At 42.5% G+C, this 70,982-nt stretch overlaps 1 protein-coding gene, 1 long non-coding RNA gene and 2 pseudogenes across 7 annotated transcripts; all 4 read right to left on the bottom strand.

The window, feature by feature from the left end:
- Window positions 1-657: 657 nt before the first annotated feature.
- LOC115102896 (zinc finger and SCAN domain-containing protein 2-like) lies at window positions 658-10,723 on the bottom strand (annotated as a pseudogene).
- Window positions 10,724-11,113: 390 nt separating this feature from the next.
- LOC115102902 (uncharacterized) lies at window positions 11,114-16,392 on the bottom strand. 3 transcript variants are annotated; one of them, XR_010460207.1, is made up of 10 exons: window positions 15,774-16,392; window positions 15,541-15,671; window positions 15,353-15,435; window positions 15,029-15,119; window positions 14,676-14,776; window positions 12,774-12,938; window positions 12,582-12,680; window positions 12,271-12,457; window positions 11,814-12,063; window positions 11,114-11,697 (listed from the first exon to the last, which is right to left on the bottom strand). It is a non-coding gene; the product is annotated as an uncharacterized LOC115102902 (long non-coding RNA). The 3 variants fall into 3 exon arrangements; XR_010460208.1 differs by having other exon boundaries at window positions 11,820-12,063; XR_003859509.2 differs by having other exon boundaries at window positions 11,114-12,063.
- A 9,827-nt stretch (window positions 16,393-26,219) lies between these two features.
- LOC115102899 (zinc finger protein 354C-like) lies at window positions 26,220-35,820 on the bottom strand (annotated as a pseudogene).
- A 9,369-nt stretch (window positions 35,821-45,189) lies between these two features.
- LOC115102894 (rho guanine nucleotide exchange factor 18-like) lies at window positions 45,190-67,924 on the bottom strand. 4 transcript variants are annotated; one of them, XM_029623315.2, is made up of 20 exons: window positions 67,792-67,905; window positions 66,515-66,649; window positions 62,810-63,008; window positions 62,513-62,653; window positions 62,224-62,345; window positions 61,948-62,058; window positions 60,740-60,983; window positions 60,271-60,525; window positions 56,801-56,986; window positions 54,911-55,129; window positions 54,504-54,628; window positions 54,290-54,361; window positions 52,450-52,497; window positions 52,101-52,283; window positions 51,347-51,499; window positions 51,012-51,140; window positions 50,700-50,897; window positions 49,795-49,993; window positions 47,984-48,088; window positions 45,190-47,828 (listed from the first exon to the last, which is right to left on the bottom strand). In XM_029623315.2, exons 3-20 carry the CDS (start codon window positions 62,910-62,912, stop codon window positions 47,647-47,649), a joined length of 2,775 nt encoding a protein of 924 aa, XP_029479175.1. In that variant the 5' UTR covers window positions 62,913-63,008; window positions 66,515-66,649; window positions 67,792-67,905; the 3' UTR covers window positions 45,190-47,646. The 4 variants fall into 4 exon arrangements, with proteins under 4 accessions (XP_029479175.1, XP_029479176.1, XP_029479177.1 ...); XM_029623316.2 differs by having other exon boundaries at window positions 67,841-67,893; XM_029623317.2 differs by lacking the exon at window positions 66,515-66,649 and having other exon boundaries at window positions 67,841-67,924.
- Window positions 67,925-70,982: the final 3,058 nt, after the last annotated feature.

Genomic DNA, 70,982 nt, shown 5'->3' with positions numbered 1-70,982 from the left:
CGAAGTCATGATTTGACCCAGTTGTCTTGAAAGCGCCATATCTCGTCCTGACACGTTAATTAAAACAATGTTGCAAAGGCCAGAGAGATGGACAGCCAGGTTTATACAAATCTCCGCCATTGAAAACCAAATGCTAGTCTAAAAGAAAGGGGAGAAAAATGTTTTTTTTACAGTGAGGATCAAGTTTATAAATTGCTCGGTTGGGCAGATGAGACGGTGGATTGCAGTGAGTAGGAACAGTAAATAGGTATTTCAAACTCATAGCCGTAGTGGGTGGTAATTTGTGGATTATACAATGGGTGTGTCTAATCCTGAATGCCGATTGGTTAAAACCGCATTCCAGCCAGTGTCTATTCCACAAATTACCCCCGGCTAAATCTATGACGTTAAAATACACATTTACTCTGTTCCATCTAACTGCGCAACCCAGTCAAAATCATGAATCAATATCCTTTTTAAGGATATATTCAAAGAACTATCAATAGATGACAAGCAAGGGATAACAATGTTCCCAGCCAGTATGGCAATAGACACAGAACAAAAAGACTGAACAACTGGGTCGAGTCTCTGGTAACCAAACCAATAGAACTTGCTTGAGTAGCATCCCTAGATTTGTGTCGGGACTATATCTTGCGGAGGGATGAAATAGTATGAATACATTAATCAAAATAACATTTAATGAAAATGTCAATCATTATTTGAATATGTTGCTAACCCGTTGTATTAAAGTGATGCCAGAGAAGCCGGTGTTTGGACGATATATTGGCACGATTTCAAACACCGGGCTTCTTGGTCATTATCACCTAAATAGACACCAGCTGGAATGCAGTTTTAACCCATCAGCATCCAGGATTGGACCCGTTGTTTGTATAATTCTGTATATCTCCCCTATTATCTCTGCCTCTGTTTATTGGCAAATCAATGAACCAGTACATTATTCAAACTACTAATCATATCAATCCACTTCTTATCTACAGTAGCTAATGATCTTTGATTCAGCCAGTTTTACACAGTTCCAGTGGTGTCAGTTTAGACAAATTACACAGGAAAAGTGTAGTTGCCCAAATGTCAAATGTAAAGTTGTATGAACATACAGTACCAGTCAAAAGTGCAAGGTTTTCAAAAATATTGTTTACATTGTAGAATAATAGTGAAGACATGGAATCATGTAGCAACCAAAGAAAAGTGTTGAATCAAAATATACATTTTAGATTCTTCAAAGTAGCCACCCTTTGCTAAGATCACAGCTTTGCACATTCTCTCAACCAGCTTCTTGAAATAGTCACCTGAAACACTTTTCAATTAACAGGTGTGCCTTGTTAAAGTTAATTTGTGGAATTTCTTTCCTTAATGCGTTTGAGCCAATCAATTGTGTTGTGACAATATATGGGTGGTATACAGAAGATAGCCCTATTTGGTAAAAGACCAAGTCTATTTCTCTTTGCTCAAATAAGCAGAGAAATGACAGTCCATCATTACTTTAAAGACACGAAGGTCAGTCAATACGGAAAATTAAGAACTTTGAAAGTTTCATCAAGTGCAGTTGCAAAATCCATCAAGCGCTATGATCAAACTAGCTCTCATGAGCGCCGCTACAGGAAAGGAAGACCCAGAGTTACCTCTGATGTAGAGGATAAGTTCATTAGAGTTACCAGCCTCAGAAATTGCAGCCCAAATAAATGCTTCACAGAGTTCAAGTAACAGACACATCTCAACATCAACTGTTCAGAGACTGCGTGAGTCAGGCCTTCATGGTTGAATTGCTGCAAAGAAATCACTACTAAAGGACACCAATAAGAAGTCTTGCTTGGGCCAAGAAACACGAGCAATGGACATTAGACCGGTGGAAATCTGTATTTTGGTCTGATGAGTCCAAATTTTTAATTTTTGTTCCAACCTCCGTGTCTTTGTGAGAGGCAGAGTAGGTGAACAGATGATCTCCACGTATGGTTCCCACCGTGAAGCATGGAGGAGGAGGTGAGATGGTGCTTTGCTGATGACACTGTGATTTATTTAGAATTCAAGGAACACTTAACCAGCATGGCTACCACAACATTCTGCAGTGATACGCCATCCCATCTGGTTTGCGCTTAGTGGGACTATCATTTGTTTTTCAACAGGACATTGACCCAAAACACACCTCCAGGCTGTGTAAGGGCTATTTTACCCAGAAGGAGAGTGATGGCGTGCTGCATCAGATGACCTGACCTCCACAATCACCCGACCTCAATCAAATTGAGATGGTTAGTGATGAGTTGGACCGCAGAGTGGAGGAAAAGCAGCCAACAAGTGCTCTGCATGTGGGAACTCCTTCAAGACTGTTGGAAAAGCATTCCAGGTGAAGCTGGTTGAGAGAATGCCAAGCATGTGCAAAGCTGTCATCAAGGCAAAATATATTTGGATTCAACACTTTTCTTTGGTTACTACATTATTTCATATGAGTTATTTCATAGTGTTGATGACTATTATTCTACAATGTAGTAAAAGTAAATAAAAACCCTTGAAATGAGCAGGTGTCCAAAATATTGACTGGTACTGTACATGTAAGACGTAAGCTATTACACTGAAACATATTTGATTGCCTAGCTGAGTTGATATAATGTAAGATTTTAAGGCAGCAAAGTAACTTCAAACTATAACTTAGGAAATCAGTTAAGGTATTAACCTGACTTGATATGAGACTGCCCCATGTGGCAAGAAATTACATCCCGGATAGACAAACACTAACAAGTCAACACATACGAAAATGGCTCCTATATACAGTATGTTCTTTATCTAAAAGCGCAGATTGACCGTCTTTAAATACATTCAAATGTATCATAAACATGTTATATGGAATGTTTTTTTTATGATTGATGTTACCAGTAGTAAATCAATTGTTTGTTCAAATGAATGTGACGAGCAGTCAAACATGAAAACCGGTTCACAAATCAGTTTGGAGGAAAAGCGTGTAGAAATGTCTCTTAACTTCTTCCCACATAGAAAATGTTACCAAAAAAACTATACAATTATGTTTTATTTGCTCCATTTCGTCTGAGACAACATTAAACTTGTGTGTGGATCCCCAGGGTATGCAGGTACCACATGTTGAGACACTGGACTCTCTCCTATGTGAGTTCTCTGATGTGACTTCATACTGGAGCGCTGGGTGAAGCATTTCCCACACTGTGTGCACTCGTAGGGCTTCTCCCCGCTGTGGACCACAGCATGTCTGATCAGGTTGCACTGCTTGGTGAAACTCCTGCCACACTGTTCGCAGGTGTACGGTTTCTCTCCGGTGTGACTCCGGAGGTGTACTTTGAGCTGGCTGAAACGCTGGAAGCTCTTCCCACAGAAGGTGCAGCTGAAACGCCTCTCAGTGGTGCCGCCCGACCTCCACTGAGTCCTCATTCTCTTCACCATGTTAAAACTACTGCGACTCAGGCTGTATCCAGAGAAGGTGGAGGTGGTGGCCATGTTTGACCCTGTCATGCACTCACTCATTCTCACTGTTGCTTCTGAAGCCCTGTGCTGATGCTGCCTTGGCTGTAGAGTTAAACTATTTCCATCATTATTAGAGTTCAGTGTCTCACTGCTCTGTCCTTCTGGCATCTGTTGTCTAGTCTCATCAGCCAATGTCCTGACATGTCTTTTCATGTGTGCTGCTGCACTGAGCATGTCAGCATGTGGTTTCCCTATAGAAGAGGGAAGCAATGGCCATACATCATCTGTCATAGTAGGAACAGATGGCAGCACACTTTGAGATGGGAACATTGATATATTCTGAGAGTACTCCTCTGTGGCATGAAATGAGAAATCTGGGTGGCCATCAGTGTGTCTGCCTGGATCCACAGAGGTCCACAGCTGCCCATCAGTCTCATCCATGACAAACTGGTCAAGTCCTGCTAGGGCCGTGGTCTGATCCAGCTCCTCCTTTTTCTCATCCTTCACCATCACTAGCTCTAGTGAGTCCTCGTCCTCGGCTGGCCGGTGCTGCTCTGTGCTAAACACCTCTGTAGACGTGAGCCGGGATGTGCCTGGTTCCTCTGGACCATCAGAATTTGGGTAATGTTCCACTGAGTCTTCGGGAGATATGTTGGGTTGTGTGATGAAGTCCTCATCACAGCGCCGTTGCTCAAAGGATGGTGGTTTCCCAGGCTTGGAACCAGAATCTAAAGATTTGGGATAAACATAAAAGAAACATTACAGAAGACCTGTAGCCCTTTCCACCAACCCTATATGGGTTGAAAATGGTAGATTTTGTAATTGATAAGCAACTAAATTGGAATGCAGTGGCTATAAAGTAACATGCTATACATGACGTCAGAGTTCAGATTCTCCACTTCACAGTGAGGTACGGTTTTTGACCAGGGGTTGGAACCGAAATGATTTTCCAATCTTTTCGTTCTGAACGGAACCACTTTTTTTCGTTCCGTTTCACTATTGCAACCTGCAAAATAAAAGTTCTGAACCGGTTCAAACTCCCAAAAAGTACCGGTTTATATCGTTCTTTTGTAAAACATCTGAAATCTACATCTTTTACATTAGCTCAACATTAAATTACTTCACCAATCAGAGCAGCTAGAGTCACTTGCTATGGAGTGGGCAATGGACAGACAAGTGTAGGGCATGAGGTGCGATTGAAATTATGCAGGTAGGAAGAGCGCGAGAGAGAGTGGAGGAGGAGGCTTGGCTTGAAGCGCTGGGCCTAATTGGAGTAAACTAATGTACAATACTTAGGCTTCTACATACAAAGATGACCTAATGTGAAATGTTTGTTTGTTTTTAGTCCCATCCTTCAGCTACCCTCAACCCCTCCCATCTATTTCTGAAGATCATTTTTGACTTCTAATTGCCATATATCTTTCAACTGTGCTGTGATGTTTCACAACAGTTCTGAACCTTTGTTCTCATAGTTTCTACAGATTGTAAATTAAAATATATATTTTTGCCATGAGAATTATATTATTTTTCAATTAACTACGACTTTTCAAATCACCTAGCAGTGCTATTTGCAGAGTTAGCCCCAGGTAAATATTGCAATTTTTCAGCCATTCCTGAACCTGCTACCAAAAACAAGCTACATGTGTGCAATAGCAAAACAAGTGAGCTAATGAAAAATCCGCAGAGCTGGGACGGTCAAGGGGTCTCAATACTTTCCGAAGGCACTGTGTGCATGTCAAAAGTTTGGACACACCTACTCATTCAAGTTTTTAAAAAATGTTTTAACTATTTTCTACATTGTAGAATATTTTATATTTGAGATTCTTTAAAGTAGCCAATCTTTGCCTTGATGACAGCTTTGCACACTCTTGGCATTCTCTCAACCAGCTTCGAGGTAGTCACCAGGAATGCATTTCAATTAACAGGTGTGCCTTGTTAAAAGCTAATTTGTGGAATATAATGTGTTTGAGCCAATCAGTTGTGTTGTGACAAGGTGGGGGTGGTATACAGAAGATAGCCCTATTTGGTAAAAGACCAAGACCATATTATGACAAGAACGGCTCAAATAAGCAAAGAGATACGACAGTCCATCATTACTTTAAGACATGAAGGTCAGTCAATGCGGAAAACTAAGAACTGAAAGTTTCTTCAAGTGCAGAAACCATCAAGTGCCGTGATGAAACTAAGGCTCTCATGAGGACTGCCACAAGAAAGGAAGACCCAGAGTTACCTCTGCTGCAGAGGATAAGTTAATTTATTACCTGCCTCAGAAATGGGCAATTAACTGCACCTCAGATTCCAGCCCAAATAAATGCTTCAGAGTTCAAGTAACATACACATCAACTGTTCAGAGGAGACTGTGTGAATAAGGACTTCATGGTCAAATTTCTGCAAAGAAAGCACTACTAAAGGACACCAATAAGAAGAAGAGACTTGCTTGAGCCAAGAAACACTAGCAATGGACATTAGACCGGTGGAAATCTGTCCTTTGGTCTGACAAGTCCAAAATGTAGATTTTTGGTTCCAACCGCCATGTCTTTGTGAGACGCAGAGTAGGTGAACGGATGATCTCTGTATGTGTGGTTACCACCATGAAGCATGGAGGAGGTGGTGTAATGGTGCTTTTCTGGTGACACTGTCAGCAATCTATTTAGAATTCAAGGAGCACTTAACCAGCATGGCTACTACAGCAATCTGCAGCGAGATGCTATCCCATTTGGTTTGCCCTTAGCGGGACTGTCATTTGTTTTTTAATTGGATAATGACCCAAAACACACCTGTAAGGGCTATTTGACCAAGAAGAAGAGGGATGGAGTGCTGCGTCAGATGACCTGGCCTCCACAATCACCTGACCTCAACCCAATTGAGTTGGTTTGGGATGAGTTGGATCGCAGAGTGAAGGAAAAGCAGCCAACAAGTGCTCAGCATTTGTGGGAATTCCTTCAAGACTGTTGGAAAAGCATTCCAGGTGACTACATCATGAAGGTGGTTGAGAGAATGCCAAGAGTGTGCAAAGCTTTCATCAAGGCAAAGAGTTGCTACTTTGAAGAATCTGAAATATAAAATATAAAATATATAAAATATATTTTGATTTGTTTAACACTTTTCTGGTTACTATAGAATTCCATGTGTTATTTCATAGTTTTGATGTCTTCACTATGATTCTACAATGAAGTAAAAAGTAAATTAGCCTGTTTGTTGTATTGTGAAGAACATTAGCCACGGAACACACACTTGAATGCACTCATGACTCCATTCTATGCACACCAAAATTACAATCGGTTTGTCTGAAGTGCCTTTTGAAAGCCTAAAATTAAGATCGTATTTTATAACTTAGCTAGACATTTTGGCAATAGAATAAGCTTTCAAATTATGTCACCTGACCCAGATTGCGATTTATAAACAAAACTACAAGTGTGCATGCTTCAGTTCCTCGATGGCAAAGCCAGTAAACCTCAAAAAAGCACCTTATAGTTGAAGGCTCTTTCCTTGAGTCATTAAAGTGCATTGAAATTACTTAGGAACTATGCACAGTTTGGAGAGGTGTGGTCATTTAAGACCTCTCACTCAAACCCTTGTAATTATTTTGTCTTATCTTGTACCTTTTGTTACTGAATGTATCCAGAGTATTTTCAGATTTCGTTATTGACAAATGCTGTGAAAAGTACAGTAAATGTAAAATGTCAACAGAGTAATCTTCGGATTCAGTCTTGAGTCAGGTGAACTGTTGTGTCCTCAACTTTGGTCTGATCATTTCCCCATGATCTCCAAAGTGTTCTCTTTCAATTGCTACCATGGTCATGCATGCTTTTTTTTAATAGTTATTCTGTTTGAAACATTTACATTTGGCCCTATCCATATAGTCCATTTTCCATAAAGGCTGAGTGCAATTGCAAAACATGACTGTTTTAGAACCGACTATGTGTGTACATAAAACACTCAACACCAATGTAGCATTTTGGAATGTGCATACAACCACAGTCGTCCATCGACAGACAGAGCAGTACCCCTTATGGTTGCACCCACCCTCTCCAGTGATCCTGAGCTCTTCCTGAGGGTCAGTCTTCCACACATCCTCTGCGGTCTCTTCATCTTTGATCAGTATGGGTTCAGTCTCTGCTCTCTGCTCCACATCTGTAGGCTGTAACATGGGACTGAGATTATTACTCTGGACACACCATATCTAACACTTTTCATACTCATGAATCACCCAAAAGCGGTAAATTCTCCTGATATTCCAATAACCATAGTCCCTGTGCCCAAGAACGCCAAGGTAACCTGTCTAAATGACTATCGCCCTGTAGCACTCACATATGTAGCCATGAAATGCTTTGAAAGGCTGGTCATGGGTCACATCAACACCATCTAAGACACCCTGGGCCGACTCCAATTAGCATACCGCCCCAACAGATCCCTAGATGATGCAATCTCTATTGTACTCCACACTGCGTTTTCCACTCGGACAAAAGGAAACCTATGCGAGAATGCTGTTCAATTACATCATAGTGCACTCCAAGCTCATCAGTAAGCTAAGAACCCTGGGACTGAACACCTCGTATCCCTTTTTCCCTTTGCAACTGGATCCTGGACTTCCTGACGGACGCCCCAAGTGGTGAAGGTAGGCAACACCACATCCGCCACGCTGACCCTCAACAATGGGGCCCCTCAGGGGTGCGAGCTTAGTCCCCCCCCCCGTACCCCTGTACTGATCACTATGACGAGAGCCTATAGGGACGAGGTCAGAAACCTGGCAGTGTGGTGCTAGGATAACAATCTATCCCTCAAGGTCAGCAAGACAAAGGAGCTGATTGTGGACTACAGGAAATAGAGGGCTGAGCACTCCCCTACTCAGATCGATGGGGCTGAAGTGGAGCAGATCAAGAGCTTCAAGTTCTGCGGTGCCCACATCACTAACGATCTATCATGATCCAAACACACCAACAGTTGTGAAGGCACGACAACACCTCTTTCCCATCAAATCCTTTAAAAAAAACAAGAGCACCTTGACTGGCTGCATCACCACTTGGTATAGAAATGGCTTGGCAACGGGCTACAGAGGGTAGCGCATACGGCCCAGTAAATTACTGGGGCCGAGCTTCCTGCCATCCAGGACCTCTATACCAGGCGGTGTCAGAGGAAGGCCCTAAAAATGGTCTAAGACTCCAGCCACCCTAGTCATAGAGTGTTCTCTCTGCTACCACACGGCAAGCGGTACCGGAGCACCAAGTCTAGGTCCAAGAGGCTTCAGATTAAACCCCCAAGCCATAATACTCCTAAACATCTAGTCAAATGGCTACCTAGACTATTTGCATGAACAGGAGGGCTTCTTAAAGAAAAACTAACAGGTCTGTGAGAGCCGGAATTCTTACTGGTTTGTAGGTGATCAAATACTTATGTCATGCAATAAAATGCAAATTAATTACTTAAAAATCATACAATGTGATTTTCTGGATTTTTGTTTTAGATTCCATCTCTCACAGTTGAAGTGTACCTATGATAAAAATTACAGACCTCTACATGCTTTGTAAATAGGAAAACATGCTAAATCGGCAGTGTATCAAATACTTGTTCTCCCCAAGACTGGGTTTTCCGGATACTCCCGTAAAGCTCAGCTCATTGGCTTTCTAGCTAGCTTTGTTTGAACCCGATTGGTGCTTATTTGACAAATCACATTTGTATGTATTCTTCAGAGATCCTGAAGGTAACAAGACTTCACTATTTCATTAGGGGTGTAGTATATCCGATAGGACACCATATTTGGTCAGAGAGCGATACCTTCATGGCACACCGAAGACGCGGGCTGCCATCACTTGAAGAACTGTATCTTTGTCAAATAAGCACCAATCTTACGGAGCCACTAAGGAGTGGTCAAGAACTACAAGAAACATATTATTTCTGTAATTGCAAACAAAGGTTTCTGTACCAAATATTAAGTTCTGCTTTTCTGATGTATCAAATACTTATGTCATGCAATAAAATGCAAATTAATGACTTAAAAATCATACAATGTGATTTTCTGGATTTTTGTTTTAGATTCCATCCCTCACAGTTGAAGTGTACCTATGATACAAATTACAGACCTCTACATGCTTTGTAAGTAGGAAAACCTGCGAAATCGGCAGTGTATCAAATACTTGTTCTCCCCACTGTAGGGGCTAACCTTTTGCGACAGCATGCCTTTTCCTTTTGGACACAACATATAAGAATATTCAGAGTTATGAAAACTGGTTGTTTTGCAAATATTGAACTTATAATATAGCTACTAATACTTGGAAAGTTAAATCAAAGTCCAGGTATACAGATTTGACGATATTCTTGCAGAAAAATGGAATATGAATGCAAATGTCTCATTCATGATTGGCCAAATGTACCTGGTGACTTGACACTAAAAGTCTTCTTGTTCACTCATTCTTCATGTTATCCTTACTGCTGCTCTTTAATTACTTGTTACTTTTATCTGTATTTTTTTTTTAAACTGCACGGTTGGTTAGGGGGTCCTAAGTAAGCCTTTCACTGTAAGGTCAACTACACCTGTTGTATTTGGCGCATGTGACTAATAACATTTGATTCATTGTTACTATGATTTTACATTGTTACTCATTGTGTATCTATTATTACATGTCAAAAAGAAATATATTATTTCTATATTTTCTTTCATTTCTGTGTTCGTCCACGCCTATTTACAAAGCATGACGAATACAATTTGATTTGAACATAACTGATCCGAGAAGCCAGGTCTAATTGTGAAAGGTGATGTATCACACCTGGGGTTGAGAGTCCTCTTCAACAGCAATCTCTTCGTCGGTCCACTGTGAGCTATTCCTCTGCTTGTTCAAAACAATCTTGACTGGATATGAAGATCTCTCTGATGCCATGGGGTAAAAAAAAACTTCAATTCTGTCAAATATTAGGGCTAGTTACACATTTGGGTTTTGCATATGCAATCAATTTACATGAATAACACATTACCTTTTCTCCTGACTCTTGTCTTCTTCAGCTCGCCCTCCATCATTTGACACTTCCTTTTCAGTCCATCAATATCTCGCTGGCTTTGGGTCACTTCCAAACGTATAACTGCACAGCTATCATCAACCCGTTTGTTTATTTCTGCTACAGCTGCTTTAGCTAATATCTCCATAATGGATACCAACTGCGCCTGAAAATTGCAGCTGGCCATCTTGTCAGATTTGTATTCTCTGTGTGAAGTAAAAAGTCTACAATCTCCCAACTAATGTGCAAGAAACAATCCGTAGATATTGATAAATGGCAACAATTTTCAAGTGGGAGATGCGTGCGCAACTGCAGTCTCACTTCCGTTCAACTCGTGACGCAATTATTTATTACCGTAGAGACAGAATGCAACAGCCCTTCAAGATTGGTAGAAATAGTATGTAGTCACGTTTTTTAACGTATTCTGGCTCACATGGTTATGAATGCATAAAAGGCCTGAAGCACTTTAGTAAAACGTAAATTAAAGCATTCTTAAAAACTCATGGTTTATATATGACCAAATGTTGTCATTAATATTGTCATCTCCATTCTCATCAACACAACCTAATAAACCATTCTGAAAATGTGGTATAGTATTTATTAAATGATATATCACTTGTTTGACATGGGGAACAAAGACTATAAACTAGTTTCATATAAACTTTAAAAAAAATGTCATTTCATTATATATATATATATATATATATATATATATATATTTATAGTAACTTGCATACTAGGCTACATGCATTATACCTGATTTACATTGAGGTTCTTCGCTTAGGGTTTTTAAGGCACATAGGCCAGTGGAGGCTGGTGGGAGGAGCTATAGGAGGACGGGCTCATTGTAATGGCTGGAATGCAATACATGAAACTGAGTCAAACATGTGGTTTCCATATGTTTGATACCATTCCATTTATTCCATCCAGCCATTACAATGAGCCAGTCCTTCTATATCCACTGACAAGGCTACATAAGTAGAGGTCTTATATATAAAGTGTATCCATATCAGATAGTGTGCAGAAGATATTGAGTGGTGTTGACTGAGCTGCATGTGAGAATATACATGAACGTACAGTAGTACTAATATACTGTATCTGTGGGAGAGTACGTTAATTATGATTGCATGGATGTGTATACAATGTCTGTGTACACTGAGCCGGTTATTCCCACCAGGAGAGGAAGTAGAGCTGGCTCAGTTCATCGCCACACACCAGTTCACTGGCGCAGTGCGGGTTGACCTTCAAGACTAGAACAGGACCCACACACGCAAACACACCCACCTGTAGAGAGATAGCGTGTAAGCATAAATACATACACAAACAGTGCATTGCGGTGACTACTCATCCATTATTGATCAAATTATTTAAATGTGTGGAAACTGAAGAATTAGAATTACATGCACCCGTTCTTGGTGTTTGTCCCACATTTTGACAGTTCTGTCATGGGACACTGAGATGACCGTGAGTCGCAGGACACTGATCCTATCACTGTGTGCCTAGAGAATATCCATCAAAACCATCACCGTTGGAAAAAAGACACCAGTTTCAAAAGGGAGACATCTTACAGGTTTCCTGCTGCTCTAGGAGTTGACATTTGGTGGCTGGTCGAACCACATTTTCCCCTTGGAATCTCCCACACCGCTAACTCTAGAGACAGGACACAGAATAACAGTCCAGTTAATCAATTATTCATATAACAACTTGTTATGTGAGTGTCATTGTACTGCAGTGCAGCTACTGTACCTCTCTCCACAGTCACTGCACTGGGTCCATTTCTAGCTCAATGTCACCACATTTTTTAAATGTAACCTTTATTTAACTAGGCAAGTCAGTTAAGAACAAATTCTTATTTACATTGACGGCCTGCCCAGGCCAAACCCGGAAGACGCTGGGCCAATTGAGCGCCGCCCTATGGGACTCCAAATCACAGCCGGATGTGATACAGCCTGGATTCAAACCAAGGTCTGTATGGACACCTCTTGCACTAAGATGCAGTGCCTTAGATCGCTGCGCCACTTGAGAGCCCTGTAAACATGAAATACTAAAGAAGGCAGATAGGACCATATTATCATCCACCAATATAACTTCTATCAAAACAATAATCCAAACAGCAGCAGTGAGATCATTGAAAATGATGAATGTGTCGGTGATGGTGGTAAACTCACCAAGACGCCAAGCACAACCTGTCCTTTCCTCTCATCTACCAACCAAGTTCTTTTTTCATCGTTGGCCACATTCCAAGAATTCACATGTCATCCTTCCAACTGCAATTGAATCAGTTATGTACATTTTAAGTCAGTATTTATCAGTCTGGATCTGGTTCACCACATAATGTGTGTGTGTGTGTGTGTCTTTACTTGATCATTGTGCTTGATCATGTGCTTTACTTGATCATTTCTCTATCAGCATCAGGGTCAATGAGGACACTGATGATATTTCCACCCTCACGGGTTCCCAGCAGGATAGGGCAGTAGTACAGGTGCGTCACTGGGGAGGGCACTGAGTATGTGGACGCCAACAGACTAGGGGCAAAAGGATGACAGTTTACCAGCAGGCATTGCAGGAGTACTAGAACACATTATGACTAAAATGCCATCTACCGTACGGCGTATTCGGAAAGTCTTCAGACCCTTCGACTTTTGCCACATTTTGTTACGTTAGGTAGCCTAGTGGTTAGAGCGTTGGGCCAGTAACCGAAAGGTTGCTGGAGCGAATCCCAGAGCTGACAAGGTAAAAACTGACTTGCCTGGTAAAAAATAAAATACAGCCTTATTGAATAAATTGTTTTTTTCCTCTTCAATTTAAAAAAACAGAAAAATGACATTTACATAAGTATTCAGACCCTTTACTCAGTATATTGTTGAAGCAATTACAGCCTCAAGTTGTCTTAGGTATGACACTACAAGCTTGCACACCTGTATTTGGGGAGTTTCTCCCATTCTTCTCTGCAGATCCTTTCAAGCTCTGTCAGGTTGGATGGGGAGCGTCGTTGCACAGGTATTTTCAGGTCTCTGTTCAATAGTGTTCAAGTCCGAACTCTGGCTGGGCCCCTCAAGGACATTCAGAGACTTGTCTCAAAGCCAATCCTGCTTTGTGTTGTCTGTGTGCTTAGTGTCATTGTCCTGTTGCAAGGTGAATTGTTGCCCCAGTCTGAGGTCCTGAGTGCTCTGGTGCAGATTTTCATCAAGGATCCATTTCTGTACTTTGCTCCGATCCTGTCTAGACTGCCAGTCCCTGCCACTGAAAAACATCCCCACAGCATGATGCTGCCACCACCATGTTTCACCGTAGGGATGGTGCTAGGTGTCCTCCAGACGTGACGCTTGGCATTCAGACCACAGAGTTCCATCTTGGTTTCATCAGACTAGAGAATCTTGATTCTGAGAGTCTTTAAGTGCCTTTTGGCAAACTCCAAGCGGGTTGTCATGTGCCTTTTACTGAGGAGTGGCTTCAGTCTGGCCACTCTACCATAAAGGCCTGATTGGTGGAGTGCTGCAGTGATGGCTGTCCTTCTGGAAGGTTCTCTCATCTCCACACAGGAACTCTGAAGCTCTGTCAGAGTGACCATCGTGTTCTTGGTAACCTCCCTGACCAAGGCCCTTCTCCCCTGATTGCTCAGTTTGGCTGGACAGCCAGCTCTAGGAAGAGTCTTGGTGGTTCCAAATGTCTTCCATTTAATAATGATGGAGGCCACTGTGTTCTTGGGGACCTTCAATGCTGCAGGCATTTTTTGGTGCTCTTCCCCAGATCTGTGTCTCAACACAATCTTGTCTCGGAGCTCTACGGACAATTCCTTCGACCTCATGTCTTGTTTTTTTCTCTGACATATACTGTCAACTGTAGGACTTTATATAGACAGGTGCGTGCCAATCCAAATCATGTCCAATCAATTGAATTTACCACAGGTTGACTCCAATCAAGTTGTATAAACATGTCAAGGATGATCAATGGAAACAGGATACACCTGAGCTAAATTTCGAGTCTCATAGCAAAAGGTCTGAACACTTATGTAAATAAAGTATTTGTGTTTTTTATTTTAAATACATTTTCCTACATTTCTAAAAAACTGTTTTCGTTTCTTCATTATGGGGTATTGATGAGGATTTTTTTTTTTAAATAAGGCTGTAACGTAACAAAATGTAGAACATGTAAAGTGGTCTGAGTACACTGTATATACTACTGAACATTTCCACATTTTCAACCAGCAAATGTAATCAATTTCTTACAAATGCCAAATTGTGCCAATATCAAGAGCTGACCTTGCAGCATTGTGCTAAAGATTCCACTCCAACCTCCTGCGGACCACAGATACCTAATCATCAGGCATGGAGCCGATCACTTTTACACTACTGTCAGACACCTGAGAGACAAGCAAATCACAGATAAACCAACTTTGTTTTATTCACCACAATGTGGCTCAGTTGGTAGAGCATGGTGCTTGCAATGCTCAGGGTTGTGGGTTTGATTCCAATGGGGGACCAGTATGAAAATGTATGCTCTGACTACTGTAAGTTGCTCTGGATATGCGAGTCTGCTAAATTACTCAAATGTAAAATGTGATAAACACACCAACAAAACAAGGTCCTGAATGGAAGTTACTGTATGGAGATACCTTTTTGTGGCCAACTAAAGTGTTGTGTTTCCATATAGCCACTCAGAGCAGCACAGAGCAGTAACAGTGCCCCTCTGGTTGGAAGGACTCTCTGGAGGAAATGGTAAAGATGGGAAATTAATTTTAAAAAATAAGCAAAAAAACATCAAGATTGGAAATTGGACGATTAATTTAGGATGATAAATGTGTTACCCATTGCCATAGCAATGCTCCAAGACTTCAGTGACCGATCTTCAGACACAGTGAGGAATGCCTGGACTCCTTCCTGCTTTGACACTGCTCCAATCAAATCTTAAATCCTAAATCAAATTGCATTCAGCTCACCTGGAAGGGGTGCCACAGCTTCACGGTGCCATCAGATGCCGTAGCACCTACCATGTGCTCCTGCTTCGTCTCCTTGGTCTTGTCTGAATATAAAATATATAGAAACGATATACAACATCACAAAATGGTATGCGCATATCATAGTATTTTTGAAAAGGGAATTCAGATTATTAATAAAGCTCCACTACCTGAGCACAGAGCAGTGGTGTGTGTGTGTTTTGTGAGCTAAAATCCTGCTGATTTCCATCCCCAAATCCCATTTCCTACACCTGCAGCTCCCGCTCCACACAATCTGCTATCAAACTCCCCCTGCAGACCCCTGAAGACAACATAAACATCAGAAATTACTGTCATACTGTATATAACATGGAGAGATCACAAAGTCACCCTGAAGGCAGATGTTCCCCCCCTTAACACTTACAATTTCACACTATCCATCTGGTTAGTACCGTTAGAGCTCATACTGCCTCCTGCTGTTAGACTAATCAATCAGCGGACTGCACTCAGGGAGGATCACCCCAGCATCTCACAAGGACTATTCTGAAGGTCCAAAACAAAGATCTTGCAGTCACTGGATCAGCTCACCTGAGAGACAGAAGCACAGTCAGACAGTACGTTCCTCTGGTTTAATTTAGTAAAGTCTTACTGGTTGACAGGCAACAAAAGGACAGTCATAGAAACAAAGAAAATACAGCCTACAGACACACTCACCACACTGTTTGGGCCTCAGACATAGCCAGTTATCCAGTATCCATGACAGTGTGGCAGATGTAGATAAACACACACACACACACATTTAACATTAACATTTTTTTAACATTTAAGTCATTTAGCAGACGCTCTTATCCAGAGCGACTTACAAATTGGTGCATTCACCTTATGACATCCAGTGGAACAGCCACTTTACAATAGTGCATCTAAATCTTTTAAGGGGGGGGGGGGGTGAGAAGGATTACTTTATCCTATCCTAGGTATTCCTTAAAGAGGTGGGGTTTCAGGTGTCTCCGGAAGGTGGTGATTGACTCCGCTGTCCTGGCGTCGTGAGGGAGTTTGTTCCACCATTGGGGGGCCAGAGCAGCGAACAGTTTTGACTGGGCTGAGCGGGAACTGTACTTCCTCAGTGGTAGGGAGGCAAGCAGGCCAGAGGTGGATGAACGCAGTGCCCTTGTTTGGGTGTAGGGCCTGATCAGAGCCTGGAGGTAGTGAGGTGCCGTTCCCCTCACAGCTCCGTAGGCAAGCACCATAGTCTTGTAGCGGATGCGAGCTTCAACTGGAGGCCAGTGGAGAGAGCGGAGGAGCGGGGTGACGTGAGAGAACTTGGGAAGGTTGAACACCAGACGGGCTGCGGCGTTCTGGATGAGTTGTAGGGGTTTAATGGCACAGGCAGGGAGCCCAGCCAACAGCGAGTTGCAGTAATCCAGACGGGAGATGACAAGTGCCTGGATTAGGACCTGCGCCGCTTCCTGTGTGAGGCAGGGTCGTACTCTGCGGATGTTGTAGAGCATGAACCTACAGGAACGGGCCACCGCCTTGATGTTAGTTGAGAACGACAGGGTGTTGTCCAGGATCACGCCAAGGTTCTTAGCGCTCTGGGAGGAGGACACAATGGAGTTGTCAACCGTGATGGCGAGATCATGGAACGGGCAGTCCTTCCCCGGGAGGAAGAGCAGCTCCGTCTTGCCGAGGTTCAGCTTGAGGTGGTGATCCGTCATCCACACTGATATGTCTGCCAGACATGCAGAGATGCGATTCGCCACCTGGTCATCAGAAGGGGGAAAGGAGAAGATTAATTGTGTGTCGTCTGCATAGCAATGATAGGAGAGACCATGTGAGGTTATGACAGAGCCAAGTGACTTGGTGTATAGCGAGAATAGGAGAGGGCCTAGAACAGAGCCCTGGGGGACACCAGTGGTGAGAGCACGTGGTGAGGAGAAAGATTCTCGCCACGCCACCTGGTAGGAGCGACCTGTCAGGTAGGACGCAATCCAAGCGCGGGCCGCGCCGGAGATGCCCAACTCGGAGAGGGTGGAGAGGAGGATCTGATGGTTCACAGTATCGAAGGCAGCCGATAGGTCTAGAAGGATGAGAGCAGAGGAGAGAGAGTTAGCTTTAGCAGTGCGAAGCGCCTCCGTGATACAGAGAAGAGCAGTCTCAGTTGAATGACTAGTCTTGAAACCTGACTGATTTGGATCAAGAAGGTCATTCTGAGAGAGATAGCGGGAGAGCTGGCCAAGGACGGCACGTTCAAGAGTTTTGGAGAAAAAAGAAAGAAGGGATACTGGTCTGTAGTTGTTGACATCGGAGGGATCGAGTGTAGGTTTTTTCAGAAGGGGTGCAACTCTCGCTATCTTGAAGATGGAAGGGACGTAGCCAGCGGTCAGGGATGAGTTGATGAGCGAGGTGAGGTAAGGGAGAAGGTCTCCGGCAATGGTCTGGAGAAGAGAGGGGATAGGGTCAAGCGGGCAGGTTGTTGGGCGGCCGGCCGTCACAAGACGCGAGATGTCATCTGGAGAGAGAGGGGAGAAAGAGGTCAGAGCACAGGGTAGGGCAGTGTGAGCAGAACCAGCGGTGTCGTTTGACTTAGCAAACGAGGATCGGATGTCGTCGACCTTCTTTTCAAAATGGTTGACGAAGTCATCTGCAGAGAGGGAGGGGGAGGGGGAGGAGGATTCAGGAGGGAGGAGAAGGTGGCAAAGAGCTTCCTAGGGTTAGAGGCAGATGCTTGGAATTTAGAGTGGTAGAAGGTGGCTTTAGCAGCAGAGACAGAAGAGGAAAATGTAGAGAGGAGGGAGTGAAAGGATGCCAGGTCCGCAGGGAGGCGAGTTTTCCTCCATTTCCGCTCGGCTGCCCGGAGCCCTGTTCTGTGAGCTCGCAATGAGTCGTCGAGACACGGAGCGGGAGGGGAGGACCGAGCCGGCCTGGAGGATAGGGGACATAGAGAGTCAAAGGATGCAGAAAGGGAGGAGAGGAGGGTTGAGGAGGCAGAATCAGGAGATAGGTTGGAGAAGGTTTGAGCAGAGGGAAGAGATGATAGGATGGAAGAGGAGAGAGTAGCGGGGAGAGAGAGCGAAGGTTGGGACGGCGCGATACCATCCGAGTAGGGGCAGTGTGGGAAGTGTTGGATGAGAGCGAGAGGGAAAAAGGATACAAGGTAGTGGTCGGAGACTTGGAGGGGAGTTGCAATGAGGTTAGTGGAAGAACAGCATCTAGTAAAGATGAGGTCGAGCGTATTGCCTGCCTTGTGAGTAGGGGGGAAGGTGAGAGGGTGAGGTCAAAAGAGGAGAGGAGTGGAAAGAAGGAGGCAGAGAGGAATGAGTCAAAGGTAGACGTGGGGAGGTTAAAGTCGCCCAGAACTGTGAGAGGTGAGCCGTCCTCAGGAAAGGAGCTTATCAAGGCATCAAGCTCATTGATGAACTCTCCGAGGGAACCTGGAGGGCGATAATTGATAAGGATGTTAAGCTTGAAAGGGCTGGTAACTGTGACAGCATGGAATTCAAAGGAGGCGATAGACAGATGGGTAAGGGGAGAAAGAGAGAATGACCACTTGGGAGAGATGAGGATCCCGGTGCCACCACCCCGCTGACCAGAAGCTCTCGGGGTGTGCGAGAACACGTGGGCGGACGAAGAGAGAGCAGTAGGAGTAGCAGTGTTATCTGTGGTGATCCATGTTTCCGTCAGTGCCAAGAAGTCGAGGGACTGGAGGGAGGCAGAGGCTGAGATAAACTCTGCCTTGTTGGCCGCAGATCGGCAGTTCCAGAGGCTACCGGAGACCTGGAACTCCACGTGGGTCGTGCGCGCTGGGACCACCAGATTAGGGTGGCCGTGGCCACGCGGTGTGGAGCGTTTGTATGGTCTGTGCAGAGAGGAGAGAACAGGGATAGACAGACACATAGTTGACAGGCTACAGAAGAGGCTACGCTAATGCAAAGGAGATTGGAATGACAAGTGGACTACACGTCTCGAATGTTCAGAAAGTTAAGCTTACGTAGCAAGAATCTTATTGACTAAAATGATTAAAATGATACAGTACTGCTGGAGTAGGCTAGCTGGCAGTGGCTGCGTTGTTGACTTTGTAGGCTAGCTGGCAGTGGCTGCGTTGTTGACACTACACTAATCAAGTCGTTCCGTTGAGTGTAATAGTTTCTACAGTGCTGCTATTCGGGGGCTAGCTGGCTAGCTAGCAGTGTTGATTACGTTACGTTGCGTTAAAAGAACGACAATAGCTGGCTAGCGAACCTAGAAAATCGCTCTAGACTACACAATTATCTTTGATACAAAGACGGCTATGTAGCTAGCTATGTAGCTAGCTACGATCAAACAAATCAAACCGTTGTACTGTAATGAAATGAAATGAAAATGTGATACTACCTGTGGAGCGAGCGGAATGCGACCGGGTTGTTGAGTGCGGAAGTTCTATTCGGTAGACGTTGGCTAGCTGTTGGCTAGCTAGCAGTGTCTCCTACGTTAAGGACGACAAATAGCTGGCTAGCTAACCTCGGTAAATTAAGATAATCACTCTAAAACTACACACTCTAAACTACACAATTATCTTGGATACGAAGACAGCAAAGACAACTATGTAGCTAGCTAACACTACACTAATCAAGTCGTTCAGTTGAGTGTAATAGTTTCTACAGTGCTGCTATTCGGTAGACGGTGGACGTTTGCTAGCTGGCTAGCTGCTGGGCAGATAGCAGTGTAGACTACGTTAGGACGACGAAATACGATAATTACGCAATTATCTTTGATACAAAGACGGCTATGTAGCTAGCTAAGAAGAAATTGCTAAGATTAGACAAATCAAACTGTTGTACTATAATGAAATGTAATGAAAAGTTATACTACCTGCGGACCGAAGTGCGGATGCGACCGCTCGCTCCAACCCGGAAGCCTAAATCACACACACACACACACACACACACACCTGAGAAGGGTCGGAGCCAAAACAATGGTGAGGTTCCAGGCATGCTTGTTGATGCTTGAGGAATAAGAAGCTATCTTGACAAGGTGAGCATCAGGAATTCTTGAGTTCTGAGAAACCAGGCAGAGGGAGAAGGGGCTGAAAGAGAGAGAACTGGGTTTAATTCTGTAGAGTTAGTTTGAAAACAGTTGAAACTATTGGAGAAAAACTACAAATGGCTAAATGTACAGTTCCCCTAGTTACAAAGATATGGTTCCAGCCATGTACAATGCCTTCAGAAAGTATTCACACCACTTGACGTGAATTTAAAATAGTTTTTTTTCTCACTGGCATAGTCACAATACCACATAATGTCAAAGTGGAATTATGTTTATATAAATATGTCCAAATTAATAAAAAATGAAAACCTGAAATGTATTGATTCAATAAGTATTCTACCCATTTGTTATGGCAAGCCTAAATAAGTTCAGGAGTAAAAATGCTTAACAAGTCACATAATAAGTTGCATGGACTCACTGTGTGCAATAGTGCTTCACATGATTTTTTAATGACTAACTCCTCTCTGTACCCCACACAGAATAGTTTTTTTGCAGTGAATTTCCAACACAGATTCAACCACAAAGAGCAGGGAGGTTTTCCAATGCATCACAAAGGGCACATATCATATTGGTAGACGGGTATTACTACAAAGATACATGCGTCCTTCCTAACTCAGTTGCCAGAGAGGAAGGAAACCCCTCAGGGATTTCACCATGAGGCCAATGGTGACTTTAAAAAAGTTAGAGTTTAATGGCTGTGTAGGGGAAAACTGAGGATGGATCAACGTTGTAGTTACGCCACAATACTAACCTAATACACAGAGTGAAAAGGAGGAAACATGTACATTATTAAAGTATTCCAAAACATCCATCCTTTTTGCAACAAGGCACTAAAGTAATATCTCAAAAAATGTGGCAAAGAAATTAAATTTAGTCTTGAATACAAAGTGTTATGTTTGGGGCAAATCCAATACAACACTTTACTGAGTACCACTCTCCATATTTTCAAGCATAGTGGTGGCTGCATCATGTTATGAGTATGCTTGTAATCATTAAGAGCTGGGGAGTTTTTCCAGGACCTAAGCACAGGCAAAATCCTAGAACAAAGCATGGTTGTCTGCTTTCCACCAGACACTGGGAGATGAATGAACTTTTCCGCAGGACAATAACCTAACGCACAAGGCCAAATCTACACGGGAGTTGCATACCAAGAAGACGCTGAATGTTCATGAATGGACAAGTTACAGTTGTCTTAAATCTGCTTGAAAATCTATGGAAAGACTTGGAAATGATTGTCTAGCAATGATCAACAACCAATTTGACAGAGTTTGAAGAATTTTGAAACAAATAATGAGCAAATATTGTACAATCCAAAGCTCTTAGACACTTACCCAGAAAGACTCACAGCTATATGTCACGACTTCCGCCGAAGTCGGCTCCTCTCCTTGTTCGGGCGGCGTTCTGCGATCGACATCACCGGTCTTCTAGCCATTGCCGCTCCACTTGTCATTGTTCCATTTGTTTTGTCTTGTTTCCCCGCACACCTGGTTTACATTCCCTAATCACACTACATATTTCCTCTGTTTCCCCCATGTCGTTGTTTTGTTACATGTTTCATGTTGTGCGCCAGGCTGGTTTTTCCCCGGGTACCGTGTTGAAGCCGAGTGTGTTTATTGTTAAACTTATGGATTATTGTGACTGTTGTCGCGCTTTGCACTTTTGCCATTTGGCTGGAGGTTGACGCAGTTGCGTCCGTCTGTTGTTACTTCTGCCTCTCAAAGTGTACGCATGATCACAACTCTCCGCTCTCCTGCACCGGACTTCTTACCAGTAGCGCACAACCTGACACTGTCATTTCTGCCACAGGTGATTCTAACATGTTTTGAGTCAGGGGTGTGAATACTCATGCAAATGAGATATTTCTATATTTAATTTGCAAAACATTCTAAAAACACATTTTCACTTTGTCATCATGGGTTATTCTGTGTAGATCGTTGATATTATTATTATTTTTAAATCCATTTTGAATTCAGGCTGTAGCACGAAATGTGGAATAAGTCAAGGGGTATAAATGGTGTCACCACAGTCTCGCACTGGCAGGAAAGTTGATTAAATCATCTGCTTTCTGCTGTTCAGGGTGAGGCATGATCTATTTCTAAAAAAAACCATTTTCATTCTCAACTCCATGACTAACTCATCAACATGCTTTTAAAAGATCACTTTTCATCAACCCAAATGCCCAGATATTTATAAGCAGGGACGTGATCAATGTGGGCACAATATGCATAAATCATCAGATCAATTTTTAAGTGATTTAGAAAACATTATGTACTTGGGTTTTACCTGCATTAAGTACCAATTCCCATGCTCCTCAATGAATTCACTGCAGCTTCGCAGCACCTGAGGAACTGAGAGGCAGACAAGATGATAATACTATGGAACTAACAGGGATGAACAACAGGATGCTAATATTTAACTTATTCAGATACAACATATTCTAACAGACTGAGGGAACATGGGACTTACTCTCCTGACAGCTTGTAGCCAGGTGGTCCAACAGGTGACAGCCAAACACCTTCTCATTGTTCCCTCCTTTTCTCCGGAGTCTCCGCATCTCTTCTTTTCTCCTGCCTCAACCTTTCACATTCAGCCCTGTTGTCAACTAGGTGTGTGTGTGAGTGCTTAATATACAGTGAGTGTACAAAACATTAGAAGCACCTGCTCTTTCCATGACATACTGTAGAGTGACCGGGTGAATCCAGGTGAAAGCTGTGATCCCCCTATTGATGTCACCTGTTAAATCCACTTCAATATAAAGGAAGGGAGGGATAAAGGAAGGGAGACAGGTTAACAAAGGACTGTTAAGCCTTAAGACATGTGTTGTGTATGTGTGCCATTCAGAGGGTGAATTGGGTGAAGTGCCTTTGAACGGGGCATGGTAGTAGGTGCCAGGCACACTGGTTTGTGTCAAGAACTGCGACACTGCTGGGTTTTTCACGCTCAACAGTTTCCTGTGTGTATCAAGAATGGTCCACCACCCAAAGGACCTCCAGCCAACGGCAGGTCAGTGGTCAGAAATGGGTCATTGATGAAAGAGGACAAAGGAGGTTGAAACTATTTGTGCACAGCAACAGACGGACTAGTTAGTCAACTTATAGTCTAGTAAAACATTAATGCCCAAAGATAAAAGATTGCACAAATCATTGTACCTTGACATGAATGGGCAGGGGCGCATCTTTCACTAGGGACGGGGGTCATGACCCCTCTCCCCCCGAAACTGCATTTTGTCCCCCCCAGTTTCATCATTGCACTGTGATACCAAAAACGGCATCGGTGTGCTTTAGGACCACATGGACACCTTAGAGCAGTCGGGTAGGCTGATTGGAGGTTTCAGCTGGCTAGATTTAGGACCGTACAGACACCACAGAGCGTGTGAGAGCAACGCTTCTGAAAGGCTGGCGCATAGGACCAACACGGGAGAGATGAACAGAAGCAGCTGCTGTCAGTGTGTATGTGTTGCGCTCTGTTGTTTGTATGAACATATTTTGTAGCCTTCAACAGAAGTAAATTAACTTAATTTGCCAAAATTAGGTAATGTTATTATTTTTACCTCATTCATACTAGATCTGAATCAAACAATGAAACCAGAGGCCAAAATCAATGTTATTGATTGTCCCTTCTTTTTACACTGACACAGTAATAAACAGCTCTGTAGGCTTCACTGTCAAGGTGCAACGTCAGTACACAACATTATAATCGTCATGTCTTAGCAGGATCAGATGGTGACCAGTGTCCCAGCAGGGTCAGACAGCCAGGGAAGGCAAGTCTACGGAGCTCAGGTCAATTTAGCAGTTTATTAACAATATCAGTGAATGATACAAAGTTCCAACTTGAGTTGATGGGTAGACCTACAGTAGCTACAGGGTGGCGACTTAAAGCTATAGTCTGGGATCTGTGAATAATGGTCATTTCAATTATTAAACCATTGATTCTATTCTTGGATAAGATAAGGTATAAATGTACACCAATGTATTTATTTGTCATGCCTCATCTTAGGAGGATCAGATGGTGACAGGTCTCAGCAGGGTCAGGCAGCCAAGAAAGACCAGTCTGTGGTGGAGCTGAGGTGAATTTTTGCAGATACGACACTTTATTATCTCTGTGCAGCAAACACTGGACAAGCCAGACGCTTCAAAGATTGAGACTATTTTAAAGCAGTGTGACAAACCTGCAAAGTTGATTTCCAAACTGTACCAAGGGTTGATTGAAGCTTTTCCAGATAACACAAGGCACGTAAAACAAAGATGTGAGGAAGACCTGGTAGAAGCTATTGATTATGATGAATGGATACAGATGTGTTTGAATGAAGAAACTGCGGTTAAGGAACGAAAACGCTAGATACTTTAAAATTGGAAAAACATTGCCGGTCTGATTAATCCGGGTTCCTGCTGTTTCATGCTGATGGGAGGACTAGAGTATGGGGGGGGGGGGAAACACTTGGGTACATGCATCCATCATGCTGTGTTTCAACATTGCAGGCTGGTGGTGTGAGGTGTGTTTTCATGGCACACATTAGGCCCATTGATAAAAGTGGAGCAACGTTCGAATGCCACAGGATACCTGGACATCATTGCCAATCAGGTGTATCCCTTCAAGGCAGCAGTGTATCCATCTGCAAATACATTTTTCAGCAGGATAATGCCCCATGCCACAAGGCTAGAATTGTCCAGGAATGGTTCCATAAACATAACAGTGAATTCGGCTTACTGCAGTAGCCTGCCCAGCAACAAGATCTCAATCCAATTGAGCATCTGTGGGAGGAGATGGAACAAGCTACTTGGAGAAGAGATCCACTACCAGCCAACTTGACACAACTGTGGGAAGCATTGGAGTCAACATGGGCAAGCATCCTTGTGGAATGCTTTTAACACCTTGTAGTGTCCATGCCCCAGAAAACTGAGGCTGTTTGGGGAAAAAGGCGGTGCAGCTCAATATTAGGAAGGTGTTCTTAATGTTTTGTACAATCATTGTATTTTCTGTAGGAATTGGTCAATGGTAACGTGATCATGAGCATTTCATACACAATTAAAATGTGCTGTTAATATTCTACACTTATTTTCTTCAATTGCAATTTGTGGTTTATTGATTCACTCTGTGAAGTGCTTCGCTTTACTGTGCTATACTGAGCTGTGTTTTGAGCCATTCTGCAGGGTCATTCTGTCTTGTGTTGTGTTTGCACCAACACAACACTTAATGTGATCACTTCAAATCAAACTGTTCAGTGCTCACAAACTACAGCAATCATTACGCTCTTCACTTCCCCCTATCTTTTTTTCACAAAATAAACAGGCCACACCCTTCACCCCAACACTCCCAGTCTCCCTCTGTGCCATGGTCTGGGGACACTTCAAATTCAATCACACCTAGTCTTCCTATGTTGATGGACACCCTGCCACCCCAAACCCTGGCTCTGGCTGTTCTCTGTGATCGATAGATGCCCTCTCCTCCCTGCCTCTCCTGGCCATTGTGGCCCTACCACTGCAGCGGAATTCAATTTAACTGTGCATTGTGACTGCAGGCCTGTCGTAGAACATGAAACCTCTGCGCCTGACCCCACCTCTCCATCCCCCTGACCACTACTATCCCACCTACCGAACACACTGTCACTATTATTACTCTTGAGTTTCGGGTTTACTTAAGAGATATAAACAAGAATAAGAAAAAGTAAGAAAGAGTCACGATTGTTCCTACCTTCACTCTGCACCGGCATAACCAAGCATCAGCAAGTGATGACGCAAGAAATCACTAAACATCCCGTGTTGGCGTCCTGAGTCCCTCCTTTTCTCTCTCTGTATATCTCCACTGTTATCTCTGCCTCTGTTGACTGGCAAATCAATGAACCAGTAAATCTTTCAAACGACATATTTATTTTTCTTATGGATTTAGCCATCTACGGAATATAATGATCTTTGATTCAGATGACCAGTTTTATACAGTGCCAGTGGTGTCAGTTTAGACAACGTACAGTAAAAGTGTCATTTTCAGATGTCAAATGTAAAGTTGTATAAACATACATGTAAGATGTAAGCTAATACACTGAAACACATTTGAGTGCCTAGTTGAGTTAAAATAACGTAACAGTTTAAGGCTGCAGAGTAACTTCAAAATAAGTTATTAACCTGATTTGATATGACTGTCCTTTGTGGCAAGAAGTGACATCCCAAATAGACAAGCACTAACTAGACAACACATACTAAATGGTTCCTATATACACAGTGTATAAAACATTAAGAAAAGCTGCTCTTTCCATTACATCGACTGACCCGGTGAAAGCTTATGATACATTATTAATGTCAGTTGTTTAATCCACTTCAGTCAGTGTAAATGTGGGGGTTGGGTGCAACAACATTTTAGGAAGGGGGGTACAATTCAATTCTATGAAGGTGTTATTCACTTTTTCTAAAAGTGCAGATAGGTTTTCATTATATATATATTTTTGTACCAGTTGTAAATATATAGGCTGGTAAAACTTGTGAGGAGCCGTCAACAGTCAAACATGAAAGACATTTCACAAATGTGAAAAGTATGTCAAAATGTCTCAAAATACCTTTTGTACCACATGTTCACAGACAGTGGTACAGAAAAACTATGCAATTATGTTTATTTGTTCCATCTGGTCTGAGACAACATCAAACTTGTGTGTGGATCCCCAGGGTATGGGGGTACCACATGTTGAGACACTGGACTCTCTCCTATGTGAGTTCTCTGATGTGACTTCATACTGGAGCGCTGGGTGAAGCATTTCCCACACTGTGAGCACTCGTAGGGCTTCTCCCCGCTGTGGACCACAGCATGTCTGATCAGGTTGTACTGCTTGGTGAAATTCCTGCCACACTGTTCGCAAGTGTACGGTTTCTCTCCGGTGGTGCCGCCCGACCTCCACTGAGTCCTCATTCTCTTCACCATGTTAAAACTACTGCGACTCAGGCTGTATCCAGAGAAGGTGGAGGTGGTGGCCATGTTTGACCCTGTCATGCACTCACTCATTCTCACTGTTGCTTCTGAAGCCCTGTGCTGATGCTGCCTTGGCTGTAGAGCTAAACTATTTCCATCATTATTAGAGTTCAGTGTCTCACTGCTCTGTCCTTCTGGCATCTGTTGTCTAGTCTCATCAGCCAATGTCCTGACATGTCTTTTCATGTGTGCTGCTGCACTGAACATGTTAGCATGTGGTTTCCCTCTAGAAGAGTGAACCGATGGCCCTACACCATCTGTCATAGTAGGAAGGGATGGCAGCCCACTTTGAGATGGAAAAATTGATATATTCTGAGAGTACTCCTCTGTGGAATGAAAGGAGAAATCTGGGTGGCCATCAGTGTGTCTGCCTGGATCCACAGAGGTCCACAGCTGCCCATCAGTCTCATCCATGACAAACTGGTCAGGTCCTGCCAGGGCCGTGGTCTGATCCAGCTCCTCCTCTTTCTCATCCTTCACCATCACCAGCTCTTGCGAGTCCTCATCCTCGGCTGGCCGGTGCTGCTCTGTGCTGAACACCTTTGATTTCTCTACAGACGTACACCGTGGTGGGCATGGTTCCTCTGGACCATCAGAATTGGGGTAATGTTCCACTGAGTCTTCAGGAGATATGTTGGGTTGTGTGATGAAGTCCTCATCAAAGTGCCGTTGCTCAAAGGATGGTGGTTGCCCAGACTTGGAACCAGAATCTAAAGATTTGGGATAAACATAAAAGAAACATTACAAAAGATCCTTAACAGTTGCAAAACATGACTGATTTCGAATTGACTGTGTGTACGCGCACTCTATATGCCAACCCAGAACAAAAAACACCAACTAGCAATTTGCAACGTGCATACCACTACACCGTCTTCCATAGACAGACAGAGCAGTATCACTTATGGTCGCACCCACCCTCTTCAGTGATCCTGAGCTCTTCCTGAGTGTCAGTCTTCCACACATCCTCTGCTGTCTCCTCATCTTTGATCAGTATTGGTTCAGTCTCTGCTCTCTGCTCCACATCTGTAGGCTGTAACAGGGGACTGTGATTATTACTCTGGACTAGAGGTCGACCGATTCTGATTTTTTTCAACGCCGATACCGATTATTGGAGGACCAAAAAAAGCCGATACCGATACTGATAATGACAATTACAACAATACTGAATGAAAACTTATTTTAACTTAATATAACTCATCAATAAAATCAATTTCGCCTCAAATAAATTATGAATCATGTTCAATTTGGTTTAAATAATGCAAAAACAAAGTGTTGGAGAAGAAAGTAAAAGTGCAATATGTGCCATGTAAGAAAGCTAACGTTTAAGTTCTTTGCTCAGAACATGAAAAGATATGAAAGCTGGTAGTTCCTTTTAACATGAGTCTTCAATATTCCCAGGTAAGAAGTTTTAGGTTGTAGTTATTATAGGAATTATAGGACTATTTCTCTCTATACCATTTATATTTAATTAACCTTTGACTATTGGATGTTCTTATAGGCACTTTAGTATTGCCAGTGTAACAGTATAGCTTCCGTGCCTCTGCTCGCTCCTCCCTGGGCTCGAACCAGGAACACAACGACAACAGCCACCCTCGAAGCAGCGTTACCCATGCAGAGCAAGGGGAACAACCACTCCAAGTCTCAGAGCGAGAGACGTTTGAAACGCTATTAGTGCGCACCCCGCTAACTAGCTAGCCATTTCACATCAGTTACACGAGCCTAATCTCGGGAGTTGATAGGCTTAAAAAGGTCAAAAACAGCAAAATGCTTGATGCACAACAAAGATCTGCTGGCAAAACGCACTAAAGTGCTGTTTGAATGAATGCTTACGAGCCTGCTGCTGCCTACCACCGCTCAGTCAGACTGCTCTATCTAATCATAGACTTAGTTATAACATAATAACACACAGAAATACGAGCTTTAGGTCATTAATATGGTCAAATCCGGAAACTATAATCTCGAAAACAAGATGTTTATTCTTTCAGTGAAATACGGAACCGTTCCGTATTTTATCTAAGGGGTGGCATCCATTAGTCTAAATATTCCTGTTACATTGCACAACCTTCAATGTTGTCATAATTACGTAAAATTCTGGCAAATTAGGCAGCCCAAACTGTTGCATATACACTGACTGCGTGCAATGAACGCAAGAGAAGTGACACAATTTCACCTGGTTAATATTGCCTGCTAACCTGGATTTATTTTAGCTAAATATGCAGGTTCAAAAATACTTCTGTGTATTGATTTTAAGAAAGGCATTGATGTTTATGGTTAGGTACACATTGGAGCAACGATACGCACCGCATCAATTATATGCAACGCAGGACACGCTAGATAAACTAGTAATATCATCAACCATGTGTAGTTAACTAGTGATTATGATTGATTGTTTTTATAAGATAAGTTTAATGCTAGCTAGCATCTTACCTTGGCTTCTTACTGCATTCGCGTAACAGGCAGTCTCCTCGTGGAGTGCAATGAGAGGCAGGTGGTTAGAGCGTTGGACTAGTTAACTGTAAGGTTGCAAGATTGACTCCCCCGAACTGACAAGGTGAAAATCTGTCGTTCTGCCCCTGAACAAGGCAGTTAACCCACCGTTCCTAGGCCGTCATTGAAAATAAGAATGTGTTCTTAACTGACTTGCCTAGTTAAATAAAGATTAGATAAAGGTGTAAAAAAAAAAGGTTTTAAATTTGTTTTAAATCGGCCAAATCGGTGTCCAAAAATACCGATTTCCAATTGTTATGAAAACCTGAAATCAGCCCTAATTAAATCGGCCATTCCGATTAATCGGTCGACCTCTACTCTGGACACACCATATCTAACCCTTTTCATATTGCAGTGACCTTGGTTTGTAAGTAGGCTCTTTTCCTGTCCAGAAAGTGAGTTGGATAGCTATCTGTTATTCTTATCTGATGTATTTGGCATGGGCTACAGCCAGAAAGTAGCTTGTATAATTTCTGGGTCAATAAACCATTCAATTTGAGAACAGTTGTGAACATTCTCTCATTTATAATCTATCAAGGTCATTACATTGGTGTAAATTACACCATGGCATTCGGGGGTCTCTATTGAGTGTAAAAAAAAAGAAGATTATGGGAGTAATAATATTTTCTTTGTGGCACTAATAATAACGGCATCATTTAAACTGTAAATATGGGCCTCCTGAGTGGTGCAGCAGTCTAAGACACTGCATCGCAGTGCTTGAGGCATCACTACAGACCCAGGTTTGATCGTAGGCTGTGTCACAGCCGACCGGGAGAACCATGAGGCGGAGCACAATTGGCCCAGCGTCGTCTGGGGAAGGTTAGCAACTCCTTGTGGCAGGCCGGGCGCCTGCAAGCTGACTTCGGTCGCCAGTTGGACGGTGTTTCCTCCGACACATTGGCGCGGCTGGCTTCTGAGTTAAGCGCGCAGTGTGTCAAGAAGCAGTGCAGCTTGGCGGGGTCGTGTTTCGGAGGACGCATGGCTCTCGACCTTCGCCTCTCCCGAGTCTGTAGGGGAGTTGCAACGATGGGACAAGACTAACTACCAATTGGATATCCCGAAAAAGAGATTTAAAAAATCAATATAAATTACCTTTGAATGTGGCATGAACATAACCAGTCATTCTATTTTTCACCTGATTGTCAAACAAATCACTTAAAAAAGTAGTCTACCTGTGCATGTTCATCCACTCCAAAATAATCCCAGCAGCTAAACATCATGTATACTTGCGCCATTTGATGATAGGAAATAGATGTGTTACAAAACACCAAAACGTGTGCCTAATGTATTATATTGAATGTATGCTACTGTACCTGTTCTGCGTGCGTTCATGTGTGTAAAATTGCCTTAGCTGGGAGGGTAGGCTACCGGCAGTGGTGCAGGCCTAGTGGAGGGTAGATGCAAGTAAAGGCTTGTACCCACCTTTTTCAGAAAAATACTTAAAAGTATAGGGAGCATTATTAAAACCTTTACCACGACCAACAATCAGCGTTTACCCACCAATTATTTTGCCACTACCGGTAGGATTATTTGAAGTTCATGGTAATACACATTGTATCCGTGTGTGTTAGAATAAAGGACTTCCCCCATGTGCTACACGAGCGTGATCAACACATTTTCCCGTGACAGATTCAGCCTAATTTCAGCTGTGTCATGACTTTTCAGGCAACAAAAAAAGTTACATTTGTCAGCAGGACGCATCAATTAATGTAGGCCTAATCAATGGCAATCAAGTAATGAGTTGAATCAAAACATGTTTTACACCCTAGTTCATGAGTTGTCCATAATTTCTGCTTGGAGTCTTCACAGATCTTGTGACATAAAACACTACATTTCCTTCCTTACATTAATGACAGTGTTATTTGTCATTATTAAGCATTTAGGCTAACAATTGAAATAGAATACTGAACTCAAACCCTGTACCTATCATGGATCTTGGAGATCTGGGAAAATGCACTGTAAGTGTAACTATGCCAATGTAACATTTCATTATGTTTCACCATGAAAACAGTTCCCAATGGGGACACAAATCCAAAATAATGTAGGCCTATGCAATTGGAAAATGTAACGCTTCTAACCCAACGTTAACCTCTTCTAACCAAAAGAGTCCCCTTATAGGCCTACTGCCATTAATGTATTGATTACTTTTTGGGATGGATTGGATGTACATTGGGGTGTAGCTGTAGGCCAGTTGTCTAGTGCTATAGTCGACCATCATCAGCTGATCCAGGAAAGAAAACAAATATTGATAGAAAATGAAGCTATATAAATGGTCTACTACTTCGGGCCACGGATGGCACGGAGAACACCCACGCACACCTGAAAAACAAAACAATGCGTGCTCTAAATAGCTGACTATCAAAAGCAAACCATGACAAATCAACAGATGAATCTAAAGCATTGGAATAAAGGCCATCTATCAAGGACACATGGCAAGCAAAAGGCGAAAAATGAGTAAGTACAAAGGAAAATCTATACATAAAGGAGCTCATATTTACCACTGTGAAACATATTTACCACTACATTTTAAACAAATAGGAGAATGGTTAAATTAGCATTATTTAGAGACCCTCACAAAGTTGGACTTTTGTTGCATTTATGGGAGCCAACATCTTATTCAGGGGAGCTGAGCACTCCCTGGCTCCCCCCTAATTCGCACCTTGGTAGTTACCCTGGTTTATAAAAGCGGATCTCAACTCTGCCGATGGAGCATACTTTTGTGGCAGTCGATTGGTTCGCAGGGATTCTGGCCAGAAGGTGGAAGGTTCGAGCTATACTCCCTGCCCGTTTCATTGCAATACTACTGAATCACACAAACACTTTAACTATTCCAATAACATAATTGATCCAAGAGGTCATCAGGTCTTTGTAATTGTAAAAGGTGATGTATCACACCTGGGGTTGAGAGTCCTCTTCAACAGCCATCTCTTCTTCGGTCCACCGTGAGCTATTCCTCTGCTTGTTCAAAACAATCTTGACTGGATATGAAGATTTCTCAGATGCCATTGGGTAAAAAGCTGGAAAATAATTGTATTCAGTCAAATATTAGGGCTATTCACACATTTGGGCTTTGAATATGCAATCAATTTATCATGAATAACACATCTACTACCTTTTCTCCTGACTCGTCCTCGCGTCTTCTTCAGCTCGCCCTCCATCATTTGACACTTCCTTTTCAGTCCATCAATATCTCGCTGGCTTTGGGTCACTTCCAAACGTATAACTGCACAGCTATCATCAACCCGTTTGTTTATTTCTGCTACAGCTGCTTTAGCTAATATCTCCATAATGGATACCAACTGCGCCTGAAAATTGCAGCTTGCCATCTCGTCCAGCCCAAATTACAGATTTGTATTCTCTGTGTGAAGTAAAACGTGCAATAAACAATCCGCAGATTATGATAAATGGCAACGTTTCAAGTGAGATATGCGTGCGCAATTGCAATCCTACTTCCGTTTAACTCGTGACGTAGGTATCTATTACCGTAAATATGAGAACGCAACAGCCCTACAACATTTGGTAGAATTAGCACCTTCCAGGCAAATACCAGTGTCTATTTTCCAGGATCTATTGTAGTCTGCCTGTAGTGTAGCCATATCTATTGACAAAAAAACTAGTTTTACGATCTGAATAAAGCATGTCTCTTTTTAGTCAATATATATATATGGCTACATTTATGGGAGGAAGAGTGCAGTACAATGCAGTGGCTCACATCTGCCAAAATTGTTTCAACCCCTATTACTTGCCTGTTCAACCGTACCTTCTCCGCTATGCAATCTGGTTTCAGAGCTCAAGGTCCTAAACAACATCATAACTGCCATTGATAAGAGACATTACTGTGCAGCCGTATTCATCGACCTGGCCAAGGCTTTCGACTCTGTCAATCACCACATTCTTATTGTCAGACTCGACAGCCTTGGTTTCTCAAATGATTGCCTTGTCTGGTTTACCAACTACTTCTCTTTTTTTTTTTTTTTGTGTGAATTTTTAGCCCTTTTTTCTCCCCAATTTCGTGGTATCCAATTGTTGTAGTAGCTACTATCTTGTCTCATCGCTACAACTCCCGTACGGGCTCGGGAGAGACGAAGTTTGAAAGTCATGCGTCCTCCGATACACAACACAACCAAGCCGCACTGCTTCTTAACACAGCGCGCATCAAACCCGGAAGCCAGCACCAATGTGTCGGAGGAAACACCGTGCACCTGGCGACCTTGGTTAGCGCGCACTGCTTCCTATATCGCAACAAAGCATCCTTCACTCAAGCTGCCAAACATATCCTCGTAAAACTGACCATCCTACTGATCCTCGACTTCGGTGATGTCATCTATAAAATAGCCTCCAACACTCTACTCAACAAACTGGATGCAGTCTATCACAGTGCCATCCGTTTTGTCACCAAAGCCCCATACACTACCCATCATTGTGACCTGTACGCTCTCATTGGTTGGCCCTTGCTTCATACGTGTCGCAAAACCCAATGGCTACAGGTTATCTACAAGTCTCTGCTAGGTAAAGCCCAGCCCTAACTCAGCTCACTGGTCACCATAGCAGCACCCACTCGTAGCACGCGCTCCAGCAGGTATATGTCACTGGTCACCCCCAAAGCCAATTCCTCCTTTGGTCGTCTTTCCTTCGAGTTCTCTGCTGCCAATGACTGGAACGAACTGAAAAAATCTCATATCTCCCTCACTAGCTTTAAGCACCAGCTGTCAGAGCAGCTCGTAGATCACTGCACCTGTACATAGCCCATCTATCTACCTACCTCATCCCCATACAGTATTTATTTATTTATCTTGCTCCTTTGCACCCCAGTATCTCTACTTGCACATTCATCTTCTGCAAATCTACCATTCCAGTGTTTAATTGCTATATTGTAATTACCTCGCCACCTGCTCCTTTGCACCCCAGTATCTCTACTTGCACATTCATCTTCTGCACATCTACCATTCCAGTGTTTAATTGCTATATTGTAATTACTTTGCCACAATGGCCTATTTATTGCCTTAACTCCCTTATCTTACCTCATTTGCACTCACTGTATATAGACTTTTTGTTTTCTTTTGTTCTACTATATTATTGACTATGTTTTGTTTATTCCATGTGTAACTCTGTGTTGTTGTATGTGTCGAATTGTTATGCTTTATCTTGGTCAGGTCACAGTTGCAAATGAGAACTTGTTCTCAACTAGCCTACCTGGTTAAATAAAGGTGAAATAAATAAAATAAAATAAAAACTCCAGACGAGCTTCAATGCCCTACAACTTCTCCTTCCGTGGCCTCCAACTGCTCTTAAATGCAAGTAAAACTAAATGCATGCTCTTCAACCGATCGCTGCCCGCACCTGCCCGCCCATCCAGCATCACTATTCTGGACGATTCTGACTAAGAATATATAGGTGTCTGGTTAGACTGCAAACTCTCCTTCCAGACTCACATTAAGTATCTCCAATCCAAAATTAAATCTAGAATCGGCTTCCTATCTCGCAACAAAGCATCCTTCACTGCTGCCAGATAAAAATGATTTGAGTGTGTGGAAACTGAGGAATTAGAATTTCATGCACCTGTTTCTTGATGTTTGTGTCCCAACTTTTGACAGTTCTCTCATGGGACACCAAGATGATCGTGCTGTTGGCGAATCACGGTACACTAATCCTGTCATTGTGTGTCTAGGGAATATCAATCAAAATCACCATCATCAGGCCTCCCGAGTGGTGCAGTGGTCTAAGACACTGCATTGCAGTTCTAGCTGTGCCACTAGAGATTCTGGTTCGAGTCCAGGCTCTGTCACAGCCGGCCGCGACCGGGAGACACATGGCCCAGCGTAATTTGGCCCAGCGTCGTCGGGTTTAGGGAAGGATATGGCCGGCTTAGGGAAGGATATGGCCGGCACGTCCTTGTCCCATTGCACTCTAGCAACTCCTGTGGCGAGCCGGGCGCGTGCATGCTGACACGGTCGCCAGGTGTAGTGTTTCCTCCGATACATTGGTGCGGCTTGGTTCTGGGTTAAGTGGGCAGTGCGGCTTGGCTGGGTCGTGCTTCGGAGGATGCATGGCTCTCGACCTTCACCTCTCCCGAGTCCATATGGGACAAGACTAACTACCAATTGGAAAGAAAAAGGGGTAAAAAAATAAATAAATATATTGAAATATCTGACAGGTTTCATGCTGCTCCATGATGTTTGGTGGCTGGTTGAACCACATGTTTCTCCCACACCACAGACTCTAATAACAGTCCAGTTAATAAGTTATTCATATAACAACTTGTTATGTGAGTGTCATTGTACTGCAGTGCAGTTATCCAGCCACCTTTCCCTCCACTAGACTGGTCCATTTCTAGCTCAATGATGAAGGCAGATCAGTATTTGGGCCCATGACATACTAGGGAAGGCAGATATGACCATATTATCATTCACACATTTTTGCTACAGTGTGCACTAATGAACATGAACCTTGTCTTTGACAGACATAGACTAGGGAGGAAAATACCATGCATCTGAATCAGGAAACAGCTGGGGCACGTGGGTGAGGATGAAAAGAGAGATATGAAAATGGGTTTAACTTTGTTGATGTAGCTTGAAAACAGTTGAAACTTTTGGAGAAAACAAAACAAAAAAATCTCAATTTACAAACAGATGGTTCCATCCATGTAACATATGGAAACATTGCAAACATTTACTCTTTCTATATAAAAGTAGGAGAATTTATTGAATAGGTGGAGGTTTACCTGCAATGGGGAACTGGTAACACCTTCAGCACATACTTGATCTTCACTAGCCTCTCCTCCAGCTGAATCACCACAGCTTCCTAGTGGGAAAGATGTTGATACAAAAAGCAATATGCCATATTTATGCTGGGTCCCGTTCAGTAGTCTGCAAAGGAAGAAACCACATGGAAAAAGTGATAATCAAGTTAGGTCCAAAAAACGGATTATCACCAAGTCAAATTAATGTATTGTGTTATAGGTTTCATGAGGCTTGTATCTAAATCAAAGCAGATCATTTTTGTGTTCTATACATCAGTTGGGCTCTCTCTAAGCTTCAATATAAGGCCCTAAACCTAGCACAAAAGTGCATCCTTGTAGCTGTGTGGGCTAATATAGTCAAAATGTTTGCCTTGGGGTAAGAAGCCAATGGTAGAGCCAATGGCAAGTTGAGGAAAGTGTTATCATAGGGCCTAGCATATGTTAAAAGTGTTTAAAAAAAGGTGCAAAGTGTTAAGTCTGTGTTAATAGATGCTTAAAATGATTAAAAGTCAAAAAAGCTATTGTGATTGTGTTGAATTGTGTTAATAGTGGTAATATTTAATTCAGTAAAGACATTTGAAGGCTGCTTAATTTACCTTGTCCCGCCGCTCAATTTACCCCATAAGTAAGTAGGCCAGGAGACCGCTTTTTTTGGACAAGCTTTTGATTATTTCCAGGGATACATAACATTCAGAAATATACAGTGAGCGTACAAAACATTAGGAGCACCTACCTAATATTGAGTTGCACCTCCTTTCGCCCTCAGGACAGCCTCAATTCATTGGGGCATGGACTACACGGTGTCGAAAGCATTCCACAGGGACAGGTTCCACAGGTTTTGTCAAGTTAGCTGGAATGCCTTTGGGTGGTGGATACACACGGGAAACTGTTGAGCGTGAAAAACCCAGCAGCGTTGCAGTTCTTGACACACTCAAACAGGTGCACCTGGTGTAACAGGGTTATATTGGTGATTCCCCTTGCCACTTTATTGTTAAGTCAATGGGTTTTTGGTTTTAGTTTTGTCTTGCCTTCACCTACTCAACATGGCATCTTATTGGCTGGTTTGCGTAGCTTGCTTACAAGGGAGGATGTTCCAGTTAGAATCCTCCCAGTGAACAAGCACCAAACCAGCGGTAAATTGTTGGTTGCCAAGCACTGTACGTCAAAAGTTATTTTTATACTCCCAAGTGATGATTTAAATGTACAATTTCTATCAATTTGTTTGTAAATGTTATTCGAACATCACACATAAGATGCAGCGTTTTTTGGAGAATATTTGTTGTGCATTTTGTTGTAAAGAATTCCCGCCAGTACTAGCTAGCAACTTACTGTGTCTGGTGGGGGAGGTTCATATATTTTGTACAGTGCGTGAGTGCAGAGTTGGATGGTGAGCCGTGCATTGCATGACGTGCAATTTTGTGCCGTTCCTATCAGAATAAATCTCCATGACTGGTGCTACACGTTGGAGTTCGTGTCGATGATTGATTGTACACAACGCAAGCAGAGTACTGTTACACTGGCACCTACCATAACCCGTTCAAAGGCACTTAAATATTTTGTTTTGCCCATTCACCCTCTAAATGGTACACAATCCATGTCTCAATTGTCTCAAGGCTTAACAATCATTATTCTCCTCCTCTTCATCTACACTGATTGAAGTTGATTTAACAGGTGACATCAACAAGGGATCGTAGCTTTTACCTGGTCAGATGATGTCATGGGAAAAGCAGATGTTCATAATGTTTTGTACACTCAGTGCATGTACATATCTTTGTCAGAAAGAATACTATATTTCCCTTGATGGAGTGATGCTGAATGTAAAAAAATGCTCAACTTACCCGACTCTCCCCTATTCACAGCATATTTGTCATAGAGCTGGTATGAGAGGAGAAGATTGGGCAACTGAAGTAGGCCTTGCAGAGAGAGTTGACAGGGTGACTGTATGCAGATCTGGGGTCCCCTCACTGTCAAACTCACCCGTTTGGAAACAAACACATTACACTGCTGTACTTGACCACACACACACACTCACGCTCGCACACACGCATACGAGACACAAACACACACGCTTACCTTAGTTTCTGTGTGTTGGATGACATCCCAGATAGCCTGTAGATCCCATCTACAACCCCATGCTTCTCAATGAATTCACTGCAGCTTCGCAGCACCTGAGGAACTGAGAGGCAGACAAGAGGATAATACTACGGAACTGACAGAGATGAACAACAGGATGCTGATATTTAACTTATTCAGATACAACATATTCTAACGGACCGAGGGAACTTGGGACTAACTCCCCTGACAGCTTGTAGCCAGGTGGTCCAAAAGATCACATTCAGCCCTGTTGTCAACTATGTGTGTATGTGTGTGTTTAATATTAGTATTTTATTTTGTAACCCGTTGCGATTTTAGCATGTACATCTTGGTGGTGCAAAAAAATTATATTTGGGGAACACATGCCAGCAAAGCAAATACACAACACAACACTAAACAATACATGGATTACACTATAACGGTGAATCCTTACCACTGCTACACAAGACACCGGCTGTCTGGCAGCGAAACACTTAATTCAGCCTCATTTACTGCCTTTTAAAAACACATGGCTTACTTGATTAAACAAATGTGGTTTCTACTATGGCATAAGGAGACAACGAGCGGATAAGAGGCAATCTGTAATTTCGACAATGAGCGAACTAGGACAGACGTAGTCAATATAACTATTTATTCAGCACCTTTGAAATGTACAGCAACAGAATTCAGAACATGGGCCTTTCTTACAGTATTCTCCCTATACACCAAGTCAGACCCGTAGGATAAATAAAGGGGCATATAAGCATACAATGAAAGCGCTTGCAATATTTGATTATGACGTTTCTCTAAAACAGGCTACATGCTACATGTGCACCACCAATTCAGAACAGTAGGCTAAGTTACAAGGGGGAAAGGGAGCACATTGTCAGGGTGAGGCACATGGGCTACTAACAGCTTACTACACAACGTAAACTTAGTATACATTTTTTTAGCTACAGTATACACAGCGCTGAGGGGTCTTTAGCCTGGTTTGCTAACTATTTCTCTCAAAGAGTGTATAAAGTCAGAACATCTGCTGTTTCAGCCACTGCCTGTCACTAAGGGTGTACCCCAAGGCTCGATCTTAGGCCCCACGCTCATCTCAATTTACATCAATAACATAGCTGAGGCAGTATGAAGCTTTCCCTCCATTTATATGCAGATGACACAGTCATCTGGCCCCTCCCCGGATTTTGTGCTAAACGCTCTACAACAAAGCTTTCTTAGTGTCCAACAAGCTTTCTCTGCTCTTAACCTTGTTCTGAACACCTCCAAAACAAATGTCATATGTTTTGGAAAGACCAGTTCGTAGCTGGTTCTTCACCGATCTTTTATACCTTCTCCGGAACGTAAACGTTGTTCGGACCTCAAGTTCTGTGAGGTGGAAGAAATTCCTTTGTTCTCTATGAAACTTCACTCTATCTCTATATTGTGTGGCCAAGAGGAGATCTTCTCCTCAGGAATTTACGACCTCTCTCTGACCACAGCAGCCTAGCTGAAGGAGGCAAGCGGGAGGCAGGGAGAGGGGGATGGGGCTTGCTGTACCCAAAGAGGGCAACGCCATGACAGTGCTCTCGAGTGACTAGATGTTCTTAACCATTCGGCCATCAGATTTGACACCAATGCTCCTTATAGGACACATCACTGCACTCTATATTCTTCTGTAAACTGTTAATCTCTGTAAAGCTGTTGCAAGACCCACTAGTTGATGCTTATTTATAAAACCCTCTTAGGCCTAATTCCCCCCATCTGATATATCTACTGCAGCCCTCATCCTCCACATACAACACCTGTTCTGCCAGTCACATTCTGTTAAAGGCCCCCTAAGCACACACATCCCTGGGTCGCTCCTCTTTTCAGTTTTCTGCAGCGAGCTGCAACAAAACACTCAAACTGGACCGTTTTATCTCTATCTCTTCATTCAAAGACTCAATCATAGACACTCTTACTCACAGTTGTGGCTGCTTCGCGTAAGGTATTGGCTGTACCTTCTTGCCCGTTGTGCTGTTGTCTGTGTCAAATGTTTGTATCATGTTTTGTGCTGCTATGTTGTCGTCTTAGGTCTCTCTTTATGTAGTGTTATGTGTTTTGTCCTATATATTTTTATTTTTAATCCCAGCCCCAGCCTCCTCAAGATGCCCTTTGCGTTCTGGTATGTCGTCATTGTAAATAGGAACAAATTCTTAACTAACTTGCCTTGTTAAATAAACAATGTGTTTTAAAGATGTCTCCTCTAACACCCAGGAAGCTCCGATTTTAAACTCCCATTAGAGCTCTGCAAATGTTATGTTTTTCGCTGAGCAACTCTTAATTTACTCCTATTACGGCCAGTATGTACTTCCAAAAAGGGTCTAAAAAAAATATACAATAAACTTTATTAAAAAAAATAAAATAAAAATCTTCAGTACCTTCAATGTATTCTGCTGTTGTAGACTTCTGACCTGTGCATTGCAGTAATGAGTGATTGGAGGAGCCAAATAGGCTTTTTGTTTTAGGCCTTTTTTGGAAGAACATACCGGCCGCAACAGGAGTAAATGAAGATTGTTCCTCACCAAATATGAAGTTTCGTTGAGAAACTAACGTATAACTCTCGCGGAGCTGTCTAATGGGAGTTTGAATCAGATGTTCCTGGGCATTAGAGACACCTACTCATAGTCAAAATCTTTAATGCGCAGATACTAGAGCACTAACACGCTTGCTATAGTTGCACACTCCTCCAGTCAGTGGGTTGCTGTGATAATAGAAATACAATGAAGGCTTTATTTAGTCCACTGATCTAGAATTGACTTGACAGAGGAATGGCAGTATATGTTTTGGTATTCTGCATAAACTGTCGTGTGCTTATTTTTGTCTCAGACTAGCTCCACAGTGGTCTGATGTTTCTCCTCTGTTTGTCCCGCCCAGCTTCCCAGTTCTGCAACCAATCAACTGTATGCAAACCCCAGGACCACCCAGAGAGGAGCCCCTCACCAATCCTGAACTACAAGGTCCTGAACTACAAGGTCCTGAAGCAGAGTGAGGACCCACTTCAGGACACACCACCTCCAGAGGCCAGCAAATCAGAATAAAGGATTTCTAGGATGCCAATTTCTTATTTAATTTCTATTGTTTTTTTTGACAAAGGTTCTCAATGGAACTCTATACATTCGTAACAGACAGAAATTATGAACATTTCAGTGCACTTGGTGTGTAAAGAGGGGAGGATGGATGAAAGGATGAGGGCACCCAACCTACAGTAGCTGTTCTTCATATCCTTGGGGTTGCAAGGATCAGCCATGGGAGTCCTGGTAAATGAGCCAGACGTGACCCAGGCTAAACAACACCAAGCCAGTCTGGGACAGGCAAAGAGCACAATATAGCTTCAATGGAAATTCTAACCAAAAGGAAGATAGACCTGATTCTTCAAACAACTTAATTATAAGATTTGCAAAAACGGAGCAGTTAAGTCACTCAATTGTGCAGATTTTGGAGCCCAATGAACAGTGGGGTCTCAGCTTTTATATGAAAGTACAACCTCTTGGCAGATGTGTGTAAACGGGCGGGGAACAGTGTGTAAAATATTAGTTTGTCTGTGCAGATTAAGATAGCACGAGGGATTACTCGTCTAACGGCATTTGCCACAGCTCACACCGTGCTCATTTCTGCAAGTTTCCACACAGCTGAGTTCTGGCAGATAGATAAAACGTGATGTCGCATGCTGCGTTTGCACCCAAACGGCTCTGAGCTGTCGAAAAGATTGTATCAGGGGGAAAAAACACTAGCATATAACAATAGACACGTCTCTAAGTAAAAAGTATGTCTAATTATCTCACCACACACTATGCCAAAGTCTTGTTCACTACTCGGCTATTCCAATCGGACATGAGGAAGGTTGGAAATAAAGGTTTACGCTAACCAACACCCCCTGGCCCTTCCCATATGAGTTAGACCCCCATGACTGAAATTGAGTCACACCACTATAGATGGCCTACTCTGCCCTGTTCAACCCCATATGATGTGGTCGCCGATTATGTTCATGCATGTCCCATGTATTCAGCCTGAGTCACATCCAATACACATGACCTGTCCTGCTCAACACCATCCTGTTCAGTTTGCCCCCCCCCCAAAAAAAAAATCTATGCAGAAAAGCATTCAATAATTTTTTACATTTAACCAGGTGAGTCCCATTGAATCTCTTTTTTTAAGGGAGGCCTGGCAGCCATTATAATCTACACTACTAGAAGGTCAATATGTGCATTCTAAATTACACCCTGTTCCCTAAATAGGGCCCTGGTCAAAAGTAGCGCATTGTATTGGAAATGGGGTGCGATTTGGGATGATACCACCATTATAAATCTGTCGGCTTGTTCCCTTTCTTTTTCTTCTTTAAGTACCATGAAGAATGAAAGAGCCACACTACGGCCTGTCCTCTGTACATCAAAGACGACTGAAGTATCAGACATACCCTTTTTCGTGTGGTGCTATCATGTATTCTCAACCAGCCAAAGGTATATGATAATAATGATTATTGATTTAGGGCATAAAGGGACACTTTCCTAGTGGACTAAAAAGCAAGCTTTGTGGAGAATCTTCATGTAAAGTGTTTATAAATCCAGAATAAGACTTAATCTGTGTTTGGGAAATCTTCCCAAATATATATATTTTTAAAAATCTTAGCTTGCTATGGGTTTGGTTTGATCCAGGCTGTTTTATATACATTTAAGGTTGTCCCCACTCTTTTTCCAGTAGATGTTGTGGTTCCACTTCATATTAGGTGTAAAACCCATGTATGTGTTTAATTACATTGTAGGCAGCTAGGCAAACATTCTTACATTAGGTAAACGGTTTAAGTTGTAAGTACTAAATCATTACACTAACCAGTACGTAACTACGTTATAAGGAGACTTAGGGCTCGATTCAGCGCTATAGCACGATTGAAAGGCAACGTTCCCGCTGCATTCACGGTAAACGCTGTATATAATGGCTCAATCTGAAATTACCTTTATTTCAAGTGCACAATAGTGCTGAACTTCAGCAATACAGATTGAATCAAACCCCCTAGATTGACCGATTTGTTTATAATATTCAATATTGTCTGAAATGGGTTTTGGCCTTGTATGTCTGTGCATATTGCTTTATGAAGACAGAGTGCTGTGTTAGTTTGTTTCTTAATTAAACTATGATAAGTAATCATTTTGAGGTTGTTTGGTGGGTGTCTCATAATAATTACCAAGTCTCAATTCTCTAGTGACTTACTCGATACATTAGTTTAGCGGACAGCTATCTAAACTTATCGTAAGCATGGTCTAATTACCGTGGCGCAGCAGACGAAGTCACTGCATCGCAGTACTTGATGCGTCACTACAGACCCGGGTTCGATCCCAGGCTGTGTCACAACCGGCCGTGACCTGGAGTCCCATAGGGCGGCACACAATTGGCCCAGCGTCATCCGGGTTAGGGGATGTTTGGCCGGGGGTCTTTACTTGGCTCATAGCGCTCTAGCGACTCCTTGGGGCGGGCCGGGCACCTGCAGGCTGACTTCCGGTAGTCAGTTGAACTGTGTGGCAAAATGTGTAGAATTACAGGAAATTAGCTTTGAAACTACACATCTTTCTTTACGCCCCATGGGAAAGTGTAGAATTGCAGCACAATTTTCTCTACGCCCCATGGCAAAATGTGCAGAATGGCAGGAAATGAACATTAAAACATAAGTTCTTTGCTGTCACTGGGGTGGGTTACTAAAATGTTTTGGTCACAAAGTGTGTGTTGGGGGGGGGGGGGTACGCAACCACAGCAGCCCTAAACAAAGAGTTACAGTCCATTTTACCTTAGATTGGAAAATGTAATGGTCAAAACATATTGATTTGAGAGTTGTAAAGGTAGGGTGAGGTCTGTGCTTTTTTGACAACACACATAAAGCAAGTCCTGCAGGCTCAAGTTTTATCTTCACTTGATTACTGTCCAGTCATATGGTCAAGTGCTGCAAAGAAGGCCCTAGTTAAGCTGCAGCTGGTCCAGAATAGAGCAGCACATTTAGCTTTTAATTGTAATTCGAGGGTTAATATCAATTATATGCATGCCAGTCTCTCTTGGCTAAGAGTTGAGGAGAGACTGACTGCATCAATTCCTGTTTTTATAAGAAACATGAATGTGTTAAATTCCAGATTGTTTGCAATAGTAAACTTACACACACACACACTTACCCCACCAGGGATCTATTCAGTCCCCAGGTTCAGAACAAATTCAAGGAAACATACAGTATTATACAGAGCCATAATTGCATGGAACTCCCTTCCATCTCATATAGCACAAGTGAGCAGCAAACCTGTTTAAAACAACAAATACAGCAACACCTCTCCATGTGACCTACTTCCTGTGTATGTACTGATATGAAATGTGTAACTGATAGATGCAAACAAACATGTTCATGTTTTTAAATGTAAATTGTTAAGTATTGTGTCTTGGACCCCAGTAAGACTAGCTGTCGCTATTGGCATCCTAATAAAATCATTATTTCTGTTTTAGACTGGAAAGGGTAGGAGGGGAATAATTCAGAGATGACATTGACTGGACAGGCAAGGCTGGCTACATACATCATCATGGTTCTTTCTTTTTATTATTTCTATCAGCTGTGGATGGGAAGAACAACAGTTCAGCAGAACAATGATATTACAACAGAATAGTCAGACCATAGATCTTCAGTGCCTTCAGAAAGTATTCATACCCCTTGACCTATTACACATTTTGTTGTTACAGCCTGAATTCTAAATGGATGAAATACTTTCTGCCCCTCTACATGCAATACGCCATAATGACCGTGTAAACATGTGTAGACATTTTTGCATTCAAAATTAAATACAGAAATCTAATTTACATACCCGAGTCAATACTTTGTAGAAGCACCTTTGGCGGTGATTATAGATTTCAGTTATCTTGGGTATGTCTGTATGAGCTATGTACATCTGGATTTGGGGATTTTCTTCCATTCAAGTTCTCAAGCTCTGTTACGCTAGATAGTGGTGGTGAACAGCAATCTTTGTCTTTCCATAGATTTTCAATGGTATTCAAGTCTGGGCTTTGGCTGGGCCACTCAAGGACTTTTACATTATTGTTCTGAAGCCATTCCAGTGTTTCTTTGGCTGTATGCTTATGTCCTGTTGGAACGTAAATCTTCGCGCCCCCCCAGTCTAAGGTCATTTGCACTCTGAAGCAGGTTCTCATCGAGGATTTGCCTGTATTTGGCTCCATTCAATGTTTCCTCTATCCTTACCACTCTCCCAGTTCCTGCCACTGACAAGCATCCTCATAGCATGATGCTGCCACCAGCATGCTTCACGACAGTTGGTGAGCTGTGCCTGGTTTTCTCGGTGCTTTGCATTCAGACCACAAACCTTTGCCTTATGATCGCAGTCTTTCACATGCCTTTTTTCTAAACTCCTGGTGTGCTGTCATGTGCCCTTTTCTCAGAAGTGTCTTCCGTCTGGCCATCCTCCCATAAAGGCCAGATTGGTGAAGTGTTGTAGAGAATGTTGTCCTTCTGGCAGGTTCTCCCATCTCAGTCAAGGAGTTCTGTCAGAGTGGTCATTGCCTCCCTGACCAAGGGCCTTCTTGTTCAGTTTGGACGGAAGGCCAACTAGACAGAGTCTGGGTAGTTCAATATTTTTTCAATTTCCCAATGATAGAGACCACGGTGCTCTTGGAAATTTTCAACAATCTAGAAATAGTTTTATACCCTTCCCCAGATATATACCTCATCACAATTTTATCTCAGCTCTAAGGACAGTTCCTTGGACTTCATAGTATAGTTCTGCTCTGACATCCACTGTCAACTGTGGACCTTATATAGACAGGTGTTTCTTTCAAATTCATGTCCAAACAATTTAACAAATTAGTCGTGACATCAAGGATAATCAAAGAACATTGGTTGCACCTGAGCTCGATTTGGAGTGTCATAGCAAAGGGGATGTAAATTTGATTTCTGTATTACATTTGCAAAACCTTTTTCATTTTTTACATGTTTTCACTCATTGAATTCAGGCTGTAACCCAACAAAATGTGGAATAAGTTAAGGGGTATGAATACATTCTGAAGGCCCTGTATATAACGTGTTTTAATTCACTGGAAACTGTGAGCAACATAATTCACAAATCCTTCCAAACAACCTCCCCCATATTAAAACATAATTCAAAAAGTTTCATTATTAAAACATTATTTACAAGTTACCTTGGTTCCCAGAACATAACCTTGTTACAGTTACACAATGAGCAAAAAGGAAAAACTATTTGCTCCAGTTCAAACTAAACACAGTGTCCTAACATTTCTGTACATTCACACACACAGGGAAGCTGTGTGGTAAAACTTGACTTACTACAGTCCATTTTGAGCATTGATATCGAGTGGTCAGGCCTTCTGCATTCAACAGTCCACAAACTGTCATGACACCCATTCCTGTCTCCCTCGTGACAGAAACCACAGCAGAATTAGCATCATCTCTTTTCATTATTATTCAGTGTTAAAATACACCAGAACCCCATACAGTTATTATTCCCTCTAACAGATAGAATGTATGGAAGTAAATGTAGCTATGACAAATGCATTATTTTCATTAAGACATTCTGATTTCAAGCAGCAGGTAGACTATATAGATTAGAGTAGTTTCTAATGTGCTCTGAGAATTAAACATACTTGGCACCTCAGATCTGTAAACAAGTTAAAATAATAAACAGCTTCCTAACACCACTGCTCAACATGAATAAGAATCCTTTAAAAGTAAAGACGTGAGTGGTTAGAGACACTTTCTCTTAAACCATGACAGAAACACTCATCAGAACAATATAAATGTCTTTGGAAATTCAACAGGCACTCAAGAAGTACAAGGAATTAGAAAAGCCAAATCAGTCCAAATATTTTAAAAATCACATCTTTACTTTGATCAGAACAGACTGCTTTTGAGGGCCAAATAAAATCACTTGTGGACCGGTTTTGGCACACAGGCACCCAGTAGCAGACCACTGGCATAGGGTTTTGGTCTTACCCTGTGGCCTTACAGGTAGATTACGCGTTCCTTGGTTGGTTTGCTAGCTATGTCTTTTGGGAAGGGTGGAGGATGGGGAGGTTCGGGTGGAGGGAAGTGGCTCTGGCTGTTCATCCTCATGCTGCTGCTAGACAATAGGGTCTGGGAGTGTTTGGCATTGGACAGAGGCACTGGAGGACTAAAGAAACGATCTGAGGAGGGATAGCAACATAGGGTTAACTTACTCATTGTGTGTCTGTACATGCGTGCGCCATGTTAATTTAGATCCTGAGACGTTAAAACACATCTCCAGTCATGGTAATAATCTGATAATGTGTATCTGGAAATCCCGAGGTTCTCGTCTTACCTGTTTGGTAGCTCCTGTGAGGACTCACAGTCCTCTTCCCTCGCAGACTCCCGCCCTCTTTTCTTGTCACTCTGATCGGCACCACCTGAGACATGTCTATAGATGCTGCAGGAAGAAAGACAACTACTCACTCCCTAACATAGAAAATATCAACAGTGGAGGTAAATGTTATAATTTGCTCAAAGATCTGACATCATGATCCCACCAGTGGCGGTTGGTGCTGTTTAAGATGAGGACACCATTTTTTATAAGCATGGCCTTATTTCTATAACAGCATATTGAATGACTGTCATTCGTATCCAATTCACCCAGTTCAATGTAACATCGATAGATTTAGGCTACTACTTGAATTCTCCCTATACCTATGAGGTTGCTTCAACCTAGCTATGAATGAACGTTTACAATGTAGGTGCACAGTTGCAAACTAGAGTTTCTATTGGACAAATTCAGGTATGTTTATCCCTGTTTGGTTCCGTTTAAGAAACGTTTTTCAACAGAATCGGCAGAATGAATACACCCCTGATCACACGCAAACAGTTCACTTTCATAGCTTGTTCAATTCCTTCTCACATCTACCCACTCTCTTCCTCTCACCTTTTCCCTTCGCTTGTGGACTTCAATGCACAACACATCAGCTGTCTATGACCAGGGGGGAAATGTCCAAGCTAAACCTTCATATCATAACCAATACATACAGCCTACATAATTTTCACCATATTAGCTAAAGTGATGTCCTAGTCAACATAGCTAATAGAACTAATGTGTTAGTAAACCCACTACAATCATGCTGTACAGTGTACAGTCAGTAAGCAGTTTAGAAGGCGGGCCCCGGTGGCAATAAATTAGTCAAACCAAAAGCTTACCTTGACTTGGAAGAGTTCAAGTGTTGGACAGTCATAGCCAGCTAGCTAACATAGCATCCCTCTCTGTTTGAGCTGGGTGTTTGAGTAGGCTAAACTAGCTAGCTCCATTTGCTCCTCCATTTAAGAAATTAATTTGTTCAAACTGTTCAACTATTGTCATCTTTCTCTCGCCGAGTCAACTACTCACCATATTCTATGCACTGCAGTGTTAGCTAGCTGTAGCTATGCTTTCAGTACTAGATTCCCTCTCTGATCCTTTGATCGGGTGGACAACATGTCAGTTCATGCAGCAAGAGCTCTGAGGTTGGAGGATGTCCTCCGGAAGTTGTCATAATTTCTGTGTAACAGTGGAGGCTGCTGAGGGGAGGACGGCTCATAATAATGGCTGGAACAGAGTAAATGGAATGGCATAAAACACATGGAAAGGATGTGTTTAATGTATTTGATACCATTCCACTAATTCTGCTCCAGCCATTACCATGAGCCCTTGTCCTCCCCAATTAAGGTGACACCAACCTCCTGTGCTGTGTAAATCTATGGAAGGCTGTTGAGAACCTTGAGCCTCTTTGGTTTTGTATTGAAGTCAGTATACCCAGACTAGGACAGAAGCTAGCTGTCCCCTGGCTACACCATGGTGCTGCCCTACAGAGTGCTGCTGAGGCTACTGTAGACCTTCATTGCAAAACAGTGTGTTTTAATCTATTATTTGGTGACATGTGAATATATGTAGTATATGATCACTTTTTTTATGTTTCACTATTTTTATAAAATTCACTGAGGATGGTCCTCCCCTTCCCAAAAAGCCCGATGAAGAGCCTTTGTCTTCAATACATTGCTAATAAAAACTATAGGAGCATCTAACCATCCAGTGTGGATAGTTTTATGTGATCATTTCTACCATGTCTGTAATGAACTATTCCGTTATATTCTACAGTGCTGTGTTCTGACCTGCACTATGCATGCGCTGGTGCGATCCCTTTTTTCTGCTCTTCTCCTTGCCCTTGCTGCTGAGGGTAGCCAGCTTGGTGGGGATCTGCTGCTGCACAGCCCCTGGCTTGTGGACCACCTGGTTGGTGGTGCTGATCAGGTGAATGGGAACCTCCGCTTTAGGGGGCGCAGGGCTGATGCTCTCCCTATGAAGGGGAACCTATAACACAATAATGTAAAGTTAGGAACACTGTAACCTTGTCCCCACGCTATCACGCACAGTTATTTTTTGAAATGGCGTCCCTTGTGTGCACTTCCGGTAATACCGTATACTCCGGGTGGTACAGAAACTGTATGACGCTATGAAAATCTGAATACCACCCAACCTTAGTTGTCGGAGATGATTGGTTGGTAGATTAAGTCAATGCTTATGCTCTGGGAGTTTCTCCTGCTCTTTCTGTATTGGCTAATGAAGGCCAAGTTTGACACGTTAGTCCACCAGACTCGCATTTGGGCGGAAGTGTCTGGGAACACTGGGAACTACTGGGAAACGAGTTACAACACACAGCTACAGGGATCAAACTCGTAAGAGTGTTGTATCGGGTGTACCATCTGATAGGGAACTTTGTCACTTTTCATGGAAATGCATTTTGTGAGGTCAGCATACAAAATATCAATACACTACAGTACAACAAATAGAATACAAAAACGCTGGAAGGTTAACACACATTCACATAGTCCTGTGGATAGGGTTTGCAAAGTACCGTTAACTTTTCCAAAATATTACACAAATCTTCTACTTCTTACACAAATCTTCCTATTTCTAGAATTTGGGGAAAGTTGCCGGAATTTGTCAACCCTATCTGTGGTTGGTATACTGTCCATCCATGGAGTCTAGCTCAAGTTACGTCCTAGCTATGTCTCACCTCTGGGGGTGGCTCCAGGAAAGCTGTGGCTAGAGAGAGGCTAGGTTGGATGTGGACCTTAGAGGCTGGGATGGGGGTCACGTCACCTCCCGTGGTCCAACCACCAATCAGGTCCCCTCGGAACGACTGTGAGAGGTCCCCTCGGAAGGAAGCAGAGTGGGGGAGGTCCCCTCGAAACGACTGGGAGTGGGGGACAGCCTGAGAAGAAGAAGAGAATGACCAGGTGACCTAAAAATCAATGTAAATAAATGCATAATTAACCTCCCTCTCACTATTGGTCCTCAGCCCTTAACGACCACACCACCTCCTCACCTGCTGAGTGTTGAAGTTAAAACTCCCAGGTTTGGCAATGGTCTTGTTCTTTTTCAACTTCATCTGTAAATCCAGGCGTTCCTTCTGTTTCTCCACAGTCCTTGTAGACTCTCTCAGCCTCTCCAGATCCTGTTGGTAAGGTAAGTCACATGAACAATGGAAACATGCCAGCAGCACTCACTTGGATAAAATTGGCAATTGATGCTTTGTGTTAAAAAAAACAACCTCTTAATAGACCATATTACATTTTGGTCATTTAGCAGACACTCTTATCACAGTAAGACCACCATTGTTATATTGTAACACTGTATAATGTAACAAAACAAAGCAGAAACCTGTTGGTAGGTTTCTCTCCATCTCTCCAGCTCCCCCCTCTCCTCTGCTAGCTTCTCCTTCAGTCTCCTACACTCCTCCTCTCTGTGTCTTAGCTCTGCCTCCAGGACCTCCGCCTGCAACTGGTGGCACGCCTGCTCCTCTTCCCAGCGAGCCTGAGAATGAGATGGATCAAATAGCAATGAGAGAAAAGTGAGATAGATAAGCAGGGGTGTCAAACTCATTACATGGAGGCCTGAGTTTCTGCTGGAGCAACTAGAAAACCAGGCGAGGAATGTTCCTAAGTAAATCAGTGATCAATCAAGTACAAGGGAGAAGCAAAAACCATGCAGACACTCTGCCCTCCATGGAACGAGTTTGACACCTGTGAGGCAGAGAGATGAGAGATATCATAGATAAAACACAATAGATAAGAGGATTAATCGAGATAAAAATAAAGACACAGGAAATTCATCCAGCAGGTGTAACCGTATAACAAGATTGTATGTATACATATACAACATGGCTATATTTTGGTAAAAGCTGAAAGACATAATAACTGATACAGTGTCTGCAGTTTAAAGCTCTATTCTAGCTACCTGTTCCTGATTTTGTCTGTTCCTGATGGTGTCTCTCTCCGTTTCTCTAACATAATAAACCATTTTCTACTTCAGGAGTTTAAATTGTGTTCTAGTCTGTGCTGTCTGCAGTTTGTGGAAGTTGGCCATCTCCTCTCTCCATTTCTATAATGTAATAAACAGTGTTCTAGTTCAATACCTGTTCTTGTCTGTGCTGTGTCTGCAGCTTGTGGAAGTTGGCCATCTCCTCTCTCTGTTTCTCCATGTTACGTTGTTTCTCCTGCTCCAGGAGCACATTTCCACGAGGACGGCCCGGATGCTCACGCTCTGACAGCGAGGCACGCTGCAACTCAATGTGGCTGTCCTGCTGGGACACGATGGCCTACGGGGACGGGCAGGGAACAAACTTAACACCAGGAGGCAGAGGACAAACTTCAGACCAGGGGACAGTCAGGGGACACAGTTAAAACCTATCTAATAGTAAGAGAAGACCGGCCAATCGTAGCAACTGTCTGTAGAATGTAAAGAATAGATACAGTATGTCTTACCAGCAGACTGTAGAGTTTCTGTGAGAGCAGCAGCACTCTGTCAAAGAACTGGGGAGAGAGAGAGATAGAAATAAGGTTGTGTAGCAGCTTTCGAATAGCCGTGGGAAAACCAATTGCAAGATTTGAGATGCACACAAGAATCCAAACAAATAACTGCAAGGTAAACAAAAGGTTCCAGTATTCCAGGTATACAAATTAGATCAAGGTAAAACATTTGCCATAACGCGTAGGCCTCACTTCCTGTTTCTATATACCCAAAATGTGGATATCCGGGCGGGCCCACCCATACTTACAACTAATTGAGGATAGAGGGAGTAATTGGCCTATTAGAATTCAAATAATAGAGCATAACCAAATTAATGCATAAACCACAGAGTGCCGTGAAAAATAATATGCCCCCTTTCTGATTCTCTTTTTTTTTGACACCGAATGTTATCAGATCTTTGACCAAAACCTGATGTTGGATAACGGGAACCTGAGTGAACAAATAACACAACATTTTGATAAAGTTATACAATACCCAATGCCCCTGTGTGAAAAAAGAAATTGCCCCTTACAATCATTAACTGGTTGTGTCATCTTTAGCTGCAATGACTGCAACCAAACACTTCGTAGAGTTGTTGATCATACATCGCTGTGGAGGAATTTTGGCCCCCTCTTACTTTAACTTAGAAATATTTGTGGGTTTTCATGCATGAACTGCTCATTTCAGGTTATGCCACAACATTTAAAATCAGGTTTAGGTCTGGACTTTGACTAGGCCATTCCAAAACTTTACATTTGTAGATTTTCAGCCATTCTGATGTAGAGTTGCTTCTGTGTTTTGGATCATTGTCTTGCTCCACGACCCAGCTTCAGCTCACGGATGGATAGCCTGACATTCTCCTTTAGAATTCTCTAATACAGGCCTCCCGAGTGGCGCAGCGGTCTAAGGTGTCACTACAGACCCGGGTTCAATCCCAGGAGGTGTCACAACCTGCCGTGATCGGGAGTCCCATAGGGCTACGCACAGTTGGCCCAGCGTCGTCTGGGTTAGGGGAGGGTTTCGCTCTAGTGACTATGTGGCGGGCCGGGCGCCTGCAGGCTGACTTCGGTCGTCAGTTGAAGGGTGTATCCTCCGACACAATGGTGCTGTTAAGAAGCGAAGTGTGGCGGGTCATGTTTCGGAGGACACATAACTCGACATTTGCCTCCCAAGCCCGTTGGGGAGTTGCAGCGATTGAGACAAGATCAAAATTGGAGAAAAAAAATACAATTCTATAATACAGAGCAGAAATCATGGTTCTTTCAATGATGGCAAGTCATCCAGGTCCCGTGGAGGTAAAGCATCCCCAAACCATCACACTACCACCGCCATGCTTGACCGTTGGTATGAGGTTCTTACTGTGGAATGCAGTGTTTGGTTTTCGTCAGACATAACGGGACCCATGTCGTCTAAAAAGTCAACTCAAGTTGGCCAAAAAGCACCTGGATGATTGTCAAGAATGTTCTATGGACAGATGTGTCAAAAGTGAAACGTTGTTATGTCTCTCGAAAACGAAACAGGGCATTCCAGGTTACCTTTATTTAATATTAGGATTTGATCTGAAAACAGTCAGTGTCAAAAATATACAAAAATAGAGAAAATCAGAAAGGGGGTAAATACTTTTTCACAGCACTGTAAATAAATTAAATGATCCTTTAAATATAAATATTATCTAATAGACAAATATTTGCATAACTAATAAAATACAAAAACTGGCTCCAACAGGTTAGCACAATAAAAAAAAGTGTGACTGCAGATATTCATGAACCTAAACATCAAGTTATGTTCAGACTTCAGTCATCTAGCAACACTAACCTCAGCTTCAGGAAAGGATGGATTTGGGCATGGAGAAGTCCAGTATGATGCTGGTGCAGGTGACTCATCAGCCTGTAATCACAATACCATGAATCAGACGAACTAAACCAGTCAATACCTCCCTCCCTGAGGAGAGAACAATAGCACACTTGTAGGAGGGAACAAGTGCCCACTTGGAAGTGAAAGGGAGAGAATGGGACAGCCACTCACTCACCGACATTTCCAGACTCTCTGACTGGTCAAGGTCCTGTAGCTGGGGGTCAGAGTTTGAATGCTGACCTCTGTCTAGAGGTTGTACCGCCACACTGCCTGGCCGTTCTCCCGCCTGTATATTACCATCTGGAAAACATGCACAGCAAATGTTGAACAAATAACTTTCAACTGTGTTCCAAAGAAAACACTGGATTTGTGAGATAAGGGGAATGATACAGTATGACCAGATATTAATACGAACAGTGGTATAATAAGGGAAAGGGCATACCTAGTGAGTTGTACAACTGAATGCATTCAACTGAAATGTGTCTTTTGCATTTAACCCAACCCCTCTGAATCAGAGAGGAGTAGGGGTAAATCCAGCAACCATAGTCCATCTATATGAGTTGGACTGAGCGGTATACTTACTCTTCATAAGAGGTATGGGATTGCAGACATAGCCCTCTAAGGTTTCGGCTCTCCTGAGTGCGGCTAGGTTCCGCAGCCCCCCAAGGCCTAGCCCCCCTTGAAGGACCCTTAGATCTTCGGGTCTCAAACTGTATCCCCGTGATCCCAGGAAGTCCTCTGGAGGGGGGTAGGGGTCTCTCAGAGTCACACCGGACAGGAGAAGGTTCTGCAGATTCTCCACTGATGAGAGAAGAAGAATAAACTAAAAGCTGATTATCTGACTGATAAGCTGACATTTGATTCTCATGGTGGGTCAATAAGTATTCACAATTCAAGTTGGAAGTTTACATACACTTGGGTGGGAGTCATTAAATCTCGTTTTTCAACCACTCCACACATTTCTTGTTAACAATCTATAGTTTTGGCAAGTCAGTTAGGACATTTACTTTGTGCATGACACAGGTAATTTTTCCAACAATTGTTTACAGACAGATGATTTCACTTATAATTCCAGTGGGTCGGAAGTTTACATACAAAGTTGACGGTGCCTTTAAACAGCTTAGAAAATTCCAGAAAATGATGTCATGCCTTTAGAAGCTTTTGATAAGCTAATTGACATCATTTCAGTCAATTGGAGGTGTACCTGTGGATGTAAAAATCAAAAGGGAAAATCAAAAGAAATCAGCCAAGACCTACGAAAAGACATTGTAGACCTCCACAAGTCTAGTTCATCCTTGGGAGCAATTTCCAAACGCTTGAAGGTACCACGTTCATCTGTACAAACAATAGTACGCAAGTGTAAACACCATGGGACCAAGCAGCCGTCATACCGCTCAGGAAGGAGACGCTCCAAAACCGCCATAAAAATGCCAGACTACGGTTTGCAGCTGCACATGGGGACAAAGATTGTACTTTTTGGAGAAATGTCCTCTCATCTGATGAAACAAAAATAGAACTGTTTGGCCATAATCACCATCGTTATGTTTGGAGGAAAAAGGGAGAGGCTTGCAAGCCGTAGAACACCCTCCCAACCGTGAAGCACGGGGGTGGCAGCATTATGTTGTGGGGTGCTTTGCTGCAGGAGGGACTGGTGCACTTCACAAAATAGATGGCATCATGAGGATGGAAATGTATGTGGATATATTGAAGCAACATCTCAAGACATCAGTCAGGAAATTAAAGCTTGGTCGCAAATGGGTCTTCCAAATGGACAATGACCCCAAGCATACTTCCAAAGTTGTGGCAAAATGGCTTAAGGACAACAAAATCAAGGTATTGGAGTGGTCATCACAAAGCCCTGACCTCAATCTCATAGAAAAGTTGTGGGCAGAACTGAAAAAGCGTGTGCGAGCAAGGAGGCCTACAAACCTGACTCAGTTACACCAGCTTTGTCAGGAGGAATGGGCCAACCTTCACCCAACTTATTGTGGGAATTATGAAAGGCTACCCGAAACGTTTGTCACAATTTAAAGGCAATGCTACCAAATACTAATTGAGTGTATGTACACTTCTGACCCACTGGGAATGTGATGAAATAAATAAAAGCTGAAATAAATCATTCTCTCTACTATATTATTCTGACATTTCACATTCTTTAAATAAATTGGTGATCTTAACTGACATAAAACAGGGAATTTTTACTAGGATTAAATGTCAGGAATTGTGAAAAACTGAGTGTAAATGTATTTGGCTAAGGTGTATGTAAACTTCTGACTTCAACTGTATATCAGATTTACTAAAGAAAAGGGTTAAGTTCCCTATTATCAGATCCTATCAGACCTAGCAGGAGTACCAAGGCCAGCCTATCAGAGGTGACAGTGGAGCTATTACAATATTGCTTTAACCTATCAAATCCTCTCAGATCTCCACAATTGCATTAGGTCTAGGGGTGGATTTGTCATACAAACTTACCCTCAGTGATGGCCCCCTTGAGCAGTGTCTCCCCCTGCTGGGGGTCTAAGTCGTCACTGCGGAGCAGCAGACGAGAGTGATTAGCTACATCTTCCAGCCCTGTTACAGCCTCCGCCATGTCAGCAAACATATGCAGCTTCTCTGTCAGGCTCTGCATGATCTGGGCATCCTTCATACACAGACTCCCTGGAGACACACAGATTCTATGGTCAGAAAAAAAACAGACCTACAGATACACACACATATATTCCATATGACGCGACAATGGGAGTTGCGGGCAGCTGTTGAGGACATTTTGAAGCGCTCGGGTAGAGCTGGTATGGGTAGCGTCTTTTACCTTGGAAGTCTCTGAGACTGGTTTAGCCTGGCCTCCTCCCGTTCACTGTACAGCTGCTCCTCCACAGTGTGCGTGGCCAAAGAGCTCTATTTTAATGTCATCCAACAAATCTAAAAGCCTGGAGTTGGCACTTGGATGCCAAATGGCATTGGAACTTGGATTGGAACCAGTGTTATGTTCCGATGACATGAAAATAGATCTCTTTGGCCACGCACACCAGTGGTGGGTTTGGCGTCAAAATAAGGATGCATGAACATAAATAAACCCCACACTGGCCAATGCCCTTAGCAATTCGAGTTTCAGCCAATGAGCTTCAGCCCCTCACTATTTGAGTGACAGCTAGCAAGATGCACACACAGAGCGAGAGCAATGACTTGGTGCACATAGAGTGAGCTTCAAAAGTACTGGGACAGTGACACATTTGTTTTAGCTCTGTACTCCAGCACTTTGGAATTATACAATGGACTATGGGGTTAAAGTGTAGAATGTCAGTTTTAATTTGAGGGGATTTTAATCCATATGGGGTCAACGGTTTAGAAATTACAGCACTTTTTGTAAATAGTCCCCCCATTTTAGTGGACCAAAAGTATTGGGACAAATTCCTGTGTATTAAAGTAATAAAAAGTTTAGTATTTGGTCCCATATTCATAGCACACAATGACTAGATCAAGGATGGATGCATTTGCTGTTTGTTTTGGTTGTGTTTCAGATTATGCACAATATAAAGGAATGATTCATAATGTATTGTGTCATTTTGGAGTCACCTTTTTGTAAATAAGAATATAATGTTTCTAAATACTTCTACATTAATGTGGATGCTACCATGATTATGGATAATCCTGAATGAATTGTGAATAATGATGAGCGAGAAAGTTAGACGCAGAAATATCAAACCCTCAAGACATGCTTTTGAGGGGGTTTGAGATTTGTGCGTCCGTCACTCATCATTATTCACACTTCATGTAAGATTATCCGTAATCACGGGAGTCCCCGCACTAATGTAGGAGTGTTTAGAAACATATTCTATTTTTATTTATAATAAAAGTGACTCCAAAATGACAATGCATAATGAATCATTCATTTATATTGGGCACAAAAAACAAACACAACAAAAACAAACACAGAAACACAACCAAAACAAACAACAAATGCATCCAACAAATTTGTAGCCACAAGCTAGATGTAGTGATCGCGTGCTTTGAATATGGGACTAAATGCTTAACCTTTTACGACTTTAATACACACAAGTGAATATGTCCCAATACCTTTAGTCTTTCGGCCAAGTTTCAGCCTCCTGGCAGAGGCCACCAGGCTAAAATGACCTGGTACTGGGGGAACTATGTACAAAAAGTGCTGTAATTTCTAAAGGGTTCACTCGATATGGATGAAGATACCCTCAAATTAAAGCTGACAGTATGCACTTTAACCTCGTTTTCATTGTGTCATTTCAAATCCAAAATGCTAGAGTACAGTCGTGGCCAAATGTTTTGAGAATCACACAAATGTTAATTTCCACAAATTTTGCTGCTTCAGTGTCTTTAGATTTTTTTTCAGATGTTACTATGGAATACTGAAGTATAATTACAAGCATTTCATAAGTGTCAAAGGCCTTTATTGACAATTACATGAAGTCAATATTTGCAGTGTTGACCTTTCTTTTTCAAGTCCTCTGGGCCACACACTGATGGCAGCCCATTCTTGCATAATCAATGCTTGGAGTTTGTCAGAATTTATGGGTTTGTGTTTGTCCACCCGCCTCTTGAGGATTGACCACAGAGAAAATGACTTTACCCAAGTCCTCAGCAGTCCAATCCCTCTACCTTTTGCAGAATATCAGTCTGTCCCTGATGTTTTATCTGGAGAGAAGTGGCATCTTCTTCTTGACACCAGGCCATCCTCCAAAAGTCTTCGCCTCATTGTGCATGCAGATGCACTCACACCTGCCTGCTGCCATTCCTGAGCAAGCTCTGTACTGGTGGTGCCCCGATCCCGCAGCTGAATCAACTTTAGGAGACGGTCCTGGCGCTTGCTGGACTTTCTTGGGTGCCCTGAAGCCTTCTTCACCACAATTGAATCGCTCTCCTTTAAGTTCTTGGTGATCCGATAAATGGTTGATTTAGATGCAATCTTACAGCAATATCCTTGCCTGTGAAGCCCTTTTTTGTGCAAAGCAATGATGATGACACATGTTTCCTTGCAGGTAACCATGGTTGACAGAGGAAGAACAATGATTCCAAGCACCACCCTCCTTTTGAAGCTTCCAGTCTGTTATTCGAACTCAATCAGCATGACCGAGTGATCTCCAGCCTTGACCTCGACAACACTCACACCCGTGTTAACGAGAGAATCACTGACATGATGTCAGCTGGTCTTTTTGTGGCAGGGCTGAAATGCAGTGGAAATGTTTTTGGGGGATTCAGTTTATTTGCATGGCAAATAGGGACATTGCAATTAATTGCAATTCATCTGATCACTCTTCATAACATTCTGGAGTATATGCAAATTGCCATCATACAAACTGAGGCAGCAGACTGAAAATTCATATTTGTGTCATTCTCAAAACTTTTGGCCATGACTGTACAGAGCCAAAACAACAAATGTGTCACTGTCCCAATACTTCACTGTAACTGTACACTTTTGGCTCGTGGACGCTACTTTCAGAACTACTGGCTAAGAAGCATACAAAAATACCAGATAATATTTTAAAGGTCAACTCATAAACTTTACCCAGTACCAGGTCATTTTAGCCTGGTGGCCTCTGCCAGGAGGCTGAAACTTGGCCGAAAGCAGATCTTCCAGCAAGACAATAACCCCAAATAAGTGGTTAATTGACCACAAAATCAACATTTTGCATTGGCCATCTCAGTCTCCGGACTTGAACCACGGTGAAAACCTGTGTTTGGGTAGTCCACAAGCGCAGATGAAGGATATCAAGGATCTGGAAAGATTCCGAAAAGAGGGGTGCCAATAATTTTGACCCCAATTTTTTTGAGAGAAAAAATGTTACATGTAAAAAATTGTTTTTGCATACAATATAGCTCAGTATGTGTATTATTTATTTGACATGTTTTTTTTGCTGATCTTTATCAAGGATGCCAATAATTTTGGATTTGACCATTTCTTTTTAAATCACCTTTCAGCCATCTGTTGGCTGCCTGCCAGTTGACAGCCCCCTCATGGAGCAGGTTTCTGGACCCCACTGCCAGGTCCTCTCTCTTGAACACCCTTCCATCCTTCAGCCTGCCGCGGGAATGAGGTTCCAAACTGCTGCCTATGTCTCTCAACCAAGAGGCCCTCTCATAGTCATGGACCTGAGAGTCCACAGCAGAGATGGTCTCTCTGATCAGAACCAGAGCTTGGGCCAGGGCATCGTGCTCCTCACTGTCAGCTGATGGGAGAAGATGGGATGAGAGTAGAGGATTGGGTTTGGGTTCATTCTAATTAAATTCAGTCAATTCAGGAAGTAAAATCTAATTTAATTTGTGAACAGCGCAGTTATCAAGCATGCTGGGCCTGGGGACTGAGTGCAAAGAGATATGCATCCTTGCCCAGCTGAACCCACCTTAAAGGCATTCAGTTACTTAACGGAGTCTGTTAGTTACCATCAGTGTTCTGTAGAATGCGTTCGACAAGAAAGGGGTACTTTGCGAGCCGCTGAGTCACCAACAGAATACATTCTGGGACTCCTAACTGCCGCACGATGGACAACCGACCGATTTTCGTAATCAAGTTCTGGAACTTCTTGTTGTTCTGTAGCTGTTCTTTGTAGAAGCTGACAGCATCTGTGTGGTGACTGCAGCATTCTCCATAGCTCTCCTTCATCCTCTCTCCCATCTCACCTGAAAACTACACCACCACATCATCATGATAATGATCAGGTAAACAACAAGCATCAGGTATGACAAAGGGATAGTACAGAGAGAGTCATGATTTCTTGAGAATGCTTTCTCAGAATCAAAGAGAGAGAGGGGGGCTATCTAGTTGATGGCTCCTACCTGTTTGTGTTACAGTGTAATGGTTCCTACATGTCTGTCTACATGTCTGTTTCAATGACTGTATATATGAATGGACCAAGCCATCGGTCACGTGAAACCATTCCTATGTGAAGACTCAATAGCGCATTGAAGCCAAATTAAGTCGGTTAAGATGGTGTCTCATGGAGACAACATGCGCAGTTTGAGCTATTCCAGGAAGTGAAGTTGCAGGCTAGCTCAGTGCTGCCCCTTCACATTCATTAACTCAAGATGAAGGCGGACCTGGGTACTGCAGGCGGCCATTAGCAACAAAAATAACTTATTCTGTGTGCGATTTTAAAATAATTGGTTCGAAGATAAACATCTGGTGTATTAGAAGCAATTATTGGTACTTTGATTGTCTTCAATATTTTCACGAAGATTGCCATTTTATCCATTCACTAAAATTGGGGATCATGTTTTTTGCTAACAATGCCTGTAGTACCGGGGTCGGCCTTCAACTTCCATGGCTTAAATGAGAGGTGGTAGGCGTTTTCCCTGGTCTGTGTGACTGTGTAATGGTTCCTACCTGTCTGTGTTACAGTGCAGTGGTTCCTACCCTTCTGTGTAATAAATGGTTGCTACCTGTTTGTGTAACAGTGTAATGGTTCATACCTGTCTGTGTGACAGTGTAATGGTTTCTACATGGTTGATGAGTATGTCTCCCAACTGTGCGACTGTGTAATGGTTCCTACCTGTCTGTGTAATGGTTCCTACCTGGTTGATGAGTATGTCTCCCAACTGTGTGACTGTGTAATGGTTCCTACCAGTCTGTGTAAGGGTGTAATGGTTCCTACCTGGTTGATGAGTATAGCTCCCAGCTGTGTGACTGTGTAGTGATTCTGTCCGTCGCGGCAGTCTCTAAGACACCACAGGAAGTGTTGGTGGATGTGCAGCAGGCTGTCCATCTGATGGAAGAGTAAAGGAAATGATTGCTGTACATGTAATACACCTATTGGTTTTAAGCAGGAGATGAAGTCACCGGAGGGAACATCCAGTCCAGCTTATGCTCCTTCATCTGAAGGCTCTGTCTCCGATCTCTCGCACTCTCTCCCCATCTCTCCGTGTGTTACCTGAGGGAACATCCTGTCCAGCCTAGTCTCCTCCATCTGTAGGTTGCGTCTCAGCTCATACTGGTACACACTCAGCAGCAGCTTTAAGGTCCGCATGTGGGACACCTCAGTCTGGATCAACTCTGACACACACACACACAGCATCATAATTATTATGGTTATAAAGTTAGTACCATAGTCATCATTATTACTGTTATAAAGTCATCAACATAATTGTAGCAATGGTTATCATCATCACCCAAATCAGTTCTTTAATGATAAGATCAGCTACCCTAGCTATTAGTCTTACCATAGATGACATCTTGTCTCTTTATAGCGTCTTTGTGTAGCCTCTTTATGTACTGCTGGTCCACAGAGACACTCCAGGACTCTCCCTCTAGGTCCTGAGCATCAGCCTCCAACTCCGCTAGCAGGGCACTGTAGTGGCCATCTACACACACACACACACACACAGCTTAATGGACATCTAGACACACACAAAACAAAGTGTCACAATAACACACAACAAACATAAGGCAGGTACAATAACACATACAGGACTAACTACTGCAACTACTGTAGCGTAGCTGACTCCCTGATCCTGTACCTTCTAAGTTGATGATGTCGGTGCTGGACGAGGAGAGGGACACAGAGTCCTCAGGAGGAGGGGGTCGAGGAGAAAGTCCTCGGACAGCATCCAGGTCATCCATGTGTTACAGTATGTGGGGGTTAAAGGTCAGGATGATGGGACCAAGGCCATGGGTAGGCCATGGGAGCCTGGGGGATGGAACCTGTATACAGGATTGCTGGATGGAGGGAGGAGAGAGATTGCATTTGTATTACATTGTGTTTTGTTATTTAATTGCTAATTTGTAAAGCTAATGAGAAATAACATGGCCAGGTCACAATACCACATACGGTACTGGAAGTTTGGTTTCATGTAAAGACAGTGTTTTGTTTGTTGTGACCTACTATAATTTTAGATGTTTAAACTGATTTTAGATTAGATACACACAAAAAATTGGACACCCCTTCAAATGAGTGGATTCGGCCATTTCAGCCACACCCATTGCTGACAGGTGTATAAAAATCGGGCACACCGCCATGCAATCTCCATAGACAAACATTGGCAGTAGAATTGCCCAGACTGAAGAGCACAGTGACTTTTAACGTGGCACCGTCATAAGATGCAACCTTTCCAACAAGACAGTTCATCCAATTTCTGCCATGCTAGAGCTGCCATGGTCAACTGTAAGAGCTATTATTTTGAAGTGGAAACATCAAGGAGCAATAACGGCTCAGCCACAAAGTGGTAGGCCACACCAGCTCACAGAACGGGACCGCCAAATGCTGAAGCGTGTAGCGCTTGCAACACTCACTACAGAGTTTCAAAATGATTCTGGAAGAAACATCAGCACAATAACTGTTCGTCGGGAACTTCAAGAAATGGGTTTCCATGGCCGAGCAGCCGCACACAAGCCTAAGATCACCATGCGCAATGCCAAGCGTTGGCTGGAGTAGCGTAAAGCTCGCCACCATTTTACTCTGGAGCAGTGGAAACGCATTCTCTTTGAGTGATGAATCATGCTTCACCATCTGGCAGTCCGGCGGACTAATCTGGGTTTGGTGGATGCCAGGAGAATGCTACCTGCCCAAACACATAGTATCAACTGTAAAGTTTGGTGGAGGAGTAGTAGCTCTGGGGCTGCCCCATAGTTCCAGTGAAGGGAAATCTTAAGGCTAGAGCACACAATGACATTCTAGACTATTTCTACCGTTCCTTGAAACGATCAAAAGCCTGAAAATACCCCAGACAAGAAGAGGATTAGATCGTGTTGAATCCTGACAGACTATTTTCTATTACAGCACAGAAACAAAGCCTGTGGTGTGGAAAGGAAAGAAAGCTGGTTTGACACACTTACAGCACCACAGCCCTAGTCAGACGAGCCCACTGACAACACACATGGCAGGGGCGAGGAACAGAGAGGGAGAATTCACACAACACAAGAGAGCAGGGGGCAATTCCAGGATCAAGAACTTGCACCGAGACTCAGATTTTTTTTATAAAAAAGTATGCCAAATAAAAAAACATTGATTTCAAAGTTTAACAACCCATACAACTCTATGCACAATGAATCCTTTTAACAATTCATAATGAATTTCAGTAAAATCTCCCTCAGTTTTTTGTGTCCACGTTTTTCGAATTAGGATTCCACGATGTCTGCAGAAAGAATGGGGTATCAGCTATGGCATGATACATTGACTTTGAAAAAAATCATTTTTGGTTATTGAACTACAGTAAGTGAAGAGGATTTACACCCAGTAACAGCATTGGGGTAATCAAATCTGAAGTAATCCTAGTCATCTATGTTTCACAAGTTTGCAGTGGTGTAAAGTACTTAAGTAAAAATACTTTAAAGTACTACTTAAGTAGTTTTTGGGGGTAACTTTTACTTCACTATATTCCTAAAGAAAATGATATACATTTCCTCCATACTCGTTACATTTTGAATGCTTAGCAGGACAGGAAAATTGTCCAATTCACAGACTTACCAAGAGAACATCCCTGGTCATCCCTACTGCCTCTGATCTGGCGGACTCACTAAACACACATGCTTCGTTTGTGAATTATGTCTGAGTGTTGGAGTGTGCCCCTGGCTATCTGTAAATAATGTCAGTGTTGTTGTGTGACCCTGGCTATCTGTAAATGAAGTCTCAGTGTTGGAGTGTTCCCCTAGCTAAAAAACAAGAAAATGGTGCCACCTGGTTTACTTTATGTAAGGAATTTGAAATTATTTATACTTTTGATACTTGAGTATATTTAAAACCAAATACTTTTATTGAAGTCGTATTTTACTGGGTAATTTTTACTTTTACTTTTTCTATTAAGGTATATTTACTTATACTCAAGTATGACAAATTGGGTACTTTTTCCACCACTGCAAGTTTGGACATCAAAGTACAGCACAGTAGATCACAGTACAGTAGAGTAGAGCACAATACATTAGTGAATTCAGCTTAGTGTGCTCTACTATACTGTACTGAACTATACTCTCCTTTTCTTTATTGTACTCTACTGTACTGTGCTATCCAAGTGTGAACCCAACTGTGGTTTGTGACAACTATGATTTCCCATTGTAACAAATTCAATTGCAGAAATTCCGTTACCGTTTTTTTTAATTTTTAGAAATCCCGTTACTGATTTGGTAACGGAATTTTGAGTTTTAATCACTTAATTAATACATAAAATTGATATCAGTAAAAACACAAATTGATAGGTCTATCTTTACTTGTTACTTCTGTGTATGTTCATTATCCTCCCTCTTCATGAGGGAGAAATAAAAAAATATCTTTAAGATGTGTTTTTTGTTAACGGAATTTCGAGGCACAAGGCAATATTTCTTAAACTTACAAGAGGCAAACATTTTCTCCAAAACTAAATATTAAAAAGTGTTAATATAACTTGTCAGGGGTCTTCAACATCATTGTTTTTTGATGCATTTCTAAAAACGGAAGACTTTTTCTGGTACTGTAGATGTTTTCTAAGACCCCTTTTAGGATGTAAAAAAATATGTAAATATGCCTACATTTAAAAATAAATAATTAGTCTCTTAGCTTTAATTTGAGACCCAATTTGACATGCTCCTACGAACTTGATTGATGTTCATTAGTATCATAGCATAGACCTAACGGTCACAGTTGTGAACTGACCCCATCAACTAAATTGCATTGAAATAAAATATGCTATCAACTTCATGAAGCCTTCATAGATCCTTTATAAGGAAAAAAAAGTCATAAGCATATGTCATGCTAAAAAGGATGGAGAAAGGGTTATGTCCCATGTAAAATGTCAGTACACCATCAGTATGTATGGGCCTCAGAGCAAGTTTGGTCTTATATGTCCAACCACTGTAGCTCAAAGATCTCTCTCTACTGGGTGGGTGGACACACACACACCAGTGACAGCCTAGTGACACCAAGGCTGGCCGAAACATACAGACAGGAGTGTGTGCCATAGAGGAAAGTAACCCACTGGCTGCATGTGTGTGTGTGAATGTGTGTGGCTTAGATCACACAGCTGGGTACTAAAGACACAGTTCACACACCCTTCTGTCGCTACAGTCTCTGGCTCACGTGTTAAGTACACAACAGACAGGACACAGCTTCCTCCTACAGCACACAGAGAGTCAAGAAGAGGCACCCTATTCCCTACATGGTGCACTACTTTTGATCAGGGCCCATACAAGTAATGCACTACATAGGGAATAGGGTGCCATTTAGGAATGTAAGTTTTACACTTCCCCATACTGACCTGGGAGGAAAGGGGAGGAGGGGAGAGGGGGTGTAGAGCGTGAAATACAGGTCAGCCAAGTATCCCGGCAGGTGAACGCAGTGCCAATAGATGAATGCTTTCTCTACTTTCAATGCATTCTCCCAGAAAAAAATTCTGTAAACGAATGTAATGCAAAATAAAAAAGGTGCGTAAATGGCATTTATACTTCACTACAACATTGACTGCCTGTAAAACATTAGTCAGTACACTGCCACTAGCAAATGTTCAACATGCTCCCTTCATGATGTCCACAGGGTAGGGGCCTTGACACACTTTACTCATTAACAGGAAATAGCTAAACGTATATTTCTCTCCCTTTTGCTCTCTCGCTCTGTGCGTGCGTTTGTGGACTGTGGAGGTGAATTCTCATGGCGAGAGTCTAAATCCTTGGGTTGGGGGAAAATGATGTGAGTGGTGTGTGAGTAAGTGAGAGAGAGTGAGCTCCAGCACAGCTAGCTAGGCCTACTTATAATCATGTGACCTACTCCCATCAGGGGTTCTGCATGAACAAACCGAAAAATACAGAATACAGCCTCACTAATGGCTGGGCTGGCCTGGTCTGGCCCAGGGCTCCTGCTCCCCCCCCACACCATATAGGTCGCTTGCTCAACAGTGTCCCATGTTTAGTTTCTATCTGAGAGGTGATCGTGACACCTGTCAGATCTTCTAACAGGGTCCATGATGATCTGGCTTTCTAATGTAATGTACTGTTTTTAAACACTGCCACTGAGGTTTAGAACCTTTTCACTCCCTAACAGGGAATAGTCCCGAGTGTGAATGGCAGGTGTTAATTTCAGTGGTGGCGAGAAATGTGTAGATAAATAGGTACAAGTGGGTGTCTGTTAACGTTTACACTTTGATGTCTTGGAGAGAGATGGATATTCAAAATCTTAGTTTGACAACAGATAACATCCAAGTGACTTGAATGACTTTCAACAGCTTATTTTGAGCAAATATTGCATTGGTGTATGAATTTAAGTATGAAGGCTACAAGGCATATGTTTGTAAAGCATTTCATTTCAGTACGTCAAATACATGTCGGTAGAATTTTCGAAAAGTTATTTCAAGTTAAAATGACTGGGATCATTACAATTTAACGTTTTTATGGCGACCCAACCAACCTAGCAACATTCATTTGCCAGGTCCACATAGGCTGTAACACCTGACCTGACTAAGTCAACAAGAAGTATTTCATTTGCCCGTGAAATAAAATTATAAAATACGACATCAACTCGATAGTCTCGATAAATTCTTACCCCACCCTCGAACTAATTCCAGCACAAACTGTAGTAAAAATGTTGTTACTTTGTATCAGCTGCTAAGGATCCCGGATAGCATCGACAGCGTTTGCGTGTACGAGCCTGCGCCGTTTCCTACATAGAGATAGATAGAGGACACTTTCTATCTGTGCCTTTATAGGGTCTGTAATTTTCTTCTTCACGATTGGCGGATCCTTCCTGATTACCTGGTTGGACATGACTCCAACAGGGTCACCAGGAGAGTTCAGCCAATGAAGTTGCAAGTCCCACCGAGCTGACAACATTAAAATAGGTGAAAGCCCTTTTGGCAACTAGAAGCCTCTATCATTCTTTATGTTATCCTACCTTCTCAGTGCATTCTGGGAGCCGTTCGTTTAATAGTTAAACGCAACCAGAGAAAGAGGCAAAGCTGGAGGGTTATTCTGCCCTCCAAAATAAGACCACGAAGTGAGGAATCTTTGTATGGAGGTTAATGAGTGTCGAATTTGGTCAACAAAACATGTAATTGCTAATTTGCTACATATAAGGTATATTTGATCAAATATAAGTTTCATAATGGTTAGGTTGCTACCAGTGGCGATTTTAGCATGTACATTTTGGTGAGGCAATCTCAACATATATTTGTTTAATGCATGCCAGCAAAGCCACTACACACAACACTAAACAATACATTCATTGGACTATAACGGTGACAAACGGTGCCCACAAACTGCTAGGACCTACTTTCTTTTCATCACCATGGAGTGAATCCATACCACCGCCATACCTGGCTATCAAGATAGCCTTCTCTGGCAGCGAAACAGTGCATTCAGACTAATTTACTGCATTTTTTAAAACATGGCTGACTTGCTTAAAAAAAAAAGTTTTTTTACTGACAATTGAGATGTACAAATTATGGCATATGGTAACGATGAGCGGATAAGATTGCAATCCGTAATTTAAAATAAAACAATGAGCGAGCTAAGATGGACGTAGTCAATAACTATTTGTTTAGCACCTTTGAAATGTACAGCGACAGAATTCAGAACATGGGCCGTTCTTACAGTATTCTCCCTGTACACCAAAGTCAGAGCCGTAAGATAAATGAGGCATATAAGCAGACAATGAAAGCTCTTACAATATTCAATGATTACATTTCTCTAAAACAGGCTATAGGCTACATGTGCACCACCAAGTCAGAACAGTGGGCTAAGTTGAGGGAAAAGGGACCAAATTATTAGGGTGAGGCACATGGGCTACTAACAGCTACAGCACAACATACAGATTTATGGTCTATTCAAGACAACTTGGAACTCAGATAAAAACAAGGTTGAATCATGATGTCACTGATCTTCAGGTCAGAGCTCTAGAAAGAGGCCAGAGTTCCTGACTTGCAATTCTGAGTTGGATGACCTTTCAAAACGTATTTTCCCAGTCTGAGCTCATTCTTTTCCGAGTTCCCAGTTGTCGTGAATTTACTGAAGTCTGAGATTTCCCAGTTTCGAGTTTCCAGTTGTTTTGAACGCGGCAGAAGTAAATGCTGGATTGACAGCATGGCCAATGTATTCAACCTTTTCTGGCTGATGGTATTTGCGTGTGAATGCTTATCCTGTTAAACTTGGAAAAGAGACCGTTAATCCCAGACTTGGACCACACACCCTCTCCACCGAATAGCAGGCAGGGGTAGCAAAATAGTGATTCCTCTGCAACGCTTGCAGTTAGCCACTGATTTCATCCAATCCACTCATTGTTGAATTTGCGATTTCCAACTTGTTGTGTAATGTTTATGTCCAAAAGCCGATGAGCACCAATACGTTTTATCTCTAATTTCTCTTCATATGACAAGAAATGAAAAGGGTTTGCCAGTAGATTGTCGACTTGATTCATGATGATGACTGCTTGACTAGCTTGCTAGCTAAGATTTTGAAAATAACATGTTGACATGATCAGTCCAATCAAAGCTACGGTAGATATGTGATTTGATGTCATTTTACCAATTACCTTGAGCCTTCTTGGATGGGCACTTCTAATGTAAATCTATGGCAGCACCCAAGGGGCTTGAATTTTGGAGTTCTCCCTGTAGATTTTGCAGTGAAGTAGTGTCCCCATGCGTGACAGAACACTGAGCCAATCACGGTGCAACTAGAGAACATTACCAACCCCTACGCTGTGTATTTTCCGCTGGCTGCCCCACCATCACAAAAAGCACTGAGCTAGGCTGAAACCTGCATTTTTGAGCTGCCTTACTCAAGAGCAAAAAAGAGACATGTTTGTATGCAGCTTTATTAACACTTTTTTTTTTTTACATTGTTTGTAAACTGATATGTGACACATATTAATGCCAAAATAACATGCAAAACATGCAACTTTTCTTTTGCTAAACATATGGGTCTCAAATGACGATTTGAGACCCACCAGTGATGCCACTGAACATCATACATGTATCATCAATTACCAACATCAATCGTTGCTTAAGTATCCTTAATAGGCAGCTAGCAAAAACAAAAACACCTGATTCAGCAGAAGCTGCCTCTGCTGCTCGAGCCCGACTCCGCGTCTGTCTTTCCAACGGTCGTTATTAGAGTCACTCAGTTGGTTAACAGTCGAGGCGAGCCGGAGAAGATAACAAAAAGTTCAAAATATGTAATTGTAGCTTTTGTATTTGTAGTAATTAGTTTGGACGTTGTGGTTTGCTTAGATTCTTGAATGGTCATGGTTGTTTTAAAAGTTTCTCCGTTAACATCAGATAACATTAATGTTAGCTAGCTATCTTAGCCAACTGTTAGAGCAGAGGTAGCTAGCTAAGTCAATACATTTAGTGTCTATCCTGTGTGATATTAGATAGTTAATTGAGCTACAGTTGAAGTCGGAACTTTACATACACCTTAGCCAAATACATTGAAACTCAGTTTTTCACAATTCCTGACATTCAATCCTAATAAAAATTACTTGTGTCATGCACAAAGTAGATGTCCTAACAGACTTCCCAAAACAATAGTTTGTTAAAACAAGAATATATGTGGAGTGGTTGAAAAACAAGTTTTAATGACTCCAACCTAAGTGTATGTATACTTCTGACTTCAACTGTAGCTAGTGTTTTTGTTTATAAAACATTGGTAGTCTAGCTAAGACTAGACAAAGCACCCGGTTAACATAGTTACTGTAGCTAGCTAACAGTCACAGTTAGCTACGCTAGCTAATCTTAGCTA

Source organism: Oncorhynchus nerka, linkage group LG20, assembly GCF_034236695.1.
Source record: "Oncorhynchus nerka isolate Pitt River linkage group LG20, Oner_Uvic_2.0, whole genome shotgun sequence".
NCBI lineage: Eukaryota > Metazoa > Chordata > Actinopteri > Salmoniformes > Salmonidae > Oncorhynchus > Oncorhynchus nerka.
This window is presented reverse-complemented; position numbering and strand designations above follow the sequence as displayed.

What these genes read in the sequence shown, in the direction of transcription:
- LOC115102894 (XM_029623317.2), bottom strand. Translation starts at nt 62,912, where the DNA reads ATGGATGACCTGGATGCTGTCCGAGGACTTTCTCCTCGACCCCCTCCT. An exon ending in CACAGCACAGACAAGAACAG is followed by an intron (nt 51,500 to 52,100) that starts GTATTGAACTAG and finishes TCTCATTCTCAG; the next exon opens with GCTCGCTGGGAAGAGGAGCA. An exon ending in CCAGCGCATGCATAGTGCAG is followed by an intron (nt 48,089 to 49,794) that starts GTCAGAACACAG and finishes TTCTTCCTGCAG; the next exon opens with CATCTATAGACATGTCTCAG.